The following is a 69,483-nucleotide window of genomic DNA, read 5'->3' as shown; positions in this document are numbered from 1 at the left end:
CTGGGCTTTTTAGGGATACCTTTATATTCAAGTCTTCAGAAAGACTAGTTGTAACTAGCTAGCATGGGGTTACTCCAACAGGCACCCTGTTGCAGGTGCCCCCTGCCCCCAAGGAAGCAGAGTCTGTTGCTGTTCAGTTTATCAGGGACGGCCCTAAGGATCAGCCTCTGTGGACGGGAAGGGCTGGAGCAGACCAGACGGAAGAGCCTTGGTCAGCCTCATGGGGGGCTGCGGGGGTGGCTGCCGTCTCAGGGCACTGCCAGGGGACGGCTGTCTGCTGTCTTGCACCGTCTAGGACAAGTCACGGAAGGGGATCTGGGTGGCACAGCGCCCATCACAGGCACAGGGGGGAACAAGGGGAGGCCAGCAGCATAAGAGTCCTAACAGCAAGCGCCTCCTTAAAGTTGTATTCTGCATGTTTCTCCTTTGTCCCAGGCCTGATTAGTACCTTCCCTTATAGAGGGAGAAAAAAAAAATCTTTGTAGGGAATATCTTACTCACCAGCTTAGGGGGTTGGTGTGATGAGACTCTGTGCGAGTACCTGGTACCTGGTAGAAATAAATGAGAGTCGCTGTCACTATCGTCACCAGGCCAGCTCATCTAAGTGTTCAACAGTCATCTGTTGAATAAATTAAGTGAACTGTCTGATCCTAGTTTTTCCCAGGCAGCTTAGGCGTTCAGCTGATTACAAAATAATCCTCTTGAATTCCTTCATCCCTCCTTGCCCAACTCTTTATGCCGACCTGCTGTTGGCCGTGCCGGGTCACTGAGTCCCAGCTTGTTGTGTGCCTACTGTGTGCAGGCATGATGGGACCTAACAGCACCCAGTAGGTGCTCTTTCTTTTCCAGTCTCTCCTTTAACCGCCACCCAACCCTATAAGTAGCACTCCCATGTACTCTCACCCCCATTTCAGAGGTCAGGGAATTGGGATTCAGGGAGTGAATTGCTCCTCCGGGTCACACCGCAGGAAGTGCTGGGGTGCCTCAGTTTCTGTACCGAGGGGAGAGTAATCCCCTCAGGGTGCGTGCAGGGATTCCAATGGGAGCGGGTATCTGCGAGCACATTGCAAAACAGGGCAGTGCTGCTTGCTTGGGGTGAGCTGGGGGTGTAGAGTCACACATTCCATCCCAGGCAGCTGCTCTGGAGAGAGACCCGCCAGCACACCCTGGGACTTGAGTTGTGGGACAGCCCGGAGGGCACAACGTATGGTCATGTGCCAGGGTTTCTAGGCTGGGGCCGCTAGGCAGCTCAGCACCTGGGAAGTGCTGAGAGAGGGTGCTGATGGAAGGGTAGGGGTGGGTCCACCTGGGGCAGGGTGAGGGGGTGGGGCAGCATCCTGGTAAAAGCCAAGGCCCAGGGTGTGCTGGGGCAGATAGAGGAAATAAAGCTACTGGGAACTCAGTGTTCTCATCAGTCAAATGGAGACACCACAGGCTTCCTTCAAGGATGAATGAAGGTGACGTCCAGTCCCGGCCCCTGGGAGCTGCTCTGACGTCAGGAAGCATGATGACAGGGACAAGGAGAGAGCCTTGACGCAGCCCGCTTCCAGGCACCTTTCCACCCTCCATTCCAGCCACCTATTGAGGCTCCTTAAGTCTCAATACTTCACCTGTGTGCTTTCCTTGACCTGAAAGTCTCCCTCCAGGGCCTTTTCTGCCAGCAAAGGGCCTATTTCAGCACGTGTCAGGGTTAAGGAGGTCTGTTTCTCCCAGACTGTGAGGTTCTGAAGTCAGAACCCGATTCATCACTGGCCATCTCCGCCCCACGTGGGGCTCCGAGCAGGTATTAGGACGCCCTAGAGGGACTGCTTCCTGGCCCCCGGCTTGGGAAAGAGGGCCCAAGCCAGGGACAAGATGAAGTTGGGAGCACTAACGCCGGCTCAACCATGAACTTGTGACCTGAGTCACGATATTTGAGTGCTCTAACTTCAGTAGGTGGAGGACCACATTCCCCACCCCTCCCACCTTGCCGACTTGGGGAGGCAGTGAGGCTGGACTGAGGGAGGAGGGCAGGAAGATGCAATGCGTCCCCAGCACATGGTAGACCAGCACAGTGCGTGTCTTCCTCGGGCCTCACAGCAGCTCCGGAAGGTGCCTGCAGTCACTGGCCTCATTCTAGTCCATTGGCTTCCTTCTCGGCAGCTGAGGCTCCAAGGGATCAAGCCATCTACTCACCAATACACAGGACTCTTGGGAATAGGTTGTTCTCATTTGTAGGTTGAGGGCTGTTGGACCTCAATAAGCATGAAGTCCAGTTATGCCCCACAGAGCTGGACAGGACCCGGAGTCCTATGCAGCTGGTGAGAGGGTGGTATCCAGACGGACTTGCTCCTCTGCCCCTTCCTAGTGAACAACCCCAGGTATGGGCCATGCCATCAGATTGGCACATCCAGGCATCAGAACCCCCTTGGCACCCAGCCTACCCTGGTCTGGCAGAGAATATAAGTCAAGTATTGCTTGTTTTTAAAACAAAAACTCTGTTTTCAGTCAAAAGTAATATGCATGAGAGGCAAAAAATTTCAAACCATTTAGGAGGTATAAAGTGAAAATTCAAAGACCTTCCAGGTTCTTGCACGCGCATACACACAATGTGGACATTTACGTATATTATACACATGTATATTCCTTTTTCACCTAGATAGGATCATACAATTTTATAGAATTGGATTTTTTCAATTAATGTATTTTAGAAATCTTCCCTTGTCAGTAAATGTGGCTCCTACCTTATTCTTTTTAATGACTGCCTTGTTCATAATCTACTTAAACGGGTCTCCTGTCCGTGAAAATTGAGGTCCTTTGCTGAATTTCGCTGTTATTAAATAATGCTATGGAGAGCATCCTTGTGTGTTTACCCTTGAACCCTTGTGGGAATATCTCTGTAGAATGGATTTCTAGAAGGGGTGTTACTGGATCAGAAGATACGAGCAAATAAAACTGTGAGAGCCCTAGAGTTCTCAAAGCGGCTGCTCCCACTCACCTTCCCACCGGCACTGTGACCTAGCTCAGCCCCTTGACCATCACACTGGACATAAGCAATGTCTTTCATTGTTACCTCCCTGAATTAAAAGAAAAAAAATGCTATTTCATTTGTATTTCTTTGATTATCAATAACAATATTGTCTATTTGTATTTCTTCTCCTAAAAATCACTTGTTCATGCTCTCGCCCGTGTTTCTGTTGGGCTGTTTTTCTTTTTCTTACTGAGTTAGAAGAGTTCATGATGTATCATGAATAGCAAACCTTTGTCTTTTGTGAATGCTGCAGTCATTCTCTCCTGATCTGTTGCTGGCCATTTGAGTTTGTTTAAGTTATCTTTTGCCTTTTGGAGTAGTTAATTTTTAGATCATTAAATCTCTCCATTTTTGTTTTATCCCTCAAGAGCTTCTGGATTTTTTTTTTAAGATTTTATTTATTTATTTGACAAGAGAGAGAGATAGCAAGAGAGGGAACACAAGCAAGAAGAGTGGGAGAGGGAGGAGTAGGCTTCCTGTTGAGCAGGGAGCCTGATGTGGAGTTCAATCCCAGGATCCTGGGATCATGACCTGAGCCAAAGGCAGAAGCCTAACTACTGAGCCACCCAGGCACCCGAGTTTCTGGATTTAAATTAAGGGCAGGAGTGCTCTGGTCCTCCTCAGAGATAGTCGGAGAACACAGGCAGAGTTGTGGTTCTGCCGGGGCCCTGCAGGCAGAGAGCAAGGTCAACCATCTGGCCACAGCGGCTGAGGGATGAGCCCAGGTCCCAGGGTCATTCAGACCTGAATTAAAATTCTGGCTTCAGACTACATACATGACATCAGGCAAAGCCAAGCCACTTTACCACTGTGAGTTTCTGTGTTTGTTTTCCTCTCTAATCTAAAACACATATAAATAGACACCCGACCGGTTAGAGTACATGAGCTAGAGGCTGACCTCTGTGTGCTCAGCACAGTGCCTGACCCGAGGCAAGTTCCGTGTATGTGATTGCTGGGGCCAGGGTGAGTACAATGGGTCCTGAGGAAACAAGAGCTGAAAACAGTGTCCAGAACAGAAGGGCAATGTGGGGACAGGGACTTCAAATCATGTCCCATGTAAGCTGGAAGGATGGGGCTCTTCCATGAGCAGAGGGAGACCCAGAGGCAGGAGTGAACATTTGCTGTTTATGCCTTCCAGAATCCTTAGTTTGGGTAAGTTCACCTCTTTCTCTGTAGGTGATTTTACTGTAAAATGGTTGTAGAAATCTCAAAAAGTTCTTCAGTTTTCCTATTTCCAACTATTTTGAAATAGCTATGTTTTATCTCTTCCTTTTCTCCTCCTCCTTGTCTTCACATCAAAGTCTTTCAGATTTTCAGCTAAACACATGCCCTAACCACATGAGCTGTCTGCTTGTGAGGTCACTGAGCTTTGACTCCTAATGTGTCACCTAATTCTCCCAGTGATCTGACTTAGTACATTACTTACTATTCCAGGCTACACAGAGGCAGGGAAACTGAGGCTCATGGAGGTCAAGGGGATTGCCTACTGCCACGCAGCTAGTAATTTATTGAATTTAATGTACTTACGATAGCACATATAATAAGAGCCATGTAAGTGTTAAGCCAGCTGCTGTACGAAGGGAATCAGAACCATTTTTAAGTGGCTTAAAGAGCAGAAAATATTTCTTTCTAGTTTTACTCATTCAGAGCTGGATTGCTTCCTTCTTGATGCTCTGCTGTTCATGACCCCAATCTCATGAGCCAGGATGACTGCTCAAAGTCCAGACTGGCTCTTTTGTTTCTTGGGGTTGGGTTTTGGGGGGTTGGGTAATTTTGTGGATTTTTTTTTTTTTTTTTTTTTGCAGTGGTGGAGGGTTGTCTTTGTGGTGTGGAACCTGAGTCACAGACGTCTCCATGCCCAGCTCTCAGGAAGACTATAGCAAGGAAATAAGTACAGCTGATGTTGCCCAGATGCCCATGTTACTTCTACCCAGAATATCTTGACAGTTTATTCACAGGACCATGTCTAGCTGCAGGGAAGACTGAGGAATATGCTTTTTCTATTGGTATGGAAGACGGGAAGGATGGGTGTGGATGGACAACCAGCAGCAGGTGGTAGGAATGAGTGGCCCAACTGAGATTAGAGCTCGGTTTCCATGCCCCAGGATGCTTGGTGGGGGCGGGAAAGACGTCAGAAGATGAGTATGAAGAGAACTGTTGGGACTGGGAAGAGTTAGTGTTAATCACCACTGTGAATGTACGGCTAATTCACTTCCTTTCCTTGACTCTCAGTTTCCTTATCTGTGAAATGGGGTTGATGACGGTACTTACCATGGGTTGCGGCTGTGAAGACACTTTCTGGAAGTTTATGACACATACTAGGTGCTCACATGGTGGAATGGATGGAGTAGAATTGGACATAAGCACATGAAAGATGAAAATCCCAGAGGAGGTGTCCAATGGCCAGGTGGCATGAACGAATAAGGCTTGATTAGGGAGGGCAGTACACTGGTGTGTTAGTTAGCATGTTGCTGGGTAGTCAGCCAAGCAAGTGACATACTTGAAGGAGGCAAGGCCCAAAGAGGGATGGCCCTTGAATGGCAGGCTGAGGAGCTTGAACTTGATCCTGTGGGTAATGGGGGAGGAGCGTAGAGTCTTTGTGCAGCAAGAAAAAGAGATAGGTTTGTATTTTGGAATGACCCCTCTGCTGTGAGTAGAACAAATGCAGGAGGGGCACCCTGGAGAAATGGAGGCCACTGAGAAAGATGTTACAATGATTCAAGGGGACAAGAGGGCCCCAGGACAAGCAGTGGCAAGGGTGGTGTACCTGGGAGAGATGGTGAAGACAGAAGGAATGAGCCTTAAGAGAGATTTTGTTTGAAAAAGAGTGTCACACAACCCTTAACATTAGCATAAATAGACACTCTTGCTGAATGAATTATAGATTTCGGATTATTTAGAATTAGGTGAGTGGCTTCAAGTGACAAAATAACAACGGCTTGCATAAAATAGCCCAGGTAGGTGGTCCAGGGCTGGTGTGGCTACCACAGGGTCAACATCTAGCCTCCTCTACCTTATTGCTTCATCACTCGCGGCTTAGACTTCCTGGTCCCAAAAGGCCGCTCCGGCCATTATATCAACATTCCAGCCAGAGACAGGGAAAGAAGCAGGAAGGCACTTCCTGGATGTTCCCCGTACCTAACCACAAAAGAGGCTCAGAACTGTTGTCTTTATTGAGTGGCCATGTGTTTAATTAGAATTTGGGGGTTCTACTACTACTACAGAGAAAGTGGGGATGGATATTAGGGGCAAAAGGCAGTCTCAAAAACGGGCTATGAAAGTGGAGGCTACAGAGGAGAGAGGAGCCAGAATGATTTCCAGGAGGGTGACTTCCGGGACAAGGTGACTTCTTCCCGAGATGGGAGCAGGAGGACAAGCAGGTTGGGAGACTAGGATGAGACCAGCATGGGTACATCGGGACATCCGGTGTGGATGGCCAGCTGGAGGCGGGCTGGACAAATGGGCCAAGTGCTCAGCAGTGAGGTCGGTACCAAGAATAATTGTGCTTTGGAGTTGTTAGCATATCAGCAATCCCCATCAGAATGGCCATGCAGAGTAATAAAAGAAAGTGGCCAAAGACAGAAGCTTGGGGAACGTGAGAGAAGGGAGGGACAGACTGAGAAGCCGCCAGGGAGGTAGGAGGAGAACTGGCAGAGAAGGTGTCATGAAAGCCATGGAGGGAGGTGTGGCCCATAGTGTCTGAGGCTGTGGAAAAACCAGACAAAATGAGGGCTGAAAAGAGGCCACTGAATTTGGCAACCAAGAAGAGAAAACTGACTTTATTTACCAAAGCAGTTTCCGGGGAGAAGAGGGGCCTTAGCGGGTCAGTGGGAGGTGAGAAAAGAGGAAGGGCCAGCGAAGGTAGGTGGCTTGGTTAGGTCATCTTTTGGACCTCAGTGTTTTTATGGGTCAAGTGACCCACGCCTGGGGCTTCTAGGCTGGCTTATCCCCAGGTCTTGACCCAGATAGTGCCAACTGGACATGAGCTGCAATACCGCACTTTGCTCGGGAGGTGGCAGCACCACACTGAGTGACAGAGCCAGGACTCAAAGGGCCCAGAAATGTACTTTCAGGGAAATGAAGCTCAGCTCCCGAGAAACAGCAAAGCTTTGGGGGTTTTCACCATCTTGGAGGAGAGCCTTGAGCAGACAAAACTGAATGAAACTTTGGGTTCCAATCCTGAATGTCATGTACTGGCAGTGTGACCTTGAGTAAATCCTGCTTCCTGGTTCACAAACTGGAGAGGATAACAAGTTACACCTGCATCACGGTCACTGGGCATCTCCAGATGAGTGTGGTAGCATCTGGTGGCCTTGCAGACAGATTCGAGGCAGGGGTGGGCCGTGGGCACAGGCTCAGTAGCAGAGGGAGGGGACCCCGACCAGATGTGGCCAGGGGGACGCCTGTGGTCACACAAGGACTGGATGGAGAGTAGTTTGAAAGTCAGGAAAGCCGGGCTCCGACTCTGTGGATGAGGGAACTGAGGCTCGCAGAGAGGAGTAATGACTTTTCCACGCTCACACCCCTCAAACAGGCAAAGGCATCAAAACCAACATTTGGAAAAGAATTTTATTTTTAAAATATTTTCAAGGCATTGAAATTGTATCATGGGAAAACCACAACTCGGTGGGACTTCTTTGCTACTGCAGGGTTTATGTTTTCTACACTTATGACTTCTGAAGGTGTCCCTCTCCTCTGGTCCCTGTTTAACCCGCACATTCTGGGAGAGGCCCTGCGTCTAATCTTTCCTCTCAGGGATGACACAGGGCACGTTCAGGACCTAAGAGGAGGAAGAGGACCCAAGGACAAACCCAGGGGTCAAGAAACTTGGGCTCAGCCCTAGGCTCCACTCTATAGATTATTGGGCCTCAGTTTCCCCAACTGAAAAATACGACTGTTGGACCAGCCAGCCCTGGGATCCTCAGCAGCTCTGACTTTTTATGAAGGCTCTTGCTTCTCCTTGAGCTTCCCTGACCACTCCTCCTAAAATTGCTTCCCCTCAATGCTGCCACTTTCCTATTTCCGTTTTCTTGTCTTCAGAACACTTACCACTCTCTGAAATTATCTTGTTTGGCTTTTGTTTAATTTATTTTCTGTCTAGACAGTAATCTGCTGTCTAGTCCATGTGAGGAGGGACTTGGTGAGTTTGGGAGAGCCACAGTGACCTTGGCACCTAAAAGAGTGCTTGGCCCGTAGCTGAGATGAACAAACAATTGTGGAATAAATGAGTGAAGGGCAGAGAACACAGCCCCTTACTCTCTGAGGCGAGTCCTGAAGTCTCCATTTCACAACCCCATGAACTGCTCAGCCCTGCCACACCTCTCTCTCTTCCGGGCATGCTGGTCCTAACAAATGGGCCTTCATGGTGGGGTGTCCTACCCCCAAAGTCCAGCCTCCTTCCTGACTCCAGGCTGGGGCTACAACACCAAGCCAAGGGCTTTACTGACGCCTTGTGGCCATGGAGACATATAACAGGGACTGAGAGGATTCCTGGCTGGGCGATGGTCAATCCAAGTGGCCCTGCGCCCTCCCTGCCTGCAAACCAGCACTGATCCATCACCTGCGCTCCTAGGCTGGGGCTGGTGGGGTGGTGGATGGTGATGACTGCAGACAAGAAGCAGATGTGCTTCTTGCCCGCCAGGAGCTGAAGGGACAGCTCGGGCAGGGGTGGTAGGAAATGGGTCATAAGGTCCAGGAGAGGAGCTAGGGGAGAGTCTAGAGGGAGGAAGGGCAAGAGGTAAGGGCACAACCCACCTGGGTTCTGAGCAAGCAGGGCAGCCTGGGCTTAGGCCTCAAGATCCTCCTCCCAGGGGGTCTGTTTTGCAGCAATCTTCCTCCTTCCTTCCAGGAAGTCCTCCATGTCTCTCACCCACTGTGTGGGCAAGAGGAGGAGGAGGAAGAGGAGGAGGAGGGAGAAGAGGAGGAGGAGGAGGGGCTGGGGAGGAGGAAGAGGAGAAGGGGGTGAAGAGGAAGAAGAAGGAGGAGGAAGAGGAGGAGGGAGGGGGAGGAGGGAAGAGGAGAAAGACAGGAGGGAGGGGGAGGAGGAGAGGAAGAGGAAGAAGGAGGAGGAGGGGGAGAGAGAAGGGAGAGAAAAAGAAAAAGAGGAAGAGGAGGAGGAAGGCAAAGGGAGGAGGGGGAGGAAGAGAAGGAGAGGAAGAGGAAGACGGAGAAGGGTCTTTCCACAGAAGCCACTGGGGCAAAAATAAAGGTACGTAAGGAGAGTTGAAAGAATGTTCTGCTTTGTGATACGCGTTGTAAACCTTGGGACTCTCTGCTTCCTGTACAATCCACCTTACTAGCTGCTTTAGTCAGGTCTTGCTGTGATAATGCTATGAAACAAGCAAGTCCAAAATCTCAGTGACTTTGATTTTGATACAAAATCAAGTATCATCTCACACTCCTGAGTCTGGAGGTCAATGGCAGTTCAGCTGATATGGGCGGGGTCAAGTTCGACTCCTGACTTTGAGCCTGGTTCAGGTCTGCCCTGCCTGCCTTTATTCTGGACTCCGGTTGAAGGAACAATAGTTATCTGAGTCTTCTCGTGGTAGAGGGAGGAAGCACCCAGAAGAACTTGCCATGCCTCTTCGGGCCTTACCTTGGAACATGCACACTGTCCTTTACCCCTGACATTCCACTGGCCAAAGTCAATCCCATGGCCAAGGGCAAAGTCACTGAGGTGGTACAGTGGATGCCGAGATGCTCAGATCCCTTAAGGACCCGTGTACCATTCTCCAGCTGCTGGAGAATGAGAATGGCCCTTGGCCATAGAGAACCACCTTACTCAAAGTCATGCCCTCCTGGGGCAGCTCATGGCCAGTGATCACCCGAAGCATGGAAACGAAGGCACAACCCTGAAGGGCTACATGAGCTCCAGAGCTCCTGAAGGTCAGCAGATGCCTCCGCTGAAATTGCATCACAGATCAATTTCTCCCTCTGCCCTGTCGTGCCTTCCTGATGTTCCCACAGAGGCATCTCCCCAGAGCACTCCCCAGTGGGCTGCTGTGCACTGCTCTGTCTCAGCATCTGTTTGTAGGAAACCCACTATAAGGCAGGTAGGCAAGTATACTCCACCCAAAGTAGCCATGGCAACGATGAAGGAAGAAGGGCTTTCAGACAAATGATACGGTCTACTATCTACTACGTTGTTAAAGAATGCATCAGGGAGACAGATCTGACTTATTTTGTTTGCAGCCAAATGCTGGTCACATGCTCAGTGTGTATGCACTGATTTTTATCTCTCATGCTGGAGTTCCAAATAGGTTAAGTTGTAGCAAAGCTTCTGGGGCTTTAAAAAAAAAAAGTCACCCAGTCTGTAACATTGGTTACTGCAGCCCCAGAAATCTCATACACCAGGAGAACAGCTTTCGCAATCCTGTTGCACACACAACAGGTGGACGGGGGTTAATGGACCCCTCAACTTCTCAGAGGGAAAGCAAAGTTTCGGTGACTGGAACTGTTCAAAGGACATCATATAAGCTATTCAAATTGGGAAATCTGTAGCATGGGGTCTTTTGATCTGCAAGAGTATAAAAATTGCAACAGATTCAGAGCAGCCCAGGTGAGCTGAGCAGTTCCAGGCTGCTAGGTACAGCTTTTGAACCAGAACCTTTAAGAGGCCCTCTGCTTCTGTTTCTGCTTTCTTGTCCCGTGAAGCCCAGTGGAATCTACTGGAAGCTGATAAGCCACATGGAGCGAATGGAAGCCATCCTATCCATGGACCAACCAGGGCGCTGACAGCCTGAGAGTGAGGTCACCTCAGACCATCCAGTCCCAGTCAAGTTGCGACCACGTTAGTGATCCCAGGTGAGACCAGCAGAACCGCTTGACTGAGTCCAGCTTAAATTGTGGACCCACCGAATCAAGAGCAAATAAAATGGTTTGTTGTTTGAGGCTATTAAGATGTAAGGGGAGTTGTTGCATAGCAGTAGATAAATGACACACCAAGCTAAAATCCTATCTGCTCTCAAGGCCGTATTTGATGACTGTCTGGGGACTCCCAAGGCCACCTGCAAACCCTCCGTGCTGAACCAGGCAAACTAAGAAGATAAAGAGCCGCGTCTGCATTGGATAATCGCGCATCTGTTTCCCCCAGGGGCCGGATGACCTCGGGTCCAGAAGAGGGCCTCCTGCGTCTGTTCGTCCCGTATATTGTGCTGAGCCAGGACCTGACATACAGCAGGTGCTCCACGGACATTTACTCAATTAGTGAAATGCTGTGGGACTTGTCTAGCTTAACAACATCTCCTGCTCAGATTACCGCAGCAGTCTCCAACGGGGAGCACCCAGGCCTGCTCCCTCAAACCCCTCTTCTATCCGAGGAAGAAAACTTTCTAAAATGGAAATCTTTCCTGGTTTAACCCTGGCTCAACATCTTCCGTTGGCTCCCAAATGCCTTCACGGTTAAGTCCTATCTCTTTGGAATGATTTATGGAATCATAAATCTGTAGACCTTGACCTCTGTCTAATTCCAAAGCCCCGCCTTGCATCAGTTTCTCCTTTGCTCTCTGGAACCCCCACAGGGACTTCTGGGGACTGTACCAGCGGTACCTGGTGCCTGTGGACCCTTACCCATGCCATATTCTCTAGCTGGAACATTCACCACCACCCTGTTCCCAAGCCTGGCTTAATCCTACTCACCCTGCAGTACATTTGGTACAGGATCCACACTGCTCTCTTGGCGGTGGCTAATGGTTTGGCTGCATGGTCAGCGACTTAGCGCAGAATTGAAGGATTTAGCTGAACTTCCAGAAATGGCCACAGAGCGTAAAGGTATTTCTGTCCCACTGCAGGGAGGCTCTTGACAACTGGATGGCTAAGATGGCATAGCCCACGGACACCAGCTGGCCTCCTTCTGCAACTCCTCCTGTGTTTGCCCAACCACGTCAGCACAGTGTGGTCATGGTGGCAAGCATGGGGAGCGCTTACAGGTTCAACAGTGTGGACTCGCCCCACCAAAGCTGAGCTGGTTGATGCCACCACCATATGTCCGATCTACCATCCCGGCAGGGACAAATACTGAATACACAATATATGTTTCTTCTGTAGGGATTCTTCTGGCTGCCTGGTGCCAGGTGGTTTCCCTGGGTCCTTTGCATCCTAGAGGGCACAGTGATTTAGCCTCATTAACACAGCCAAAATCTACAGTTCCAGCAATCAATAGCTTCTCTCACTACTACATCAAATAACCCACAGGATTAGTTTCTTGTATTTGCCATGACAAATTACTATAAACCGGGTGACTTAAAGCAACAGAATTTATTGTCTACTAGTCCTGGAGGCCAGATATTCATCATCAGCTTCACGGGGCCTAAGTCAAGGCATCCACAGGGCAGTGTTCCCTCCAGAATGCTAGCAGAGCAGAAAATCATTCCTTGGCTTTTCCAGCATCCGGTGGCTGTGGGCCTCTGCTGGGGCCACGCTCCTCCAGTCTCTGTTTCTGTCTTCATAGGACCTCCTCCTCGTCTGGCGGAGATTTGCCTCTGCCTCTCTCTCTCTCAAAAGGACATTGACAATTGGATTTAGGGGCCGCTGGATAATCCGGGATTATCTCCCTATGTCAAGATTATTAACTTAATCACATCTACAAAGATCCTTTTTCCTTATAAGGGAACGCTTAAAGGTTCCAGAGATTAGGCTCTGATATCCTTGGGTGGACATTTTTCAGCCTCCTGTGCCCACTCACAAACCTTGTGAGTTTGGGCTGGGGTCCTCTAGCTTGGAGGTCTTCCATTTGCAAAAGAAGGGAAAAAACAGTTTTCATTGAATTGGAAGTGGAAACTTCTAACTGGCCATTTTGGACATCTCATGCCACTAAACCAGTAGGCGTAGAAAGAGTTACTCTACCGGCTGTCTGACTGGTCCTCTCCACCAAAGGAGACTTGGGGTGCTGCGGCACAGTAAGGATGGGGAGGACAATGTCTAGAGCCCAGGGATCCTTTGGGTCCCCTCTTAGTACTTCCTAGACAGTAGTAGAAGTTAGCGAAAAGCTTTGGCACCCCAAAGGATCATGAAAGACTCAGACCCTCCAGGATAGATTATTTGGGTCACCTCACCATGTCAAGAACCCTAACTGGCTGATGTACTGGCTAATGGCAGTTATAGATAAGAGAATTACGAAAACACACACACACACACACATTTACCCAATTAGCAAAATATTTATTTTTTGTATATATACACTTACTCGACTAACAAATACCTATCTATCAACGATGGCACTGGGACCAGTTACCAGAAGGAGGAGTCCTCTACTTACACATATTTTCTTCCTTGCTTGGTGTGTGTGTGTGTTGTATATTAAGCAATTTGCTTCCTCCTCACTCCTCCTCCCCTACTATTTTATATAAAGATTGTAAGTGATTGCAAACTTTACAGTTTACTGTTTAGTTGTCGGTGGGCTTGTGACTGAATGAAAGTAATTAACATCATCCACATATGGATTTAGTGGCGAACTTCGGGAGATGGATACATCTGTTAGACGGTGGGACTCTGCTTCTCCTGTTTGGGGGGAGAGGGTTCATGTCTTCATTTGTATGCAGGGTAGGTTCATCTGATTGGGTGGATGCTACTCTTGTCATATGGAGGTTCAACTGTGTGTGGAACGATGTGTATGGATACTGAGGGCCCAGAGGGGTGGACTGCGCCAGTTACGAAGCTACTGTGTTAGTGTTCCAAACACAGCCTCTATACTCTGTGGTCCTGGGGCTGGGACTCTGCAAACCACATTACCTTGGTCAGTTGACCTTGACAATAAGGGGCATTAGGGAAAGGTTGGGAGGCAGGAGGAGTGGAGACTTCCTCCTTCCTTTGCTTGTAAGCTTATCAGTGCAGCCTAATGCCAACGGTTGATGCCAGCCTCCAGATGTTTTCCTGCACTCCCAAACAAGCTTCACTGTATCCCGTAAGAGGTACGAGAACCAGCCAAACAGAATCCCTCTTCAGATTCTCGAGCCCCAGCACTACAGGACTCCTGTGGGGTCTGCTAACCCCAAGTTCTCCCCTTCATTCCTGCAGCCCTAGGGGCAGCTGTTTCCTGCAAGGATCTCCTCTCATTTATCCTAGTGTTCCTTTTGCTTTTTTTTTTTTTTTTTTAATTTATTTATTTGACAGAAAGGGAGTGATCACAAGCAGGCAGAGAATCAGGCAGAGAGAGAGGGGGCAGCAGCCTACCTGCTGAGCAGAGAGCCAGATTCGGGGCTTGCCCCAGGACCCTGAGATCACAACCTAAGCCAAAGGCAGAGGCTTAACCTACTGAGCCACCCAGGCACCCCCTTTTGCTCTTTGAGCACCCCCCTACAGCAGTGCAATCCAGCCCCTTTTGTAAATTCTTTTTGTTGAAAACCTTGCCTAGTTTCTGTTTTCCTAAGTGGACCCTGACTGACACTAACTATTAGCAAACCGGTACTCACTTTTCACTGGGGCCCTAAGCCAAGAGAAAGTAAATGTGTAAGCGCCAGGGGTCACCATGAGAGTTCAGCCTGCGTGAGAGGGAGGCTGAGACAGAAGGCAGATCCCTGACATGTTACGTACCTAGCTCTAGCTGTGCCGGAAACCATTCTACCCTCCCCGACAGTTTAGTTATCTGGGCTAACAAGTTCCATTTTCTTTTCTTTTTTCTCTTCTTCTCTCCTCTTCTCTTCTTTTTTCTTTTCCTTCCTTCCTTGTTTTTCTTTCCTTAAGCTATACTTGGTTAGGTTTTTGTTGTTCAGGACCAAAGAGTGCTGACTAATCCGAATTTCTTCATCCCCACCCCCAGACCACGTACCCCACCCCACCGCCACTGAACAGCCAAAAGCAACCACCTCCTACTGAAAACTTTAATGAAACCAATAAGTTAATAAGTTAACAAAGTGAGGTACTTGCATATCCGAGAACTGGGTTGGTGGGGGGACCTTGATTGTGGAAGGAGGGAGGGCTTCATCCCAAATCTCCTTTGGTCATAGGGTAATCCCATTCTTCTGACCCTCTCCACAGCTCTGTCTCTGAGGGGTTAGAGGGTGGCTCTCTGGGGACAGTACAGTGCAGGTGAGGAGAGCCAGGACAGGCTCCATCCAAGGCATGACAGTCACATGCAGAGGAGACATTGGGGCAGAGGCTGGGCACCATGGGGCTGCACGAGATCCAGCCCCAGCCCTGGCGCTGGTGCATGCGGGTCCCCAGTCATGAGATGCAGGCTGCTGGGTCGGAGCCCCTCCTCGTTCCCTGGTGCCCCACGGAGGGTCACCATCAGTCTGCTACCCATCCCCCTCCTGCTCCCTGCATTGGCTTCGCAATAGAGGGATAGAGGGGCCGGGATACCAAAGAGGTGCTGGGGGCCTGGCATTGGGGGATGTATGCCAGAATGGGGGGCTGCCAACTGAAATGAAGAGTGAGGTGCAGAAGGAGGGGACACAGTGCGTGTGGGTGCCAGGTGCACAGCTGGGGCCCAACAGATTGGAGCAGCTAGATACATTATTATTCTCTCCGGGAGTGAGAGTACTAGGAAAGGGGTAGGTCTAGTGGAAGCAAGCCTGATAACCATCCTGGGGAAGGGCCTGGGGTTTTTCCAGTGCTGTCCAAGCCCCAGGGGCTTAGGCCTGAGTTGTGCTGTAGGGATGCCAGGGAGGGTCCTTGTGGGGCAGCAGAAGCAGCAGTGTAGGCTCCTGGACCAGTGAGAAGTAGAGGTTCTTGGGAAAGGGGAGCAGGTGAAACTCGGAGGTAAGGCCTAGAGAGGCCAGGGGCCACTTCAGAGCTCCCTGTCCTACTCAGATTGAGTGGCAGGCTTCCTCTTAGTGGACGTCACCCTGCAGGGCCAGTCCATCAGCATCAGCTGCAGAACCCTAAGGAAGGCTGACCGGCTGTGTGCACACATCTCCAGGTGTGTGTGAGACTGTGTGTGTCTGTGCGCGTGAGAGGCTTTCTGCATGTTGGGGGAAACTTTGTGTGACCATGGGAGCACTGTCCGTGGGAGATTTGGAGGCAAATATAGAAACTTGTGCTGTAAGGTGTCTGGAGGGCCAAGGAGGGGAGTGGACATCCAGCAGGAAGAAGGAGCCCCTGGGAGGGGATACCTGCCAATGGGTAGGGGAGGCAAGGGAGAAAAGGCCCCATGCTGGGTGAGGTGCGGGTGATAAGCCAAAGAAAGGGATGGGGCGCATGGCCAAGCAGCCTGAGACCAGCTATTGCTGGGGGCCCATCTCCCAATGAGGGAGGGGCAGAAGGACCCCATAGGGGTCCCCCAAATTGCATATTTAACATAGTTTGCATATATGGTGTCCAGCTGCCTTGTGGCAGGGTCCTATGCTTGTGGGTACCTAGGGGCACCTTGGGCCCACCCCAGAGTGGGGCGGGGACTTGGCGGGAGGGTTTCCCTGCTCTGTCCAAAGGGCGGGCCAGAGACCTCACCTTGCATAGCTGGAAGCTGGGTCAGGGCCCAGGACCCCAGCGCCCCACTCCCACTCCCGGGTCAGTGCCCCTGCCAGGCAGGCCATGTCAAGGCTTGATGAAACGGGCAGGGCACTGGGGGGCCCAGAAGCCGCGGGGCAGCCGCTGCTGCTGCCCTCCGTGTGGCCTGGCATCTCACGCTCCTGAGATGGGGCGGGTCGCTGGCACCCCCATGGCGAATATCTCACCCACCCAGGCAGCTCAATACTGCGTGTGGCCTCTCTCCCCGCAAGGGAGCAAGTTCAAGTAAGAGAGGAGTCCGGAGGCCTCAGAGGGCGGGTCCGACCGCCAGGCCCAGGGGCTGGCCGTGTGCTGCCCCGCCCCTGAGAAGCCCCTCAGTCCATGTTGGTGCTGACCGAGCGGGAGATGCTGAGCGTCTGTGCGGAGATGGAGATGTCCTCGTGGTCCACAGGACTATGGTAGTCGGAGGTGATGTCGGGGTCGAAGAGCGGCACTTGCACGGTTCCCAGGCTGGCCGAAGTGCCCGAGCGCAGGCAGCGCGAGTAGAAGCCCAACAGCAGGTCCAGCTTGTGTTCGATGGACTGCACCTGGGGACAAGGTGCGGCTGGGGGCGGGGCTTGGAGCTGGGGCGGAGCTTGGGGAGGGGTGCAGTCAGGAGGCGGGGCTTGGCCGGGGAGGGACGCTTCTGGGAGACGCGGCTCCTCCCATGGGAGGGGCGACGGAAACGGCGGAGTTGGCCGGGGGGCGGGACGAAGGTGGGAAGCTGGGGGTTCATTCCGGGAGGGAAATCTAGTTGTGATTGATTGGAATAGTCCGGGAGCTACAGTCAGACAACTGAGGCGGGGTTACATGGCAGTACAAGAAATTTAGACGGCCTTATCTGAGACCACAGCCACCTGGAGACGGGGCTTGTCAGGAGAGGGTGGGTTTATCGGGGTCGTCTAGCAGAAATGGGCGGGCTTCCTGGGAGGCGGGGCTATCTGTGGGGCGGGGACCCGTGGGGCCGGGGACGCGTGAACCCTGCTCAGGCCTCCCAGGCTGGTGGCCTGGGCTGCGGCTCCGAGAAGTGCACCCTCCCCTTGTGCTGGTCCCCGTGGCCTTTCGGGAGCTTCTTGGTCGACGACCAGCTCCATCATACAAGCGAAACTCCACCCCATACTCACCTGCTTCTCCACCTTGACCACGCGTCCCATCATACTGATCTCATCCACCGCCTCCGTGTCAGAGGGCCCCTTGTCTCCCTTCTCTCGGGCCTTCCGGTCCCCGGGCCCCCGCCCCACAATCTGGTCCACCCTGTGGAAGAAAGTAACCGTCAAAGGGCTCAGACACACGCCAACCGTCCCTCCCTCAAGAACTCTAGGTTGCCTACTAAACGGGGAGATGCAGCCTGCAGGGTAGGAGGACAGATGTGAAACGGTGGACTGGGAAAAAAGAGACCCAAACAGGAATGTAAGTTATAAGGTGGACAAGACTGGAGCTGGTCCAACCTTATCTTTCTGCTCTCCTTTACAGCGTGATTCTTGAAAGCATTATCTCGGCCCGCTGTCCCATTTCTCTCCTCCCTTTCTCTCTTAAACCTACACCAGTCAGGCTTTCATTCCCACCATCTCACCAGAACTACGGTTGTCAAGATCCCAAATGACCTCTGTATTGCTAAATTCCATGGTCAACTCTCAGGCCTCATTATACTTGACCTTTTAGCAGCACTCCAGCCCTCGGCACCAGGGGGACCATCTGGTCACCCTTCTTCCCGCATATCCTTCATGTGGGGTCGCAAACACCACCTTCTCCCAGTTCTCCTCCTACGTCACGGACCTCTCCTTCTCCCTCTACTTTGCTGGTTCTCCTTTATCTCCACGAAACACTGCAGGACCCAAGGCTCACTCCTAGGACCTCGTTTCTCTCTGCACTCTCACAAGGTGATGTCTTCAGTTCCAGATTTGCAATTCCTCTGTGCCCTGTTGACACAAATCTGTATTTCCAGCTGACAGCTCTCCTCTGAAGTCCACACTGCACAGTCTAAATGCCCCAACAACACTCCCGTGGATGTCCGATTGGCTTCATAACCCAACACCTCCCAGCTCACCGGAGCCAAACCTGCTGCCTTTGTTGGCTTCTCTGTGTCAACAAATGGCAACATTTTCCTGTTGTTTCCTGTTGCTCGAGCCATAACCCTTGGCTTCAGCCTTAACTCTCTTTTCTTCTCTTATACCCCATCAGAAAACCCTACCAGCTCTACCTTTAAAATCTATCTGGAGTCTGCATACTTCTCCCACCCCCTCCACTGCTGCCCCGTTGGTCCAAGTCCCCATCATCTCTTGCCTGCACGTCTGATGCAGTCTCCTGTCTGGTTGCCCTGCTTCTACCCTCGCTTCCGTATAGGTCATCCTCACACAACACCTTGGGTGCTCCTTTAAAAATACGCTCAGATCTTGTCCGTCCTTTGCTCCAGCCTCTCCAAGGCTTGCAGCTCCCCCTAGGTGAATGCCAGCGTGTGTCCTGTGGCCCACGGGGCCTTATACAGCCCAAGGGCCATTCATCTTCTGACCTTGCCTACTGCTCTTAGGCCACAACAGACACACTGGGCTCCTTGGTGCTCCTTAAACAACACCCTAGGACACCTGCCTAAGCCTTTGCTCTTGCTGTTGCCTCTGAAAACTCTTTTCTTAAACAGTCACAGAGCTGTTGCCCCACCTTTCATTTTTTTCCCTCAAATGTCACTTTCTTACCTATTTAAAATCACAAACCCCAATACCTTAACCCTTATGTTTCTCCTTAGGCTTGATCACCATCTGACACGGTCTAGTTTCATTTATTTATCATCTGTTCTCTTCCACTAGAATAAAAGCGCCATGAGGGCCAGGACTCTTGCTTTCCACCAGAGCCCCACTGTCTGGCAAGTAACAAAAGCCCCATGATTATTAAGAGATCAAGTGAATGAATGGCAGTGAGAATGCTGGCTACAGGAGAAGGGCAAGGTGTAGGTGATTACGGTCTTGGTGCAAGAATTCTTCTTACATGCTGGGTGGAGAGAAGAGGTACGGGAGGGTTCCACAGGCAAGAGGGGGGCAGCATTGAGGACAATTTGCCTATCCCCTTGGGAGATGGGAGATCTCCCAATAATTTTAATAATCTCCCAATTATTTTACTCCTCCTATTATCCTATTTGGAGATGGGAGACCTCCCAATAATTTTAATAATCTCCCAATTATTTTACTCCTCCTATTATTTCAGGACCAGGAAACAGCCATCTAAAGACATCCCCCCGAGGAGTGCAGGTTGGTAGGGATCGCACAGAGGACGTGAGGCTGGGTCCTTCTCGCTCAATACAGGTGCGGGGTCAGTCCTCAGTGGCTTGCAGCAAGCCAGAAGCCTTGCCCAGGCCAGAAACTCCAGCTCCCGCGGAGGCCTCTAGGGGGCGCCCGCGGCTCTGCTCGGGCGCGGGCGGGAGTGGGGTGGGGGGCCACTCAGCTCGCAGTCCTTGCTTTGCAGCGAGGGCCACGGTCTCACTGCGAGCGCACCCACCGAGCCTGCAGGCTCTTGATCCGGCCCAGCATATCCAGGTGCCCCGCCGAATACTGCTCGATGACGTCCTTCACGTCGTATGGTCGCAGCGTCTCCTTGAATTTCCTTTTGGCCACCAGGAATTTCAGGATCCTGTCGGGAGAGGGGGTCTCAGCGGGAAAGGTTTCTTTTCCAGCGGGCTTCCCATCCCTTTGCTAACCTTTTGCTCAGCATTAGGGCACCTTCTGCTTGGGTCACTGGAAACAGCCTCTGCTGGGTCTCCCAGCCTCCCACCATGTTCCCACCATGTTCCGTTCCCAACCCCTTTGATGTCTCTTTGTTTTTGTTTTGTTGTTGTTGTTGTTTTTAAAATGTGGTTTTATCTGCAGTAGCATTAGCCTGGGAGGCCTGGGGCTGGGCCTGGTTTCTCCCTGCTAGCTGGGACACAGGGCAGGCCTCTGTGAACCCTGGTGATCAAGACGGCTTGATCCTGTCTTTTTTTGCATTTTTGCATTCACTGCATAAATGCTTGTTAGCGCCACTGTGCTAGACCTGGGCACCCAAAGAGGCATGAGACCCAATCCCTGATCTCAGGAGCCCTGTTCTGGCGTGGGAGACAGGACACACAATTATGGGGTGACGAGGGCCATGTCAAGGAATGGAGACAGTGGTCTGGGATGATGAGAAAGGGGCTCTCAGCTGGGGAGGTCAGAGGGCAAGTCTGGAGAGTGGTACATTCCAGTCCCAAAGGCAAGGGGGGCGGGGATGAAAAGAGGCTTTCTGGACACAGACAGACATGGAGGCATGAGAGTGAGATTCCGTTCCAAGTTGCCGGGCCAGAATGTGCAGTCGAGGGATTGAGCCGCCAGGGGAGGTAGGGCGGCATATAAGAAGAGAAAGAGATTGACCTTGGAAAGGCCACTGGTGGGCAGGCGGAGGAGGCACTCGGAAGAGCCCCAAATCTCTGACAGAGATTAGTTAGTGGGCGGCAGGGGTGGTGGGGAAGGGTTTCCTCTGCATTAGCATGATGACTCTCTGCCTGCCTGCATGGGCAATGCTCAGAGGCCAGAGTCTTGGGCAGGAAAACCAGACCCAGGGGCAGGGCCTGATCTGGGAGTGGGCAGCTGGGAGCAATTCAGGACTAAAAGGGACTTCCAGGGTTCTGAGTCTGGGTCCAGAATAATTCCCATGGCTTAGGCAATGGGGTGGGTGGTGGTGCCACAGGCTGAAGTGGGAACAGGGGAGGAAGAGCAGGTCTGGGGCATGCTGGGGGTAAAGGGTCCATGGGGCGGCCAAGGAGACCTGACCTGGGCCATGTGGCGGCTCAGGCGATGTGTTCCAGAAGCTGGTCGCTTGGAGGAGAGAGACAACATGTGTAAAAAGGGGGTGGGGAGAGGCCTCAAACTCTCTGGGGAGCAGAGAGCGGCCCAGCTGACTCTGATCTTACAAGGAACACAAAACAAAGAGGCTTGTGGGTAGATGCATCAGACAGAGAGGAGAGGAGGCGAGCCTGGAAGGCCTCGGGTTACCCCGAAGTTTCTGTAGCTAGAGCTGCAGGCCAGAGACAGAGTCTAGGCCAAGAATCCACGCCAATAAGCTTGGGGGCCAGAGCCATGGCCAAAGGGCTCAGGAGACTCTGGCCCACTCTTGTCAAGGCAGGGAGACAGCCAGTAGAGCCAGCAGGATGGGACTTGCAAACTCATTTGACCAAGACCCACCATAAGAAATACATTTTACGGGGCACCTGGGTGGCTCAGTCCGTTAAACACCCGACTCTTGATTTTGGCTCAGGTCATGATCTCATGGATCGTGGGATCCAGCCCCGCAGTCTTTGGACTCCACATACTCAGTGTTTGCTTGGGATTCTCTCTCTCCCTCTCCCTCAGCCCCTCCCCCTGCTTGTGCTCGCTCTCTTTCTCTCTCTCTCTCTCTCAAATAAACAAATCTTAAAAAAAAAATACATTTCATATCAGAGACCAGTACACACACACACACACACACACAACTGAAATGTAGGTTTCATCAACATTATTTGCCCTTCCTATGAGGGAGTGCGCTCTGCTATTTTCTTTTCTATTCCTTCTTCTTGTTGTTAAATGCTGACCGTGGCCCACTACATTGATTTCACTAAGTTGATTTCAAACTGTTGTGACCTGTGGTTTGAAAAGCACCGCTCTAGAGGAAGTCCTGAGGGAGACAGACAAGCTGAGGTCAAGACACCCAAGGAGAGAGAGAAACTTGGAGACACAGAAGCAAAAGGAGGATGAAACTGAGACACAGAGTTGGAGGGAAAGAGCACACAGGACAGACGCAGGGAGAGGCAGGCGCCCGGCTAGGGGGGAGCTGGGGAGAGATGCAGAGAGGACACTGCGGGTGGAGGAGAGGGACTGTGGTGGGCAGCCCTCCAGACGTGAAGAGGATGAGCAAACCCTGCTGGGAGCCATATGCCACCTCCCACCCCACCCACACTCCAGGGGCCCCGCCAGCCAGCTCAGCCAAGGGTGCCAGGCGGGCAGCAGCTGGCCTGCCTGGGAGCTAGGCCAGGCCTAGCCAGCAGGGCAGCCCCAGATGGGGAGCAGCAATGGGTGGCAGACGAACTGTTGTGGGGGGCACCTCAGGCCTCAGACTCACCTGACGGAGCGGATGACCGTCTTCACAGCGGGCATGACGTCATCCACTGTGAGCTCACACTGGTAGCTTTTCTCTTCTGCCACTTCCTCCGAGGGGCCCTCTAGAAAGTCAGGGGGCCCAGGTAGTGGCAGCAGAATGAGCCACTCCCAACCCCCCCCCCCCACCTGCCGAACCACCCTTAGAGATACCGATCCAGAAACAGATGCTCAGAAAGGGTCCAGAACCTTCCTGGGGGCACAAAGTAGACCAGGCTCCTGCCTCCCTGGCTGCCTTTACCCAGGGTGGAAAATCCTGGTTTCCTGCACACCCATCTGCCCTCTGGCCAGTCAGGCTAAGAATCTGCCTGGTGGCCAGGTAAGTGGGAGTGCATCTTTGGGGCACATCTGATTTGGCCTGCAGCAAATTATACAAAGTACACAGCCCTGGAGGAAGCCCCACAGGTCCCACCAGGACAGTGAGCCTCCAAGAAAAGGGACCTGAGGCCTCTGCACATAATCACACACACAGTCTTATCCTCCAGCTGAGAGGGAAGGAAGATCCAGGGGCTGGCTCCCATGCCCAACTCTGATGCTGGGAAAGGCCCTGGGAGCACATCCTTCTGTCTCCGGGGGAGAGAAATGCTTCTCCCAGGCTGGCGCACTGCACGGAGAGGGGATGCTGTCCTTGAGGAAAGAGAGGGTGGAAGACCAGGCAGCTTCTGGGGTAGGGAAGAGGAGGCCCTGGGCACCAGCCATGCCCAGACTCCCATAGGCCAACATCTCGCAAAGACTGGTCTATGGGATTCTGTAACCTTCCAATAAATGGCAAAGCCAGGATTCAACCCCAGCAACCTGGCTCCAAAGCCTGCACTCTTACCCGCTACCGAGTGCCACACTCTGCATTCTCATTTGATTCTTGAACAGTCTGGAGCCCAGCAAAGCAGGTGTGGTGATGCCCAATTCACAGACCAGGAGATGAGTCCCCAAGGTGGTCCATCAGGTATAGAGCTGGGACTAGACCCGGCTTTCTACCACTAGCCCAGACTCTGTCCCTGCCCTACACCCCCCACTTCACAACAGGTAGGTCCTGGGCCCCAGGCCCCCAGGGGCTCACCCTCAGCAGAGGTGCGGGGTTTGAGTCTCAGGGAGGGCCGGAAGCGGGTGCGATCATTGAAGCTCCAGCTCTTCTGTACCTTGGTGGGGCTGGAGGCCTCGCCCACCTGCTCGCTGCTTGGGGAGGTGGGCATCGGCGGAGGGGCCAGGTGCTGCTTGGAGGGGCCTGTCCGTCGCTGGGAGCTGCCCATGCGGATGCGGTCCTTGATGCCCATCCGGCTGCTGGCAGGGCACGTCGGGTGGGGGAGAGAGCCAAGTCAGCGGGAGCTGGGGACAGGTGTGCGTGGGGACATAGCTGGCTTAGGACTTGGGGTAGCTACTGGGTTTTGATTCTCCACCAAGTGGAGACTTCCTGGAATGGAACAAGGGTGTGGCGAGGGGGACCGTGACCCCTACAGGAAGCTGATGCCAGGTCAGTCTGAGCAGATTCCCTCCCTACCCCCATCTCCCACCCCTCATCGCACAGACAGATAAGGGGTGCACAAGAGACAGATGTCAGAGCAGAAGGAGCGAGAGAGACCCAAGAAGGGAGTCAGAGACAGACAGGAGGATGGGAGAGCTGGGCCTGGCTCAGGTGGGTGGGTGGAAGTGGCCACCCCTTTGGGCACATACAGGCTGCCGAGGGATGGAGAGGCTCACCTGGCCACACACACTGAGAATGGCCTCCAGGTACACAGAGGCAGGCTGTGCGGAGTTGATGGTGTGTGTGTGTGTGTGTGTGTGTGTGTGTGTGTGTGTGTGCCTGCACACATGTGACAGGTACCCAGGTCCCAGTGTGTCTATATGTTTCAGTGTATATTTTCCTCCTTTCCTGCTGGAGCTCTTTGGTCCCACATTGGTCAGTCAGGCCCGGTCTTTAGGACCTGGTCCAGTTTTGCCGCATAAACAGGGCTGCCGGGGGTGCAACATGCTCGCTGCAGAGGGCCTTGCCCTTGTGGGTCTACCTGCTCGGCCCACATATATGCCCCAGACATGTCTGGTGCCCTCCCTCCCAGTGAACGTCTTAACCCGTTCTTCTGCGGTCTCCCCTGCCTGAGTTCAACCTACCTGGACAGATCCTGACCCTCCCAGCTCCTCAAACCCCACTGTCTAACAAACCCCCATTTCGGCATCACCTACACATGTCTGTGTGCGCAGGAACACACATGTGTGTGTCTGTGGGTGTGCTCAGATTTCCTTCCTCACACCCCTTGGGGAGGCCCCAGGTTCCCCAGGACAGGCCCTAGTTAGCCAATACCTGGTAGAGTAACTCTGTGTCCAAGGGTTTCAAGGACCATCTTCTCACTGAGTAGGACCTATGCAAATGTCCCCCATCCCGTGCCCTGGGGTGTCACCACTGCCTCCCTGCTGTGGCTTACAGACAGGCTGGGACCATTCCACCCCAAATGTCCAAGGGTCCTGGCTCAGGAGAGCACCAGCCAGTCTTAGAGGAGGCCTGAGATGAGGCACAGATTGGGGGAGGAGACTGTGTCACCTACTGTCAGGGACTTTCAGGTCAAGAGTTGACCAGAGGACAGATTCTGGTTTCAGGACTGGGTGGGAGCTAGGGTTCCCCATGCCCTGGGCATAGGGTACAGGGTACAGAGCCAAGGTGCTGAGGAAGATCTCGAAACCAGGGGCACCTTCGGGAAGGCAGCCAGGATGTAGGGCCATCCTTAGAAGTAGGGACCTCTGCCCTTCTAGAAGGGAGAGGATATAGGTCATGGATTGGGGCCCTGCGGATATCAGAAGGAAAGGACTAGGCAGCCCCACAATCCAGCATGCTGTTTGCTGGCCCAGGATCCCCTCAACACATCCCAGAGATTCCAACCAAAGTTTGAGGTTGGCTCTCCCAAACTTTCCTCTGCAGAGCCATTCCTTCGGGCTCTACTCATGCTGGCAAGCACCCCCCACCCGCCCGGCCCGTGCAACCCCTCTCTCTGTCCTCCATTCCTCCAAGGGGGAGAGCAAGAGGGGGGTGGAGAAGGCCCTGACACATAGACAAGGGCCTGGCCCTCCGGATCTCTGCGCCCAGCACATCACTCCAAAGACATTCTGGGGGAAGGGGGTGACCTTCTTGTCATGAGAAGTGTGTAAGCAAGACTAAGCTTGCTCTCAGCAGGACTTAGGGAAGAAGGGGTCTGGAGGCTTGCACTAGAGGCCTTGAAAGGTCCCTTTCCAGCTCTGATTCTGTGATGGTTGAAGGAGCTTCCAGCCTGGTTTGTGGGGTTCTGTAACTTTCCAGCCAGCCAGAGGCCCTGGGCTCCTCTTCAATGTGAAAAGGCACTGTTTTCCCAGGAGTGACCCTGGATTCTAGCTCCTTGGGCAAGGCCCAGGAAATGGTTCACGTCAGCCTCTCTGGAGCCTAAAAGCTCAAACAAAATGGAAAGAAACCGGGCACGCAGTGGACGTCGGAAGAGCTCCTTCCCGTCCCGGGCTCTGCAGCGCACGCACGGTCCTATCTGACCAGCCTTGGCCCTTGCAGCTCTCTCTCGGCCGCTTTGTGGGGTGGACTCCACATTTACCGTCCCTAGTTTGCAGCCTGGGAAGGAGGGAAAGTGACCTGCCCAAAGTCCCAGAGCCACTCTAGATCCAGCAAGGATCAGCGCCCAGCTTTTTCTGACTTCAGACACTGTTCTTTCTCCGGAACTAGCGATCAGCGTCTAGGGTAGTGGTTCTCCATGCACGGCAATTTAGCTCATTAGGGAGCTTGTGGCAATGTCTGGAAACATTTTTGGTTGTCACATGGGAGGGTGGGCCAAGGCCAGGGAAGCTGCTAAACGATGCTAAATAATGCATGTGACAGCCCCCCGCCCCCGCATCCCAACCAATGAAGAGTTCTCCAAAACCGGACTTGCTTGGGGCTGAGACTGAGAAATGGGTCTAAGGGATTGTTCGTGCCTGGGACACAGATGGGCTAGGCTTAGCTGAGGCTACTCTGTGACAGAGGGTAAGCTCTGGACACCAGCTGTCCTCTAACTGCCCTACTCGGTCAAGCCCTGTGCTCACATCCACAAGAAATGACTTTAAGGATTCCATCCGCTACCAAAGGCCAAGTGCATGGGGAGACGAGGCAGCCTACCCCTTCCGATGCTGTGTACAGCCCCTCTCTTCAGGACTGTGGATGCAGTCTCATCACTGGCCCTTCTGCCCCTGCCTTGCCCTTCCTGCCCATCAAGCCCACACAGCTCAAATCATCTTGCAAAGGGGCAGGTCTAACCCAGAGACTCTTGGCTTAACCCTTCAGGTGTGTCCTCATTTCCTTCAGCCCAGGTTTCCAAGCTATTTTTAAAAATAAGACCTTGACTGTTCAGCATACCGCACTGAACAAGGCCGACCATTTACACAGCACCCCCTATGAGCCAGGCACCTTTTGAGCTAAGCAGACGCCATTACCATCCATGTGTTACATCTGAGGAAACGGAGGACCCTGGCGCTTAGGGTGGCTAGCAAACAGTGGCCAGGTTGTTTCCAGAACACTAGCTCCTAAGAAGCACTGCCTCTTGGATGAGCCTCTAAGAGCTCTGTCACCCATGTACTTATGGGCCCCTCAACCCACAAGGCTCTAAAAGCATTTTTGGGCAACCCAAGACTCAAGGAGCCCAGACTGCCAGGCAGGGCCTAGAGGCTGGCACTCATATGAGGCTTTGGGGTTCTTCGGGAACCCCAGCTCTGCCCCCAACTTCACTCTTGACCCCACACTCTCTGATCTGCCCATGCTGGGCTGCCTGCTCCTTTCCCGTGGCTGTGCCCTCTCTTGCCTCCTCACCGTGATGCACCGTGATGCATGCTGCTTCCTTGGCCTGGGATGCCCTTCCTCACGTCCACTCCTTTTCGGGCCTCTTCTAGGTGAAGGGCCTGACCCTGGCTCCGTAACCCCTCTGCCTCCCCCCTTAACTGCAGTCATCACACTGAACAGCACTCGCTCTTGGCAAGTCACCAGGCGCCATCTTTTTCATTCATCCCAGTGTCCCTAGCACTGGGCCTGGAACGTGGTGGCGATGCAGCTATCTGAGCTGGGCTCTACAGTTAGCGAAAGAGGGCCAATCCCAGCTCCTTCATGCATCGGCTAGGTCCCTGGTTGGAGGAGGAGGGGGCAGTGGGAAGCCAGGAAGCTAAGCCCAAGGCTGGGCAAAAGTCAGAGTGGGAAGGACCCTCAGAGAGCCTCTAGTTCAATCTGCCCATTCCACAGATGGGAAAATGAGGTCCAGAGAAGGGAAGCATCGTGACCCAGATCACACAGCAGGTCAGCGGCAGAGCCAGAACTCATCCCGAGTCTCCTACAGATGTCCCTCCTGGCAGAGCGGGCACCAGGCCCATGCCTCCCGACCTGGCAGGGGCATCCCCAGGAAGGTATGAGGCTCGTCAGGGCCCCAAGGCAGACGGCAGGCGGCAGGCACATGCACCTTGTCCTTGGCCTATCCTGTCCCCCTCTCCAGCCCCCAAACTGGGTGGGGCAAGGAGGAGTGGGGACAGGAGGAGCAGGCGAGGGGGTACCTCGGTCTCCAGCTGGCGTGGATCCGAAAGAAACTCCGTTTATTACTAAACATCTGGCTGGAAGTTGAGAACAAGACACAAACAGAGGTTAGTGGGAAGGGGGCAGGCGGGCAGAGCGTGGGGAGCTGCCGGGATGGGGCTGGCTTCCTGCGGCTGCTGGGAGAGAAGAACCCCTACCCAAATCACCCTCCAGCCCACATCCCCAGAAGTCAGACCTTCTCAAGATTTGCATTAGGATCTTCAGGGCAGCACGTTAAAGATGCAGAGTTCTGTGCCTCTCCTCCAGAGAGTCTCATTCTGTGGGCTTGGGGAGAGGTCCAGGTATCTGCATTTTGGAACGAACACCCCGCAGATGCTGATGCACGAAGTCAGTGGACCAAGCCTTGAGAAACATCATCTTAGCGCCTCATGGAATAACCCCAAAGAGGGGCAGTGCCGGCCTTGGCAATGCCATCCCCCAGGAAGTCCTGCTGCTCGTAGTCCCGGGAGCGCGCTCAGCCTGGGTCCATCCGCACGCACCACTAAGGGTGTAGCCAACCAGGGGAAGTGTGTATGTGTTCGTGGGTGTGGATTTGCGGGGGGAGTCCTGTTCGGAGCCCCCACCCCATAGGACCCAGAGAGCCGAGAGTAAGGATATGGCCATTTGGCCTGAGCCTGGTAACTAATGTCCTAGAAGTCACAGCTCCAACTCCTGGGGTGCCTGGGAAGAAGGGACACTTCACCACCATCACCATGAGCCCCGGCCACACAGACACTGCAGGGCAGACGGACACAAGGGTGGGGGTTAGTGAATGCCAAGCCCTTGGCAGTCATCTGGTCCTAGGCTTTGGGGACCCACTGCCCCGGAGCAGTTATGGATAGGAAATGGGCTGGGCTCCAGGTTTGTCTCGTTTTTCAGTACCTTCCTATCCAGGCCAGGTGAGACCAGAGCAGACCGGAATCTCCAGAGAGCATGGGCCCAGGCCCTGGGCAAGGTTGCTCAAATAAAAGCTGTGGCTGGGGGTGGGGGAGGACTTTTGAAGGGAGGGGGGTGTAACACTGAAGGGCCTGCAGGCAGGGACAGAGAATCCAACCCCGGGGCCATACCATGGACTCTCTTCCAGGAAGTTCCCAGCCTGGCCTGCCCAATCATGCTTCCCCCCTTCAGCCCCTCACCTGGAGGGACCACCCTGTCTCCCTGCTTCTGTTCAGCTCCTGGCTGGAGATGGCCTCACCAAGCACAGGGAAGAAATGCTGTTCCCAGCATCCTCTGCACCAACCCCTCACCACGGCACCCCCCTCCACTCCATTCCCCAGGCCTTTGCAGCCTGGAGAACCCAGAGCCCCTGATCAGCCTAAATACTGCTGATATTCTGCCTAGGACCCAGAGGCCCAGAGGGACTCCGTAACTTTCTCAAGGACACCCAGCCTCAGGTGTCAGAGGCCAGCTTTCACCACACTGCCTCCTTCCCACTGCAGCGTGGCTGGCCTCTCCTCCCCTCCCCTGTTCTGGGCCCAGGGCTCAGAATTGCACCTGAGGCTTAAGGCCCAGATGTCTACCTGGCTGCTCAGGGATGATGTGTGAAGATGAGAAAAACAAAGAGATGGAGAGGGGGCAAGGGAGGAATGAGGGGAAACTGAGTCCTTGACCTCAAAGCTATACCTTTATAGAAACAGCCCTCTTCCCATACTGTGAGTCAGTGAGCTTCCCTTCTCCAAAAATGCCTGAAATTCCACTACTTTGAACATTTATGTGGGGGGAACCATTGTTCTTTCTTCTTCTTTCAAGATGCAAGAGCTCCAGGAGAGACAGGTCAAGGGGAAAAAGACTGTTAGGAGCAGCAAAATGTCCCTCAGTAAGGAAGAAAGGCATTGTGCGAGAATCCCAAGAGGACCCTCTGGGATTAGCCAAGCTGTGGACAAGGATTACACAAGACAAGAGCATTAGTCATTGGCTGAGTTTATGTAGGTCCTACAGCGGTTCTTAGTCACAGAGCTCTCTCTCCAGCTGGCGTCTCATTCCCAGGAGGCAAGTTCAGTGGCGAGCCCCTTCTAGAGGAACATGCTGGGGGAGGGGGTTCCCGGCCCTCACGCCCCAGAATGGTGCCCACGATTACCTGAGCCGTAAGCACCTGTGGCCAGTGGCCTCCTCCTCTCTCCAGCTGCCCGGGAGGGATGGGGGTGCAGGGTTGGGAGAGTGAGGGGATGTGGAAACAGAGAAAGAAAGAGGACAAATGGAATGAGTGGAGGAGGTGCCGGGAAGGGACGTGCGGATATCTCCCCCGCTCAGACCCTTAGCGCCCCAGGTGGCAAGCGGGTGAGTCCAGCCTGGCCTCTCCAGGAAGGCTTTCAGTCTGTACCTCTCAGGCCATCCAACGACAACTGCCCAGGCCTCATGACAACGCCTGGGAGTCCACAGAACAGGCCCAGACACCCACATGGTGGCGGCACGCAGGTCTGAGAGAGGGTGAGACAACGAATGGAAGAGGAGAAGGAGAAGCAAGAGGAGGTGGTGGCCCCAGGGGGCCCCTACCTTTCCCCAGGGCAGAAGGAGGCGCTGCCCGGCCGGTGGCAGGTGGCAACGGGCGGGTAACGGGAGGGCGCTCCATCAGGTACCGGCGCCCGCCGCACCTCCAGGGGCCGTAGGCCCCCGTTGCGGGCCCGTTGCACGTGCTCAAACAAGAGGGCCAGCTCTCTGCAGGAGAGGGCGCCATCAGCAGCAGGCAGGGCCCTGGCACCGCCTGCTCACCTGGTGGGCATGGAGCTCTGGTGCTCAGATCCTGCCAGGCTCTGCCTCTAGAGGTGCTCAGCAGACACCCGAAGCCAAGAACCAGCAGGGTGGGGGGTGGGGGAGACTAACCTTCCTCCCTCTCTTTCTGCACTCAGTTCCTGGGAAATCCTCAGGACTGCTGAGTACAGTTGTGCAGGTTGGACACAAGTTGAGGGCATCCTCAGAAGGCGGCAAGTGGGAGCTTGAATTTAACCTACTCTCTGCTCATCAAGTGGAGTGCCTAGACATGGAGCTGTCCCTCCCTGGGGGCCAGCAGCCACCCTGAAATCCTCCCCCTCCAGACTTGACTGGATTTTAGGGGGGAAACCAAGGCGCAGGAGAGAGATTTGATAGGGTATCTAGGTCAGCTTCCCACTCTTCTAGCACCCACTCCTGCCACTGGGTTCTTGGGAGACTAGACTTGGGGCTCAGCTTCTTACTCTCCAGGCCACTTCCTGTTTCCGTAACTGAAGGACTCTATCTCCCCTCTGTCTCCCACTATATGCACAAGGAAGCTGAGCTCCAAGGAGCTGAAGGCCCATGGGCCTAGAATCTCTAAACCAAGCTCTGTCCCTCTTACCAGAGGATCCAATATGACCCCCAATCTTCCCTCCCCCTCACATGCACCAGCCCCTGCCCCAGTCCCCAACGCCTGGCCTTGAGTCCTTAGACTACCCCCACGCCACCGGAAAGGGAGGCTCCTTCCAAACCAAACACCACACCTATCTCTGAGGTGGGGGCTTTTGGGAGGGACCCGGGAGGGGGAGCTAGGTGGAAGGGAGAGCAGGATCACACAACTGCTCTTGGAGATCTAACCAGGGAAAAGGCCCCCACGGAAGCTCTGAGCACAGCAGCCCGGCCCAGCCCCGCCTCGGGCTTGGTTCCCTGCCTGCCCGTGGTTCCCAGCCATGCTCTGCGGTCTTCATCCCTGCCCAAGGGCCTGGCCAGGCACCTGACCACATGGACCTTGGAGATGGTTATTAGTTAACTTCCGCATGCAGCCACCCCCAGGAGGACCCTGACCCAGACCTGAGTGAGAGGGATGAACCCGCTTCTGGGCCCTAAGGCCCAGAAAAGTAGGGGCCTATTCACACTCCAGGGTGCTGGGCTGGGCCCCTGCCCCCAACTCTGGCGTGTACATTCTTGCCCGTACCGTGTGTTCTCTCCCGAGCCACAGTTTGCCAGGCCGGCAGGGGCTAATGCGACCCTCGGCTCAGAAAGAGGGGAGACGAGCTGACAGCCACCCTACAGAGTGGCACCGCGGGCTAGCATGCAGACTGCCAGCGCTCCAGAGCCCGGGGTGCAGCTGGTGGGGGGGAAGGCAGGGCTCCACCCCACACCAGCATCCACGACCTTCCTGGGGCAGAGCGGACGTGGGGGAGAAGACGCTCTGGGCTGTGCATTACACGGGATTTGCTGAGATGTGCCCCCTCTCCCACACTCCAGGGCCAAGTCCCAGCCACTTGTCCTCCAGGGGACTGCCCCCCACCCATGTCCCCCCGCAGCAGGGCCTACCTGAAGGATGGGAGGATACTGTCATAGTAGTACCAGGTGGCCGTCAGGTAGGCCCGGCTCGTGTCGGTGGAGTACAAACGCCACGCAGCCTGTCGCATGAGGGAAAGTGGGGACAAGGCATCAGCGAAGGCTCTCTGCCCTCAGAGGAACCAGTCCTTGGGTCAGCAGAAGGAGACCCGGAGCAAGAGGCCAGTTCCAATTCCATCGCCGCAGGCAGGGCCAGACAGAAACAGAGGCCTCGAGAGAAAGGACTTCCTCAAGGTAGCAAGCGGGTCGGCGTCGGAGCCAGGGGTCTAAGGTAAGAGCCGGGCTCTGTCATCAGGCAGGCGTGGCTTCCGGTCCCAGCTTTGTCCTTTATTAGCGGGGGCACATGCAATAAAGCTGCAGAGCCCCTCTGGCCTCATCTGTGAACTGGGTACAGTGCTACTTACCTACCAGCCTGATGTGATGGTGCAAAGGGCAAATGTCTGTTAAGTGCCAAGCACGGTGCCTGGCCCACAGAAAGCGCCATATACTGGGCTCCCCTGTTCAACACTCCTGTCATCTGCAGTGCCACAGCTAGGAAGGAGCTACTCATCGTGTGTCTGAGCAGTGTCCTTCTCTGCCGCTAGACTCTAAGCTGTGTCTTGGTCACCACTGTGCCCTTTGGTGCGTGGTAGGAGCTCTGCAAAGGTATGGGGAATAGATACTTCACTGAGTGCATTCTTTCCACTATGAATAAACCTACCTCATCATTCCCAGCTGCCTGTCACTGCCCACAGGGTTGAAGAGGGCAGGGAAGAGCATCAGCTGCCAACCCCTCAGCATCCGGGGAAATCCGGCATCTTGCAGGATTTCCTCTGCAGCAAGAGAGATGAGGGGTGGACCAGAGGAAGGACTGTCCCTCTCCCTCCAGGTAAGAAGACGAACCAAGGAGGGACTCTGAGTGCAGTGATTAGGGAGGGCAGGGAGGCACGGACAAAGCCTAACTGAACCCTGGAGGCCCCCCTTCTCTGGGTTCCTCTTGTCCTTAAGGATGACCCACTGCTGACCTCACTGGCCAGGCACCCTCCTAGGACAGGAATATTTTTACTTCCTGCTTGCCTAGTCCCCTGGCTTGAGCTGGGGAGCAGCTGCCAGAGCTGTCTCATTAATTATGGGCACCACAATACCAGCTGTCTCATGGCATGGACAGTGCCAGCCGCCTGGCCCTACAATGCCCCCTTGGAAGGCCAGCTCCCAGGGGACGATGGCCATTGTGCCTCAAGGGATGCTGAGAAGGAAAGGCTGGGCTAGTGGCTGGAGATAGCAGGGATGGGGAGGAGATTCCAGCCTGGGGAGGAGAGATAAGGGGAGGGGGGCTGAGTCAGACGTGGATCAGGGTGTGGGGGGGGGGCATGCTGGGAGCAGGCCAAGGTGGGATATGCCAGTGTTCCCTGAACTACTTCCCCTAGGGGCTGCTCTCACACACACTGTGACTAGAGAGAAGCCAGGGCTGAGTCACAGAGGCACCCCAAATTGGAGCCCTGCCTCCCTCTCACCCCATGCCCTATCAAAAGATCTCAGAGCCGTGGGGGAAACTGAGACCACACATGCCTGGTTTTCTGGTTTTCTTCCCACCCTTCTATTCGCTCCTCTGTCTCCTTGACTGGCTCAGCTCAGAGTGCCCCGTCACTGAATGCTTCCTAAAAGCATTCCTAAAAGCAATGAGGTTCCTAAAAGCTCAGTCCTGGACCATCTTCCCTCCTCCGTCTTTGCTCTCCATACTGGGCAAGCTCATCCGTGCCCTGGGCTTCATGGCTGTCCAGGTGCAATGGCTCCCACACAGTCCCCTCCTCTTAGCTGCAGACCCGTATGTGCAGCTGCCTCCTCACCACTGCCGCTCAGAGGCTGAGGCCAAGCACGCTCTCTGTGCTCCCGCTGAACTCACATTCCTCATGCCCCAAATCTGGTCTCCCTCCAGTGGGGAGGGCCATCAATCATGCAGTTGGGCAAGCCAGAGACCTGGGAAGTCACCCGCCATGCACCTCCCTCACCCTCTCCCTCACTCCTGATGCCACGGATTTCTCCTCCTAAAAATACAGAATCTGCCCACTTCTTCCCATCTCAACTGTTGCTGATGCCAGTCCAGCACCCCACCTTGCCCAGCCGGTTTCCAGAGCCTCATAACATCTCCCACACACACTGGGAGCACTCTCCAATCCATTCAGCTCTTTTCAAAACACAAATCTGATCATGTCATCCATTCCACCTACTTCATACCTGTCAGTGGTTCCTCACTGCTCTTGGGAAAAGTGTTAAACTCCTCTGTGTGGCTCTCAGGTCTAGGCCTCACCCACTGACCCAACCCTTTCCACTATATACACTTTGAGCTTTCTGTTCCAGTCTCACTAGCTGCCTTCCAGTTCACCAAACACACCAAGCTCCCTTCTACCACAGGGCCTTTGCACGTACTATTCCCTTACTTTGAATGCTCCCCCACCCACCTTCACCTCTTCACCCAGTTGACTCCTACCAGTCTTCCAGCTCTCAACTGATGTATCAGTTTCTCAGGGTCATCATCCCAGAGTTCCCTCGCAAGGTCAGATCAGACCAGCACCCCATTAAATGTTCTTCAGGGAACTATTCTTTCTTTCAAGGTGTTTGTCTCAGTTTATAGTTACCACCTTGATTTGTGTGAGTGGGGAATGCATTGGTGTTGGGAGCAGTGCAGGCTTACTGATGACTGCACAGCCTTTGGCTGGCAGGACAAGAGGCCCCAGGCCCCACTCCACTGCCGGCCACGTTGAGCTGGGGCTGGAGCAGGACAGTGGGAGCAGTTCTGATGAGGCCTGAACTGGGCATGTGGCACAAGGGAAGCTTCTGACAGTCCCACTTAGCATCTGTAGCCCTGACTTGGCATGTGACCCCAGAGAGGTCACATCTGCTCTCAGAGCTTCAAAGTGGAGTCACAATTGTGAAACTGGGACACCTGGGTCAGCAGAGAGGAGATGACACACCAGTTCATTCCAGGGGCTTCCCAGGCATCTCGTACCTGGATGAGGTTGGCTGCAGGCATCCTCCTCTTCTCAAAGTGCTTCTGACGGTGCTGCTCTTGCACCTTCAGGGCAAAGCCAGAGCCCAGGATGCCCTAGGGGAAGAGGCATGGTTGGGAGGATGGGGCAGAGGGGGACAACCCAAGGAGAAGTTCTCCATCCCAGCCCCTCTGAGCTCTCCCCGCCCCATCCATGCAGCAGGCTCTGCCCCCAGATCCCTCTCCCCCAGGCTGGGAGATCCTAAGTGCAGGGGGACTCACAGCAGGCAAGGCAAAGAAGGAGATGCCTAGTAAGGCGAAGCCGGCAGCCAGGACCCTGCCCAGCCATGTGTGCGGTGTCTTGTCACCATAGCCAATGGTCGTCAGTGTGATCTGGGGACATGAAGAGTTTACAGACTCCTCAGGGCTGGTCTCAGGAGCCACCCACAAGAGCTTGTTGGGGCACGGGAAGGAGGAAGCCTGATCATGAGGAGGTGCCTTACGGTCATCCACAGGGGCTGGTTAGGGGCATAGATGAGCTGTTCCCTTCTCTGCTTGTGGTCCATCTAGTTCCCTTCCCTGCCCTGTGCTGGTCAGGGTGAAGGTTGCAGGGGCTTGGTATAGGGAACTAGATGGACCACAAGCAGATCTCCTGGGGCAGGTTGGAGGCTAACACAGGGGCTGGTCACAGGGGGTCCCGGCCCTAGCTGAGAGGCTCGCTCAACCCTGAGTCAGAGTGACAGTGGTCACACAGGGGAGGGTCTCGGGAAGAAGGGCAGCCCTTGTACAGACCCACACGCACCGTCCCCCACCAGAGCGAGTCGGCGTAGGAGGAGAAGTCGGAGTTGGCGTCCTTCTCGGCCAGATAGACCAGGAAGGAGGCGAAGATGAGCACCAGGAACCCGATGTACCAGGCGGTGATCAGCTCCTGCGAGGGCAGCAAAGGTGGCAACGTTAGGAGGGCTGAGGGGGAGGGGCCTGGGAAAGTGAGTCACCCTGTGGCCACCTGGCAGAGGTGGGCAGGTGGGAGGGTCCCACAATGACCTGAGAGGGGTGTTCTGGAATGGGGGACAAAGGTTCCCCACCTCTCGGAGTGTGGCTCTGCCCGCTTTCCTTTCCCAGCTCCTCCCTTCTAGGAGACCATCCTCAGCCTTCCCGGCTTCCCGAAGGGGGCGAAGCCCTCCCCAAAACTCAGGGTACACCCCCTTGACCTTCCAGATTCCACATTCAGACCTCAGTCCCCAGACCCACCGCACCCCCAGTGCTCCAACCCCCCACACACCCCGCCCTAGCTCCCCACTCTGTTGTGTGCCCTGACCCCCAAACCCAGAAGCTTCCAAGTGGGTCCCTTAAGCCCTGACCCCGGACCCAGCCCAGGAGTGGCCTCAGAGATGCGTCCTGTGAAAGAGGGCCCCTACCAGGTCCCCAGCCTCCCCTGCCTTGCCCCTCCCCCGCTGCACACCTTGCTGTGCGCGTAGACTACGGAGCCCAGCAGCTTCCAGGTGCCACCTCGGCGGTCCATGCGGACCATGCGCAGGATCTGCAGGAAGCGCATGCTCCGCAGAGCGGACGTGGCGAAGATGTTGCCCTGCGTGCCCGCAGCGATGACAGCCACCGAGGCCACAAACACGATGAAGTCTGCAGGGGCGGGAGAGGGGGAGGTCACAGCCCTGCCGGGGAGCCAAGCTACCCCGGGGTCAGGCTCCCAAGTGGGGGTGGGGGACTCTGGGGCCGGGGTGGGGGTGTTGGCGGTGATCAGGAGGGTCCGTGGAATCTGCCAGCAGCCAGGGTCTGGGTCAGGTTGTCAACCCTAGGGTTTGGGGTCAGAGGTCAAGCACGTGGGGGTGGGGGAGCAGGTCTTGTCACCGATGACACAGAAGGGTTTTCTGGCAAAGCGGAAGCGGCCCTGCCATCCTCGGTAGCGGCAGCAGCATCCCGCGGACCAGACGCGGATGATGTACTCCAGGCCAAACACCACGATCATCACGAATTCCTGTGGGACCAGGGACCTGAGTTCTGGTCCCCTCTCCCTAGGAGCAAGGGCCCAGGTCCCACAGTACTGGCCCAGCCCAGAGCCCTTGGGTGAGGGGGGCCAGGATATCCTCAGACCACCCCTCCTGGACGTTCCTACACCTGGCTGGACCTGAGGAGAATTCCAGAAAGCACATGGCCCCTTCCTCAGGCTTTCAGCCCAAGCCTGTCTTGCACTTCCTGTGCACCAGCTGTGTGGGATTTTCTTCTCTTCGCCCTGCCCTCCTCCTCCCAGCTATCCCAGACTCTGTAACTCAGTAACCCTGACTGGGTGACCTAAGGGGTGACTCTGTGTCAGCTGTCCACTTCCAAGGTGCTTCTGTTTAGGGTTAGGAGAGGGGGAAATCACACCAAGAGTTGAGTTAGCAGTTTGGGTCCTGAGAAGGAGTGGGACTTACTCACCTCTGCTCAGGGCCCAACAGCAGCCCTGGCCTAGTGGCAGTAGGTCCCTCAACATTGGCTGGAAAGCAGGACATGAAGTCCAGAAAGGGGCAGCCACCAGCTCAGGGAAGACAGCACAGCGCCACAGGCAAGCCACTCTGTGAGCCACAGTATGAGAAGCCTCTCTCTCCCCCCACCCTGAGCCCCAAGGGGCTGCCTTACACAGCCTCGCTCTAACCTGGCCTCTGGCACTCACCAAGATGAGGAGACATTCGTTGGCAAGTTCCTGGTGCTCCTGAATAGTGGACAGCACGGACAGCACCAGGCAGCTGAAGACCAGCAAAAATCTGCAACAGCAGCAGGGAGAGGGTTAGACTGCTGCACGGACAGGACAGTCAAGGGTGGGGGAAGGGGCTGTGGAGTCGCGGGAGGCGAAATGTATGATTTGGGAAGAATTAGCTGGAAAGCAGAATCAGAGTCAGAGCTCCCTGGAGTTGTGGTTCTGTGCCAGATGCCAGCGGGAGAAGTTCCTAGGCTCTGGGCTATGGAGCTCACAGACACCGACCACCCTCTCAGTTGCCCTCGCTGCTGGCTGCCGCTCAGAGAAGTGGGTGACCCATCTGTCCGGGCTGGTGGTGGAAAGAGACTGGCTCAGGGTCCCATGGTCAGGAGGCGCCCGTGGGCTCTGCCACTCACAAGGGGTGGCCCCAGGCTCTGGCTCAGTTTGAAGACTGCCTGAAGAAAAGTAGCCCAGAGGTCAGCTGAGGGGCCAGGGAAGGTCAGTGGGCGAGGGAGGGGTCCCTGCTTCCCATGAACGCCAAGGTGGCTGGAACATCGCTTCATTTGCAGAAAGGGGACAACTGCTTCTGCCTTCGTGGGCTCTTAAGGAATTAAAGAAGGAGACAACTCTGAAAGGAAAGGGGACTCGGGAGGACAGGGAAGAGGGGAAGGATGCAGAGGGGAATGGGGTATGATGAGAGGAATCAGGCCTCAGGGCCTGCGGCTCCCCTGAGGGCAGAGGGAAGTCCAGAAGGAGATGTTTAGAAATGGGGAGAACTTCATAACCCAGCTCATCCAACACTTCCTTCAAGCCTAGCTGCACACATAAGGAAACTGAGGCCCAGAGAGGGTAAGGGACTCACCCAAGGTCTCTCAGTATGTCCAGGACAGAGATGAGGTTACAGCCCCCGGGGGGCTGGGAAGAGGGGGAAAGGGCATGAGGAGAGAGGCTGGCAGCCTTGGACAGAGTATGAATGCGCAAGGCAGGCCAAGCTGAGGGGCACCGGCTGCAGATGCAGAGAAAGAAACCGAGTCGTACTTGCGGAAGCGCTCCTCTGTGAGAGACGGAAGTGCCCGACCGCACGTGCCCTTTGGAAGACACTCCGGAGGGAATGAGTTGCTCTGGAAACACATCCCTTGTGAGCTGACCCACAGCCTTCCCCAGATGTTCCCAGAGTCGCCCCACCTGGGACTGCTGACACGGCATTCTGCCCCAAACACCGGCTTTGGGGCCTGCGGAGACTGTGCTCACCCTCTGCCTGTGGGCAGGACCCCCGCACCCCTGTTCCCTCTGCAGAACGCCCCTTCCCAGGGCTTGCCTGCATGTATGTGGCCCAAGTCCCTGTCCACGTGGCTTTCTTGGTTCTCCCATTTCACGGCGGCAGGGGCACAGGCTCAGGGTCAGAGAGGCTTGGGTTCCAATCCTGGCCCAGCCTGTACAGTCACTTACCTCCTCTGAGCCCGCCTGCACATCTGTCCAGTGGGAGCCAATGGGAGGACAGACATGGGAAGGACTTCCACCCCTCCTTGCACAGCGGCTCCCAGGCTGCTCGGAGGGCAGGCTTAGTGCTGCAAGCCAGCACATGCCCCTGGGAAGAGGAGGTAGGTAGCCGATGCTGATGCCGGTAAAGGGTTTTGAATGAATGAGCGAGGAGGAGGCCTCCTTGGCCAGTTCCAGGCAAGAGCTGAGTCAGCAAAGACAGAAGGCACAGGGAGAGCAGGGGGAGAGCTCCAGCTCCTCACGTTCAATAATTAACCACAAAAATGCAGCAGCCACATCCGCCAGGGAGGGGGACTGCCCCTGACCCCAAGGCTCAGGAACTGAGGCCTCCCCGCTGAGGTCGTCTTCATCCAGCCCCCTCCCCTGGGAAGAGCTGTCGCCAAATCTTGATGGACCCTCACCCCAGCCCAGATGGAAGGAAATCCTTCCATCCCACTGCTCAGCTGACCTCACGTCCTCAGGTTAGTGGGCCACACTAAGGGCTTCCTGCTGGGGCTTCCAGAAATTTATTTTTCTCAACACTGTTCTTTCCATGTCAATAGTTAGTTACACATCTATAAAATGGACACATCACAATGGGTTAAATGAAAAAAGCAGATTTTCAAATCTGAAGGACAATGGGATCCTTATTTTTAAAATACAGATTTTTTTTTTTAGATCTTATTTATTTATTTGAGAGAGAGCACAGAGGCAGAGAGAAGCACACTCAGACTCCCTGCTGAGCAGTGAGCCCAATGTGGGACTTGATCCCAGGACCCCGGGATCATGATTTCAACTAAAGGCAGACACTTAACTGAGCCACCCAGGCACCCCTTAAATATAGACATTTTTTAATATTCATACCAAGGTCAGCAGGACTTGTCTCTGGTGGCAAAATTAAGAGTGATTTGGTTTTGGTTTTGGTTTTTTTGTTTTTTTTCCTTATCTGTACTTCCTCATATTTTTTTAAGGATAAACTGGGGTAGGGGCGCCTGAGTGGTTCAGTGGGTTAAGTTCCTAACTCTTGGGGCGCCTGGGTGGCTCAGTGGGTTAAAGCCTCTGCCTTCGGCTCAGGTCATGATCCCAGGGTCCTGGGATCGAGCCCCACATCGGGCTCTCTGCTCAGCGGGGAGCCTGCTTCCTCCTCTCTCTCTCTCTGCCTACTTGTGATCTCTGTCTGTCAAATAAATAAATAAAATCTTTAAAAAAAAAAAAAAAGTTCCTAACTCTTGGTTCCAGCTCAGGTCATACCCTCAGGGTCCAGGGATGGAGCTGGGCGTGGAGCCCGCTTGAGATTCTCTCCTTCTCCCTCTCCCTCTGCCCCTCTCCTCCCCCACGCACTCTTTTCTCAAATACAGAAATAAAGTCTTTAAAAGTAAATAAACAGGGGTGATAACAAACTAACAGGAATTTTAGAATGCATTTCCTTAAACATACAGAGACAGAGCCACCTTTAATCCTGTCCCCGCCTCTTTACCACAATAGCCTTTGCCATTTCGCAGGTGTCCGAGTATGGCAGCCTCTCCCCCGGGAGTCCAGCTCACACGTCCAACTGTCCACTCAGCATCTCTTTCTCAGCTGTCTGGTGGCCTCTCAAACCGAACATGTTCAAAACCAAACTCGACCTGCCCTCGGATCTCGTTCCCCTCCCATCTCCCCACCTCCACGAATGACACCGCCTGCCAGCCAGGGGCTCAAGCCGACTATCTAAGAGTGCCTTGGGTTCTTCCTTTTGCTCACTCACTGCTCTGGTCCTTTAGCAATTCCTGTTGGCTCTACCTTCGGGATAAATCCCTGGACACTCCACAGCTCACCACCCTGACTAAGCCGCCACCATCTCGCCTCCGCCTGGCCTCCCACCTCTGCTGTGGCCCAACCGCGACCCACTCTCTTCATAGCAGCCGGGGTGATCTTCCTACAATGCAAAGCTGGAAATCCTCACTCTCCTCAAAACTCTCCCCTGACTTCCCCTCCTATTTGGAGCGCAAAACTTACACTCCGCGTGTGCAAGAAGGCCCTGTAAGCTCTGGTCCCCACGTCCCCTCGCAGGCCTGCGACCCTCCTCTCCATTACTGTGCTCCAACCATCCTGAGCTCCATGGCCTTCCTGGGACACCAAACTCATGTCCACCTCCAGGCTTTGCACTGGCTTTGCTGCTTCCTCTACCCGTTTACTGCTCTCTTACGCAACTAGGTCTCTCTTCAAACATCACTTCCTTGGAGAGGCTTTCCCCAACCACCCCCTCTCCAAAACAGCGGCCCCATCCCCACTCTCTTTCCTTGCTCTGCTTTACTTTTTTTTTTTAATAGACTATATAAACGAAGAGCAGAAATTTCACATGAAACAAACATTAAAACACCATGTCAGCAAAGCCCCCAGTTTGTGTCCACTGAGAAGGCTCCCAAAGCTCTGAGCTCATCCCTTCCTGATCTATTGGACCCCCCTGGCATCCCTCTGAGAAGGGAAGAGAAGGCAGGTCTCTGACCTTGACCAGCTCCATGTGATAGACACTGTTTCAAAATTCCCTGAGCTTCACGTTCCCTGCGCTCCTATACGGGATGAGAGTTTCTCCACCCCAGAGGCTCACTCAATGCAGTGGAACAGATACACTGAATGTGATAGAGAACGTCTCGTGTCCCAGGCACCTGAATCATTATCCCCATCTTCCAGATGAAGAAAGGGGGCCCAGCGAGAGACAGACTTGCTCCAAGTCACACAGTGAATCTGTGTGATCTCTCTGTCAGAATCAGCATATGGTGTTATTCATGCAACAAACAAGGATGAAGGATTGTCTCCAGCCTCCTCTGGGGACCCAATGTCTCTGTCTCTGCCAGTACAGATAGGACACAGTTGCTGGCTGGCCTGAGCTCTCTGTCATTGCCCCAACAGAGAGGTCAGACTGACGTGCACTTTCTGGAGCATCTCTGCCCATCACATCTGGCTGCAGTTCGGGGCCCGGGCTGTCCCTTGCCCGACCCAGGAGGCAGAGCTGGGATACACCGGTGCTGCCTGCCTGACTCTCCGCGGCTGGGCTTAGCTCGAGACTCCTTACGACCCCTTTGCACCTCCACCCCCACGCCATGACCACCCCCAGGAAGGCCACAAGAGGTTGAAGGACTGAACAGGTAGACAATTTGCTTAGATCCGTGGTTCTCAAACTACAGCTGGTGTGAGAATCCCCCAGAGCACTTATCAAGATACTGACTTCTGGGCCTCGTTCGTAGAATGTAAGTATGAGGAGGGACCTGAGAATCCGATGTCTACAGAGTTCCCTGGTGATACTGACACTGCTCTTCCGGGAACCACACTTTGAGAATCACTGGCTCAGCTGGCTGAGCTTGGGGCTGATTCAGGGATTAGCCAGCTCCTCGCTTTTTAAACAACAGCCATCATTGTCTTCCAGGCCTCACCCCACCCCCATACCTTCCTGAAATCACTCCAGGGACAGCCCCAGCACAGGGGGAGCGAGAATGGCGAGAATGGCGCTGCTGGGGACTGTGGGTCTCACGCCAACATCAGCTTCCCCCCCAATTCACCGTGTGACCCCCAAACTGCTCCTGCTGGCTGAAGGCTTCCTATTGGTGTCAGACACTGTGCCTGAGCCCTCTCCATGCTTTTTTTAAAATTACTTCTCACAACCACCCTGTGGGAGCAGTACCATAATCACCCAAGGGCTTATCATTGAGAAAACACAGGCTCAGAAAGGCAGCCTGTGATGACCGCACCACTCTGGGAATATACTAAAAAACACTGAGTGGTATGGGGGTACTTTATGGTATGTGGATTAGAGCTCAATAAAACTGTTATTTAAAAGGAAAACAAAAGAAAAACAACAAAAAAGAAGAGTATACTAGATTGTCCAAAGTCATAAGGCAGGGATCTAAACCCAAGTCCACCTGGACCCCAGAAGCCATACTAATCTCTGGGCCTGAGTTTGCAACAGGAGGTGGGGGACATTAGCACACAAGGTGAGGGACCTCAGACTATGGCCACAGCAAAGGGGTGGAAGGGAGAGGGTCTGCCAGGAGCTCAGTTCCAGATTCTCTGGGGATGACCCCAAAGAGAGAGAGAGATGCTTGGAGGCTGAAGAGGTGAGGCTGTGAGTCAGAGGTCGCCCAGCAGAAAAGGGTTTACCTCCCGACCTCTCAGCTACGTTCCCTTAAGAAACGCTATTTGCCATCTACACTCCGCCGTTGAAGAGTGTCACGAAAGGAAAGTCATGGTGTGATAAGTGTTTCAGAATTATCACTTGGGTAGTGTGGAGCAGGGATTGGAGGGGGTGAGACTGATCAGGGGGAAGCAGATAGAAAGTTCCACAGTAACTCAGATGAGAGACGAGGGTGACAGCACCAAAGAGAAGTGGACGGATGGAGGTTTCAGGAAGTAGGCTTTGGTAATGATCTGGAAATGGGGACAAGGAAGGAGAATGACCCTCCTAGTTCTGCTGTGGGCACCAGGCGGATGAAGGTGCGGTGCCTGAGCAGAGAGGAGACCCTGCTGGGGGGACAAGTGGGGCGAGGAGCTCCATTTGGGTCTCGGGCCTCAGCACACACACTCAAGGGCGTGACGAGAGAGACCAGAGCCGGAAATGCGGACTTGGGGCACATGGGTTGTAGAGACCTCGGTAGTGGCTGAGACGGTTCAGAGACCACGAGGCCCATTTCAAGGAAGACCCAGTGGGACCCCAGAGGTGCGGAGGGAGGAAACATGCTCCACCTAGATGAGAAAGGAGCTGCCAGCAAGGCGGGAGGGAAACCAGGACAAAGAGGTGGCAGAGATGCCAAGCAAGAGGGTTTCAAGGAGGGAGAGGAGGACAGTGTCAAGTGCTGCCAAGTGGTCAAACAAGATAAGGCCTGAAAAATGTCCACTGGATTTGGTGACAAATTGGTCACTGGGCACCTTGGCAAGGGCAGGGGAGGCGGGGAGCAAGAGGGGTGCGACACAGGCCCGTGGGTGTTGGAGAGGAGGAGGGGCATGAGAAAGAGGGAACAGCGGGCATGCAGAGAGCTAAAGTCTGCGGGAGGAGAGGCAGACAGTGGCTGGAGAAGGATGCGGAGCACAGGGACTGGGCTTTGGTTTTTTTATTTTAAGAGGCGAGAACCAGAGTGGAAGAAGCCAGGAGAGAGGGAGCAGTGGAAGATGGGGGAGAGAGAGGGAGCGAGTGAGCAATGCAATGAAGTCCCCAGGGCAGCGGGGAGGCGGGGATCCAGAGCGGGGCGGGGCCAGTGCTGAGCAGAAAGGACCCTGCCAGCCTGGGACAGGTGGCCAGGAGGAGGGGCCAGGTGGGGCAGGAGGTTGGGGGACTGGAAGCCAGAGCACTTCCTGGGGGCTGCGACATCCTCTGTAGCTGAAGTCAGGCAGAAGAAGTCAGGCCTCCTTCTCAGAGGAGGAGGCAGGGAGCAGAGGTGGCGGAGGTTTGAACAACCAGTGTAAAGGGAATGGACCAGGCCCTGGGGAGGGGTCCTTGGGGGGAACAGAGGACCTTTATTCCCTACCATAAGGATGGGAGGAAAGATCCAGAACCTCACAGGTGCTCTGCCCATGCATTTTTTATTTGGTTTGGATTGGGACATTTTTGGTTTTGCTTTTATTTTTTTATTTTTATTTTATTAAGATTATACTCATTTATTTGACAGAGAGAGACAGCAGAGGGGGAACACAAGCAGGGGGAGTGGGAGAGGGAGAAGCAGGCTTCCTGCTGAGCAAGGGAGCCCCACGATGGCGGGCCTTGAGCCCAGGACGCTGGCATCATGACCAGAGCTGAACGCAGACACTTAAGTACTGAGCCACCCAGGTGCCCCCCCTCCTTTTTTTTTTTTGTTTTTTTTTTGTTTTTGTTTTTAAGGCTTGATGGTCCTGAGGGAGGAAAGCAGCCATGTAAGATGAGGGGCTAATTCCGCCCCCAACCAGGCCAAAGTAAATGCAGAACCAGGCCATGCCTCTGACTTGCTGGTGGGGGTGGGGGGGCCTCCTTCTTTCTCACCAGTGTCCCTCCTTCCAGACAGCCCTGCCAATGTCTGTCACCTGCTTGGTCACCAGCTGGCTCCCTCATTTCTACAACTGGCCCTGGGAGTAGGTGACCCCACCCAGACCAGGATCCCAAAGGCAAGTTTCTCTCTCACCCCCTGGGGACAGCAAGGGCCAGTCTGTCCCCCATTCAGCCAAGGTTCCTGCAGGACAGAGCCCATACCCCCACCACCTTCCAGCAGAAAAGGCGTTTCTTAAGCCCCAAACCAGAACTGATACTGAAAAAGAGATCTAGCTAGACCTGAGGGGCTCCCCCAACTGGGGGCTGCCGTGTGGCCTGGAGGGGCCCACGCTGCTCTGGGGAGAGCAGGCTCTTACTTTCTCTTGCAGGGGGATAGAGGAGAGGGGCAGTCGGCCAGGCCTCAGAGTGAGGCTCTTTCCAAGAATCCTCAGGGGCTGGGACAAGAAGTTTCCCCTGATCCAGCGATTCTAAATATGGCAAAGGGAGCAAAAGCACGTGACCCAGGGCCCCACACCAGGGCTGCTGCTGCGGCTGCTGCTCCTCTGGGCCAGAGGCCTGTGCTGGGGGCTCAGGGTGAGGGATGAGGTCTCAGTGGAGCCTCAGTTTCCCCGTCCACAACATGAAGGTGGGGCACACTCAGGGAAGGCTAAAGTCCCTCCAGTCTTACTGCTCCCCAGAGTAGGGTGGGAGGGGAGAGGTCTGAGACCTCAGCTCAGTTCCAGATTCTTTGAGGATGTCCCTGGAGGGACAGCAGTGGCCAGCACACAGTAGAAAATATGAAAAAAATGCCCCCGCTTGGAGAACCAATTAGAAAAAGGCATTCCCTTTAGCCTGAAAAATTATAAGTTGACCCCTGTGGACAGACCCACCAGAAGCAGGCATCCCTTGTTCTGGGCTGACTGAGGCCTAAGCACGGGCTGGATTTCAGTGCCACGGGTGTCTCCTTGTCCAGGCCTCTTGGCAGCGCACAGGGTGTGCAAGGGCGTGGGCAGCCCCGGGGACAGCTCTGACAGCCACCGCAGCCCGGAAGAGCCAGCTCTACATGGTACGGCATGGCTCTGTGCCGCTCTCCTGGCCACCACTGACACATCGGGAGCTGGACACTGACCCAAGAAAGGTTTCCCTTTAGGTCGGGCCCAACCAGTCAGGTTGTCTTTCTCAAGCACGGAACAAAGGACCACAGAGGAAAGTTGGCAAGGGTGCAAAGAGAAATAGACATGAGGCCGCTGTCCCAGGATCTCATCTCCCCCTCCTCTGTTCTGTGAAGCCCAGACGTGCCTCCCGCCGTGAGGCCATGAAACTCTTCTCTCTCCTGGCAGGAGGAGGTCCTATGCCTCCGCAGGCCCGTTGGTCTTGAGCTAGTGTGAATGATCTCGGTCTCGCTAGGACGTGGAAGGCAGTGTCTTCTGGACCAGGTGTTTCATGAGTCATAGGCTGGTCCTCTCCTACCTGGACCAGCTCCAGATCCTCCTACTCCTTCTCGCTGCTTCCCCCTCCCACAGCAGCCAGACTACCTGTGCACCAGGGAGGTGGGCTGAGCAACATGTCAAGGGTGGGAACCAGGAGGGAGCAGGGGCCATCGGTCTGTGTGCGGTTGGCCAGGCAGCGCTGACTCCTCAAATAAACAGGGAGCGTGGGCTCCCTAAGCAGGAGGCCGGCGCAATGAAAGCGAAGTAAGGAGTAGAACACGGGCAGCCTGGATTCTGAACACTTAACCAAGAGAGCCAATGGGAACCTTCCCCCGGTTCCACCTGAGCCGCTCCATGTGGATTCGGGTGACTCAGTTCTACATTCTGGGCTTGGCATAAGATTCCATTTGAACGAAGAGCCTTGCTGCTTTTTTAAAAAGTGTGAAATCCACCGACTTGCAGGCTCAGGCCCAAGCGCCTAAGCGCGGTTGCAAGGAAGGCCCTTTCCGCACCAACACCTCACTCCCCACCGCGCAGAGCCCAACCCGGTGCTGGATACTCCGTTGTCACAGCTCTATTTCCCCACAAAGTCAACCGCTTTTCCCCATCTTTGCCCATGTCGTGTCTGCCCCTCCTCCAGCCTGGCTGGGTCAGGGGGCGAGCCCACCCCTGGCTCCCTTCATTCCCCATCCTCCTCTCCAGGCCCCCCCTCCATCATCATGGCATTTCCTTCAACTGGGGAAAAGCTGCTGGAGGGAAGGTCTCCTCCCACAGACCAAGAGCGGGGTGAGGTCTTGTCCTTTTCACCTTGAATGCCCTGTGCCCAGCTGAGAATGGGTGTTGGGCTAAAGCTCCCTGAGAAGGACCACAGGCTTCCCCGCCCCCACCCCAACCCTCCCTATCCCACCACCCGATCCCCACTGCAGCTGCCCACGGCTTGGGCTGGGCCTCTCCACCCACCCTGCAGCAGGTGGGGTGTGAGTGAATCAGGACAAGCCCCAGGCCAGTGCCACAACATTCACTCACCCACTAGCTGATTCGTGGGGTAGGCACCCTCACGGGGGAGATGGGGAATCCACAAGGAGAGGTTCAAAATGTGAATTTGTGCCCCACATTGGGCACAGAGTTTACTTGGGGCGTCTGGCTGGCTCAGTCGGTGGAGGGTATGACTCTTGACCTTGGGGTCGTGAGTCTGAGCCCCATGTTGGGTGCAGAACTTACTTAAGTTTAAAAAAAAAAAGTGTGAGATGATGATGGAAAAAAATTAAGCGAGGGAAAGGAGAGAAAGAACATGGGTACGGGAGTTCAGGACTATTTTATAGAGGGGGGCTGGGGAGAGCAGCATTGAGAAGGTGACTTTTCCGCAGAGATCTCAAGGAAATGAGCGAGGGAGCCGTGTGGGTATCTGAGAAAATAGGGTTCTGAGCAGAGAGCAAAACAAGGGCAAAAACCTGAGCCAGAGGGTGCCTGGTACATTCCAGAGGATCACAAAAGGAGTGTCCCCAGGAAGGGGGAGAGTGGTGGGCCGCAAGGGCAGAGAGGTAGCTGAGGTGGGAAGCAGATCGTCTCCTGGCTCCTCTGAGGATTTTGGCTTTTGCTCCAAGTGAGATGGGGAGTTCTGAGCAGGGAGTATTGCGATCTGACTTGCGTTTGCAACAGCAAGGACCGTTGAGTAGAGAGTGGTGCGGAGCGGGGATGGGGAGGGGGCCAATGGCATTTGCCATCATACGTGGCTGTATGATCCAAGAAAAAGATGCTGGTGACTTGTGCTAGGGGGACGGACGTGGCAGGTGAGCAGAAACTAACTCTACTTTCACCTAGAAAGATCCGAAAGAGTGAATCAATCCTCTCATTTTTACAGGGGAAACTGAGTCCCAGAGCGGGGCATGAACCACCTGTGATCATACCCTAGGTCAGAGGTGGAGCTGGGTCTAGCACTGAGATTTCCTGATTCCTAAAATAATATTCTTTTGATGTCTCCTCTTCCTATGGGAGGACTCAGGCACCTGCCCCTCACCCCCTCCTCAGAAACTCCCTCCTCTACGTACTGGGCTGGGGCCTTGTCCCTGTCCATCCTGCTGTGTGTGACAGGGTGGCACTGGATTCAAGGATTTCCCAGGCCTCCAGCTACTTGAGCCTGGCAGGGGTCAGGGTCACCCCTAAGGAGCCTTCTGTCCTCTGAATCAGCAGAACCGTCCCAAAGGGGGGAGGGGAGGGAGGGAGGGAAGAATCCAAACCAGAGGAAAGAGCTTAGTCCCCAAGACTTGCTTGGTTGTCAGCACTCCGGGAGCAGAGAGGGCATCAAGAGCTGACAAGGTGGAACAGGAGATTCAAGGAAGGCCGGGCCCCCTGGGGAGCACAGGCCCCAAGGTTGAGCCCTGCCTAGGAGTGCTGCAGACTCAGCTATTGAGAATCCCACCCAGTGGGAGCTTTAGGGGGCATAGTGGGGCGAGGCGTTTCAATGCCTTTGCTACCAGTAAGCAAAGCAGTATGCAAATTCATGGGCCACACCTGGGGCAGTTGGTCACAGCTGCCTGAAAGCCTTGCTCCCCATGGGAACCCCAAATCCAGGTTCAGCCAGACTGAATCCTGCAAGACTGACTCCAGTGGGCCCTGACAGTTGAAAAAGGTTTGCTGGGTGACCTTGGGCCAGGAGCACAACTTCTCTGAGCCTATTCCATAGCCTATGTGAGAGGGTGGCTAGGAGGGTCTTACTTAGGCTGGAAGCCAGTGATAGAATGCAGACATTTTTTCTGTTCTGCCTGTAATGGGACAGGCTGCCCAGCCCCTAGTTCCCGCTGATTTAGAGTGCTCTAAGAGCCAGGAGCCTGCTTGGGGGCTCTTCACCCTTTGTCAGGGTTGGAGGCTGCAGAAGGCGAGGCACAGGGGCCTGGGTAGAGCTAGGAACCGAGGTCAATGGGCTCTGCCACCTCTCAGCTGTGGAGATGGGAAGCTGTCGCTGAATCCCGCTTTACTCCTGAGTGAGGGAGGGTCTCTGAGGACACTATTTTTCTCTCATCCACCTAGGACTGGTGATTTCACCTTCCCCAGTGGGAAGTGAGGTCCTAGTCTCCTGAAACTGTCAGTCCTGAGGAGCTTCTGGAGTCTGAGGAGAGGCTCTTTTACATTTCATTTGCATGGTGCTCATTTGCATGGAAAGTCAATCTCCGAAACTCCACTATAATTGAATAATAATAGCAAGGAGGGACGGGGTAGACCAAAGCAAAACTTCCAATAGCTCATTAACCACAGAAAGGGCGCTGGAGGTGACGGAAGGGGACATATTGCACTCCTGACGCCCCCTCCTCGTCTAGCGGAGGAAGACGGAACCCTGCAAGTATCAGAGCCAAAGGAATAGACCATGAATTCAGCTCTGACCCTTATCTCTGCCAGACTCAAGAATTCGGCCTTGTCTTAGGGGATTTTGAGCAAGTGAGCTGTCCCACTCCAGAACTCAGTTTCTTCGTCTGTCTAATGGGGCCAGGGATCCCTGCTGCAGCAATCTGGAGGCAGGGGTCTGGCCCAGATGAACCGCTGAGGGGTTGCAGAAAGCCTTGGGTTCACTTAGGGACACAGAGGAGGTTGCCTCCAGGCGGGACTCCTCGGGAAAGGGAGGGGCTTCTGGGAGGAGGGCTCTTGGGAGGAGGGCTCCAGGGGGGACTCCTCCCTCCGTACGGCCCTCTACCCGCTTCCCCTACAGGGGCCCCTTCCTCTGCTGCCGACGCACAGCCTTTCGGCGTTCCAGGGTCCGCAGGGCGGGCCCCGCCCCCTGGGCGCGGGGTGGGGCTTACTGGAAGGGGCGGAGCAGGCTGGGGGCGGACCCCGAGGTGGTCGGAGCTCTTGGTTGTCCCCGGGAGGGGCGGAGCTTCGCCGACACCCGGCACCCGGCGCAGTAGGGGCGGGGGCGGCGCCGCGGCTCGGATTACCTCCCTGCGGCCTCCCCCGCCCCGCCGGCTTCTTTTTCCGTTTCCAAATTAACAATTGAAAACGCGGCGGCCTGAAAGGCGAGCAGCGGGCCAAGCGGAAAGTGTGAAGGTGCCGCCGCGTCCCCGAGGACGGGGGGCGGAGAGGGGGGCGAAACACCACGACTGCCCGGGGCTCGCCCACCCATCGAAGCGGGGTGTGGGCACTGAGCGCCCCGGGACACAGAGGTGCCAAGGCCCCTAAGTCGGGTCTTGGCCCGATCCAGCCCCTCCTACTGTTCTGGTCCAGTGTCTCAGGACCCAGTGCCCAGGCTCCGGGTGGTGCTAGCCCCCGAGGGCGCTGGTGGAGCGGGGGGTGGGGGGGGGGTGGCACCAGGGCTGGGTTACTGCTCTTGAGGCTGAGTGCCCAGGAGGGCAGGTGCCAGGCAGCACAGCGCCGTCCTTAAGGGCTCCCAGAGTCAGCTAGGTCTGACTTGGCCTCAAGTAAGTCATTTCACCTTACAGAGACTCAGTTTCCTCATCTAGAAAATGGGGAGGGACGATGCAGAGCTGAAATGAAATGAAATGAGAAGATGCCTGCGGTTGGCCCACAGCGAACACAGTAGATAATGATGATGATACTGAGTCCTTGGCATCCTTTAACCTCCCTGTGCACCAGTGGGGAATACTGGAATTGACTCATCTCTTCCTCCCCTCATCTCCTCAGGGCCTCCCTCAAAGACCCCCTTAACAGATAAAGAAATTGAGGCCAGAAAGGTCCTCATAAGGGGCTTCAAGTCATTTGTGAGTGAAAAGAACCAGGACTTGAGCTCAAACCTGACCCTCAGGCCTGGATTGGTCTTACAGAGATGAATGTTCCTTGGGGTCAGGGCCCTGGGCATTGAACACCCCCTCATCAGTGTGCAAAGACCCGGGTGCTGATCCTAAGGCAGCTGGAACAAATGAGTGGGTAATAGAGAAAATCCCCTCTCCCAGGCATGCAGGAGCATGGACCAGTGGGCCAGAGGGTGGACACCGGGGAAAACTACAGTTTCTGGTCCCCCTGGGCCCCGGGTAATGTCAGGGCCATGAATGCTGAGACTTTATCTATCCTGTTCAACACTATCTCTCCCACGCCTAGAACGGGGCTTGGTGCCTTGTAGGTCATCAATAAATATTTGTTGAGGGGCGCCTGGGTAGCTCAGGTCATGGTCCCAGGGTCCTGGTCTGCCTTCGGCTCGAGTCATGGTCCCAGGGTCCTGGGATCGAGCCCCGCATGGTGCTCTCTGCTCAGCAGGGAGCCTGCTTCCTCCTCTCTCTCTGCCTGTCTCTCTGCCTCCTTGTGATCTCTGTCTGTCAAATAAATAAATAAAATCTTTAAATAAATAAATAAATAAATATTTGTTGAGTGAATAAGTGAATGAATGAAGGAGCAGGTCCCCTCTTACACAGCTGTGGCCTCCCACTTGCCACCAGTGTGAGGTGGTCTTCCTTAGGGAGGTGCGTTTGGGGTAAGGTGCCCTTCTCCCCAATGTGGAGACACAGGGCCATAGCATGGGGAGAGGAGACAGAAAGCAGGAGGAGAAGAGAGAAGAAGAGTTTTCCAGAAAGCAGAGTGGAGATCAGCTGTGTCTTCCTAACCTCCCCCTTCCCACTCCTGTCTGCCCAGGGACTAACCCCTTCCCCCCTCCCTCCAGCCACTTCTTCACTGACTGCCATGATTCAAGCTCCATCCCCACCCCAACCCTAGTCCACTTACCTCTGGCTGTCCAAGAGTTCCCTCCCCATTTACAATCCTACAATGGCTCCTTACTGTGTGCCATCTAAAATCCAAGCTCTTCATGAGGTCATAAACACACAAGCATCAGCCACTCTCTACCCCTCCATACCCTGTACATTTCTACCCTGGTGATTTCTGTCTCTCTCCCCTCCTCAGGATGGACACCCTCCCTCCCCCCAAATCCCTGCTTTGCTTTGGAAAGCCATGCTCCCCCAGCCCCTTGGGATTCCTGGACCTTCTGGGTACCCCTGGACTCTGTTGCGCTGAGGCTCTTCCTACCTCTGTCCCTGTCCGCCCCTCCCACCTCATTTGGATCCATGTACCAAGGGCAAGGCCAGCTGTGACTCCCCCACATCCCCCAGGATGGCCAATTAAAGGCTCAGACAGGATCTGGGAGGGAGCAAGAAGACCCAGATCACTGGGGCCTTGAGCATCATCGAGTCAGGACTTTCCCACTGTCCTGTGAAGCCGAGGGCTCTGGGTAAGGTCATCTTGGGGTGGCTGCAAAGGTGAGTAGGTACAGTAGGACCAATGCAAGCCAACCCCAAACACTAGCAGGGCTGGGGAAAGGGTCCAAATGGGGACCCACAAACTGTTAGTCTAAATATTGAAAAGCGTAACTCAAGCTAAAAATCTGTTGGATAAAATACGTTCCACCCTTCCTGACACATGCACCTTCATAACCATCTGGAAGGCCAGGTTTGGATTTAAGATCTTGGACTCTTTGGAGTTCCATGCAGGAATCTTGCAGGGAGGGGTTCAAGCCTCCGGTCCCCAGCGCACCGTGTGCCCTCTTCTCTTCCCGTACTGGGCTCATCTCGCACCAGGAGGGGTGTGGGGTACACGCCTGTGGCTGCCATCACCTGCACTTTCAGGCTCCATCTCCATTGGCTGCAAACAGCTGTCCTTGGCTCTAGAAGAGCTCATATACCTTGGCCTTTGGAGTGATGAGCCAGGAAAGAGGCCTATACACACCCTGGAGGCAGGCACAGGGGTGTGGGAGCCGGGAACTGCAGGGTTACCTGGAATGTGTTCTAGAATGAGCAGGGCTGTGTAAGGTTCTGAGCTGGTAGTATGCAGAGCCATAGAGGCTGAGCGGGCAGAGTTCTGGGCCCCTCCTCTTCCCTTGAATCTACCCAGAGCGACGTCACTTTAATGTTTTCTAAATCATGCTCCTGCGTCACATTTCATCTAAGGAACAAGACCTACTGTATCAAATAGTTTGCAAAACACTAATCCAGCCCCTTGCCTCCTACTGAACACAGAGGTAGCTAAGGCTATGGGGAACCAGTGACCACAGTCATGTAGCAGGTTAGAGCAAACCCAAGGCCCCTGCCTCCTGCCCAGGCCTTGGCCTCCATGAACGCTTTTCCGATCTGCCAGACCCAGTGCCTGCAAAGGACAGGCTGTTGCAAGGTGAAGAGTACCCAGTCCCCAGTGGGGCTGGAGTGGGCCGGCTGCTGAAGCCCTCTGCTGGGACCACAGTCTGGACCCTCTGCTCAGGCTGCCCAGCTCAGACATGGACTGAGAGGCCGGACCAGGCCTGAGAAGGAGAGGGAGTCCTGGTATAAATAACTGTGGGGGGCCGGGATGTTTGGGCCCGTCTCCTGGGCTACGACTGTGTTTACTGCCCAGCAAGGGGGGGCAGAGCCCACACATTTGCCTCCCTGACTTGTAGCCAAATTTCTCCAGGAAGGGGTGGCCCAGGATTAGCCCCAAACACTCCAGCTCTGCACCTACTTGAGGTCCTCCCCCTAACTTTGCCAACATGGGCCCTAACGCCCCGGACATTGTCCCCACCCTTCAGCCCCAAATGCTACACAACACGGTGACTCCATCAGCCCCAAAGTTCCCAATAATTGCCCCCATAAATCTCAACTCTGCTCAGATTGTGGGAGGGGGAGGAGCTTGAGTATGGCAGAGGAAGGCCCCAAGCAGAAGAGCTGGGTATGTGCCAGGGATCTGAGCTAGGGCTGCTGGGCAGGGGTGTGCAGAGACAAACCTCTCCCACGGCCCTGGCCAAGACAGAGGGGGGGGGGCTGCAGCCCCCGGATTAGGAGAGTGCAAATGCCTCTTCCCAGCCCAGAGCCCATCCCATGCCTGTCATGTGCAGGGTGTTAGATGGCCAGACCCCAGCGTGGGCGGGGTGGGCAGGTGCCCTGTTGGTCATGCCCCAGCCAGCTCCCTTCCCCAGGAAAAACCCCTCAGTGCAGGAGGGCAAGGGGGTCCCCTTCTCCGTGGGGGGCAGCAGTCGCAATCTGCTCAAGTATGGGGGCAAAAGGGTTGATATGAGCTGAGTTCCCCCTGTGGGCCAGCCCAGCCTACCTCCCCCTCCACACACACACACTTTCTGCCCAACTGACTCATGGGTCTTGCTTGAGACACTAAGCTGATGTTCATTGAGAGCAGAGGCTCCAAATCAGGGCTCTATCAAGCGGTCTTAGACAGGTACCTGGACACCTGAGCTCTAGGCCCATGTCAGCCACTTCCCAGCTGAATGACCTTGGGCAAGTTACTTCTCCCTTCCGAGCCTCAGTGTAAAATAGCATAACGATATCTTCCTCCAGGGTTGTTGAGAACTCAGTGGGACACAGTGAGCAAACATTAATTAAGCCCCACAGTGGGCCAGCACGGCTCTAAGGGCTTTGTGGGACCATCCAGTGGGAGAGCCGGCATCTTCCCCAGGACAAGGTAGCATTTTGGATCCAGAGGCTCAGACTCAGGGATATGATGGGACCTGCCCAAGACCACCCAGAGGGGACGTGAGCCCAGGTCAGCTCTGAGGAAAGGTTTTCAGTGATTTATTGGTCTTAAGGACAACTGAAACTCTTGAGCTAAGCTGGGCTCCAATCTGGGCTCTGCCACTGACCTAAGTTTAGTCCATGCCCTGTTCTGGGCCTCAGTTTCCCCATCAGTAGCATGAGGGGAGAGGGTGAGCCCAGTGATTTCCAGTCTATTGAGTTGAGGGAGCAGGCAAGGAGGTAGGTCAGGCCCAGCCCCACATGGGCTCAGCCCCTTTCTCCAAGGCACTGCACCACTAGCTGGGCCAACCGCCGGTGCTCTCACGAGCCTATTCCAAGGCCACTGTTCTGGGGACCCCCACAGAACCTAAGCCCACATCCCCAGACCTCCTTACCCACAGCCTCGGGGACTGCACCCATCCCCTCCGCTTCCAAGGGCCCCCTCAGTGCAGCCACACACACCTTCCTCCAGGCCAGGCTTTGCATAAGCAGCTCAACTTTCCCTACAGGCAAAGTCCTAGGGCTTCAGGCCAGGTCCAGCCAGGCCTGGGCAGGGTTAGTGGGCCGCTCCAAAGGAGCCGCTCCGGCGACTGCACTACAAGGGGGAAGGCAGGGGGGAAAGAAAGCCAAGCCAATGGCATTCTCGTGGCTCCCTGCCAGTTTCCCCCTTACCAACCTCCTTGTAAGATCCAGAAAGGTGTCTCTAAAATGCCAGTCTGTCCAGGGCATTCCTGTCTTTAGTTCCTTCCTGAACTTAGTCTCCTCCAAGAAGTCACACTGCTCCTCAGCCTGGCATCCCCGGCTCACATCCCAGCCTCTTCTCTGCACCCCTCCTGCCCCTTCCAGGCTCCCATGCTCCTGACTTCTTGGAGGCCTTTGCAACATGCTATGTTCAGCCTCACCTCTGGACTCTGCCCATGCTAGTCCCTCTGTCTTGAATGCTGTTCCTTGCTCCTTCCTGCCTGGTTGACTCCTCCTCCTACTCTTGTTGCAGGTCTCAACTTAAACCTCTTCCTCTGGGAAGACTTCCTCATGATGCCCAGTTTGGGGCTGGGTTTAGCCCCTCTGTGCTGGGCTCCTACAAGACTCTGCACCTGTCCAGACAGCAGCCAGCCCCTGGCCCATCTCCCTAGTGCCCGAGGGAAGGTGTGATTCACTGCTCTGTCCCCAACATCTGGGATAGTGGCTAGCCTCAAGGGACTGCCAGTGAGGGCTTCCCAAATGAGAGAGCGAGTTCCCAGTGCTAAACTGGGGTGGAGGACAGAACCATGAATCTTAAGGCCCAACTGGTCCTCATAACGGCCACAGGCCCATGAGGGCCAGTTAGGCATAATATGGTAGGCAAGGACATAGCCCCCAGAACTGGACATCAGGGCTTTGAGTCCTGACCCTTCTACCTACACCCAGGCAAGTTTCTCAACCTCTCTGTGCCTCAGCATCCTTAGCGGGGAAATGGGCATAACTGTAGTCCCCAGCTCAGGAAGGTGTTGAGAGGAAAAAGTGTAAGGAGCCACGGTGAGTTCTCAGAGCAGCAGCTGGCCCCAGGTCTACGCTCATTAGACACTTGCCATTAGCATCCCTCTTACTATTGAGAGCTCCAGCAGGAGAAGGAGACTTAGGCACAGTGGGGGGTGAGGCAGGGACCGCTGGAGGCCACACAGCAGGAAGATGGCCTTCCCAGCCCAACCCACATCCCCACATAAAAAGTGTCCCCAGCCCCCCCCACATGAATGTTCCCTTTCAGCACGCCCCACACTGACTACAGCCCTGAAGACCTGCTCACACCAGAGTCCTTGCACACTCAGCCTTACACGCCGCCCTCCTTGGCACTCAGCACCTACTGGCTGTGCGACAAAGGCACACGCTTAACCTTCCCACGTCAGCATCCTCTTCTGGGCAGCAGGGTAATAACAGTACTCCCTCCCGGGGCTCTCGGGAGGATTAAATGAAGTAATATATGGAAAACATCTGGCACAATCCCAGACAGAGATCACGCTATGGATGTTACTAGTGTATGACAAACTTGGTTAGCACTCGGCCCCGGGCTCCTGGGGAACCACCCTCTGGTCCAAGTGCTCTTCCGCGACGTGGACACCAACCCCTTGCTCTGCAGGGTACCTCCTCAGGGTGCAAACCAGTATAGACGGGAGTGCACTGAGGGGCCCAGAACCCCAGAAGAGAGGGAAAGAAGACCCTGGAAAGCACAAAAAGCCCTCCGTTCCTCATGGTGATTGTGGTTTTTGAAGCCCTTGGGCAGGAAGTGTTGTTCTGTGGGGAAGGAAGCTGGTGCCTCAGAGACCCTGAGCCCACTGGCTGGGGTCATCCAGCCTTTAGGAAGCAGAGGGGGGAGCTGACTCCTGCTCTTGTGCTCCTTTAACTGATGTTTGAGCCCCGATTCCGGCTGACCCTGTCACCACCGACCGCCGGGGGCCATTCTGGGCTAGTCCTCAGCTGAGGGTGGGGGGTGTAGATAATGAGACTGAGCGCTCCTCCATTCCGCGCCCCCCCCAATCCTTCCATCCCCACCCAGGCCCTCCAGCTCAGGAGGGAGGAGGCAGGAAGGCGCCCAGACTCAGGAATTTCACACACCGGTAAAATTTCCAAAAAACACTCGGGGACTGGTTGGCAACTTTTTATTTTGCCAAGTAAGGACATTTGAAAAAAAAAAAAAAAAAAATTCCCAGCCCCATCATTTCATAAAAGAAAGGACATAATCTCAGACTAAAAGTCCTTTAAATGGAATAAATTTAGCTTTATGAAAAAGTCACCACGTTGTCCTTATTTCCCTCGATTTTGCCTTAGGCCACTGAGAACCGCATGCGTCTGCTGACATATCTGAGAGCCACTTGGAACTTGGGCCTGGGAGTCACGCAGACATGGGTTTGAATGCTGCCTCCACCATGGACAAGCGGTGTAATCAGGTGCACGTCATTTCCTCCCTGAGCCTCACTTTCCTATCTGCAAAATGGGAACATAATAGTGTTTGCAAAATGCTAGCTCCTGGGAAGAAATCAGGCAAGCCATGGCTCCCAGGCAGGGGTGCCTCCCTCTCCCGTCAGCCCTTCTCCATAGCTTGATGATCCAGAACAGGGGAGATAGAGGAAGAGAGTTCCACCTCAAGGCCTTTGCTCTTTCTCTTGCCTCCAAGTGGAGGACACTCAGGATAAAAATCACAAGCGCTCCCGGCTCAGCGCCTGCACAACCGAGAACCTGGGGTCCTTTCTCCAGTTTCCCTCTAGTTGGCAAAGCTGTGCTCTTCCTTAAAACCGGCCTCAATGCCACCTTCATTCCCTGGCTCAGAAAACATTTACAAGTTACCAGCCACATGCCAAGCACTGTGCTCAACCCCCACCTCCCAGACCTCACCACCCGGTGCAGAAGAACGCATAGGGCTGGGTGAGCCAGGCTCTGGGGACGGCCCCCCACCCCCGCTGCCCCCCGTTGAGCCTGGGGTGGAGGTGGGTGGGGAGTGATTCCAAGAAGACGGGGTGCTCCAGCTGAGAAGTGAAAGATGGATAGGTGTTCACTAGCTGATGGATGGGCAGGGGAGGGAGTTTCGGGCCAAAGGAAAAGCACAGAGACTGTTAAACAGCACACTTTAGGGACACTATAAGTCCCTTCTTAGGTGAATAAAGAATGCTTGAAGGGTGCCTGGGTGGGCTCAGTCGGTTAAGCGTCTGCCTTTGGTTCAGGTCATGATCCCAGGGTCCTGGGATCGAGTCCAGAATGCGGGGGGCTGCTCAGCAGGGGGCCTACTTCTCTCCTCCTTGCTTGTGCTCGCTACCTCTCTGTCTCTCCCTCTCTCTCTAATAAATAAATAAAATCTTAAAAAAAAAAAAAAAGATGCCTGAGGGAGGGAGCTCCTGACTCCGGTAGTGAGTGGTAGGAGAGTCACTGTAGGGGGCACTGGGGAAGCGAGAGGCTGAGTTTGAGGTGCCCACGGGATAAGGGGGCAAGGTGTTCCCAGGAAGCTCAGGGATGAAACTGCAAGGGGCAGGCTGTCATCCCAGAGGGGACCCCCAGTGTCACAGGAGTGTTTGAGGCCACGCACACACACACTAGAACTCTGTATAATGAGGAGGACACACAACAGAGCCACAGGAACTCCAACATTCATTGGGCAGAAAGAGAGAGAAGAGCCAGACAGGCCAACTGAGGGGAGTCAAGTGAGGACCCAACGGGCTTAGACCTTCAGGGGCAGCATCCCGGGGACCCTGTCCCGGGTTTGAATCCCACCTCTACAGCTTGCTGATTATGCGGACTTGGGGCCTTCATTCCCCTCTGTAAAACAGGGCTGGCGTATTTTTCACAGCAAGGACAATAAAGGGCAGCAGGGAGAGGTCCTGGGGCGGCCTTCAGCGCACCCCCAGGCTGCATCTCCCTCCCCCTGCTGGGCCCTGGGTCATACTTTCCCCCTTTTCTGTCTCCCCCACCAGACTGCCTGCAATCCCCAGAAGCTGGAAAATCAGACGAGTGAGTGAACCCAGGGATGCAATGCTGAGGGAAGCATTGCTCAGTCCTGGGCAACTCCAGCACAACCCCCATCTCCTGAGGGGACCTGTGGGTACTGTGTCCTTGGGCCACCTGGTCCTTTCTCCTGGCCTCAGTTTCCCCATGTGTGCAAAGAAGCCACAACTCTGCTTGAGCTCTGAGGTCTCTTTCTGGCTCTGATGTTTGGCAGCAGGATGAAATGAGAAAAGGTGAGGGCAGAAAGGCCTATTTCTACCCCAGCAGAGGAAGCCCCACAGCGGTCTGGGTCCCCATTATGCCCAGGGACTGGTCCCTCTGGAAGAGGGTGGCAGCCGGGCCAAGGAGAGCAGGAGCAGAGACGCCCGAGATTGTGCTGACAAAGCTGTTCCTTCTCCCCTCCTCTGCTCCCTGCCCCCTCCCCTCCCAGGGGACAGCCAAGCCCAGCAAAAAATAAACCCAAAGCCGGTGACCTGGGGAGGCCTGAGGCTCCCGGGGAGGAGTGGCAGGGAAAGAGCGGCATAGAGGCAGCCTGTGACCACCCCCCAAAGCCAAAGGGTACCTGACCCCTCTCCCTCCCTCCCCCACCCACCAGAGCTCGGCTCCCAGGGAGCAGCTTCTGTCTCCTCACCCAGTGAAGGAGGGGTGCCCCTTGCTTGGCAGGATAATGAGCAGAGTTAATCTTGTCCTGCACAGCTAGACATGGGTCCGCAAGTTTGGGGAAGGGTACCACAGGGAATTTCACTCTACCTCCTGGTTAGTGGGCAGTCCTTCCTGCTGTCTGACCTCCATCCTTCATGCTTCAGTGGGAATCACACTCCATTTATCTCCAGCAAGCTTTCCCCCTTTCCCACCAGTCTGGCCTACATGTCCAAGGAGTCTCAGGAGAAAGTGCCGCCCCCCCTCAAGAGATTGAGGAGGGCCGTCAGGCCAGAGACCCCACTCCACTCACTGTTCCCCCGTCTCCAAGAAGGAAGGAAGAGGGAGGGAATTGCTGAGCTCCCTGCTCCCTGCCTCCCTCCCTCAGGCGCTGCCCACGGATTCCCAGCCCAATTAGTCTGCTGCCTGGGGCTGCCCCTACTATTCCTTCCTCACCTCCCCCACCCCCAGGTGCCAAGCCCCCAGGGCACACAGATCCTGCCCTAGGGACAGAGTTGCCCAGAAAGCCTGGAGTCCTAGGGGCACATTATGGGGGCCCCCCATGTCTGACTAGCACCCTCTCCCTAGCCCATCAGAGCCCCCTCTGGGGGCAGGCAGCCTCCCAAGTGCCCTTCTAAGTGCTCCCAGTCCTTGGAAGGGCCCAGGAAAAAGGTGCTAGAGACCCTTGAGGCCCCCCATTCCTGCAAAACTTAAGGTCTGTACAGCAGCTCCTCCTGGTTCCCCTGAGTCGCTCTGGCGCAGCAGCTGTGAACGGTCCACGGTCCTGTTTAGCCCCATCTTATGGCGGTGGGGGAGGCGGGGTGCTGGGCTCGTGGACTGGGGTGGACGCAGGGTGCGTACTTTCCCAGCAAGTATTAAGATCTCTAATTCTCCTTCGGGATTCCCTGTCCGCATTCCCCAGGATGATACGTTCAGGAGAGAGGGGGGTATTGCTCCCCTCTCCCAGGGGTCCTCTGCTGTCCCCCTGAGCACCATGGCTCTACTTCCATCTCCCTGGGGTCAGGCTGGCTGCAGGTGTGACCATGAGGCCTACACAGTGGAGTCCCAGGCAGGGCACAGGCCTGGTCTGTCGCCCTGAGCCCCCTAGGCCTGGTACAGAGCTATCTAGGGACCCAGGTCGGAGTCCTGGTGCCACCACTCACTAGCTGCGCCGCCTCGCACAAGTGGGTGGCGTCCCCTCTCCAGCCCCATCTCCCCCACCCCATGTGAACCGAGGATCACAATCAGGATCACGAAGGGCCTGCCTTCCCTCATGCCTGTGGGGGTTAGAGGCGGGACTGCAAGGCCCGAGCCCACAGAGAGCACCCCCACCCCCCAGCCCACAGAACAACTGGGTGTCCGGCCCGTACCTGCCACCGCCTGCGCCCAGCATGATGCCCACACTTTAACCCACTCGGCCCCGACTCTCCTGGCTTTTAGATGACAAAATCGAAGCTCAGAGAGGTCAGGTAACTTGCCCAAGGACACATAACTGCTTTGGGTGGAACAAGAAGTGAACCCAAATCTGTCGGACTCAGAGCTCATGCTCTTGACCCACTCAGGGGGCAGCCTCTGGAGAGAGGCCAGGGCCCCGCTCTTTCCCCGCCCCAGCCCCACAACTCCCACACTTGGGGTACTAGAGAGGGGCCCCCTGAATTCCCTGCTGGGGGTCAGCCTTGCACAATAACCCCCATGGGTGCAGTGCTGGGGAGGAAGGGCGATGAGCTGCTCCGAGTCCGGGGAAGCTCCCTGCGTGGCCCCCTTGGGGGACGGGGCTGGCGGGGGCAGGGCCTTGGCCGCTCTGCAGAGCTTTCCTTTCTCCTGCTCCCCGGGAGATTTCAGCTCCCTTGACTGGCTCAGAGAACCTTAAATTAATCACCCACTCAAAGTGCTGCCATCAGCCCAAGAATAATCACCTCTCGGAGCACTCCTGGCTCCAACACTGGGAGAACAGAGGTTTCTGCAGCAGTAGGGACTAAAGTCAGACTATCAGCAGGGCTTCCTCAATGGAAGGAATGAACATACTATGGAGTCGGGGTGGGGTAGCAATGAGAAGTCTAACTTGGGCAGGAGGGCATCAAGGGGCCTAAGGAGCAGGGAGAGGAACAGAAGAAGGGATAGAAAGCTGCCAGGATGGTCTCTCCATTCGCCCCCTCCTCATAAGGACCAAACAAAAGAATGAGAACTGAAAAACAGCAGCACCAAAAATCTGGGTCACACTCCAAGACTTTCCCCATCATAAGGCCAAGTTCTTGGGGGCGTTAGCCTTCACCATCAGCTGGGGCGAGGAACAGATCTAAAGTCCTGCTCTGGGAGGCAGAGGCCTGGGTTCCTGGCACAGCTGTACTACGGATCTGCCGGATGTGACACTCCTTTCCGTGCCTCAGTGGACTCAGCAGCACGCTGCGGGCCTGGGCATAACGGTTCCAGGGGCGGCCTTCAGGGAAAGTAAAGGCCAGCCGAACTCTAGGAGGCCAGCTAACCTGCTCCCACGTGGCCTGGGGCTGCCCTCCCAGGTGGACGCACAGGTAAACCGAGGCCTGTAAGGGCAGGTGGAGGCAAGAAACTCAGGGAAGGGGGTCGGCTGTCTTCTGTGCTAGGGGTCTGGGCTGGGGCAGCAGGCTCGGGAGCGTCTCTGTGAAGTCAGTGAAGAGGTAGGGACAGCTCTGTGTTAGATTTCAAAGCCGTAGTGAGTGTGTGCACGAGACAGACAGTCGAGTGTGCAGCGGGTGTGTGTGTGCGCGCGCAAAGCCAAGTATAGCACGAGTATGAAGCCTTGGCACGAGGCTGGGCAATTGCTGTCCAATCTCACAAACTTTTCTCCCTGCTCACCCCCTGCTGTCTGGGAGCTGGGTGCTGGGTGCTGTGTGCTGAGGGCTGGGTGCTACGTGCTGGGGCAGAGAAACAAATGGCACAGGAGCGGCCCTCCTGCGGGGCCTGGGGCCGGGGCCCTGGCTGAAGCCAAGATGCGGGAGAAGGAGGTCTGAGTCAGCCGTCCCTCTCAGGAGGCTCCGCAGAGACCTCTCCTGAGCCTCATCTCCCCACCTGTCAAATGCGGAGGATAGCAGCACCTGCCTGGTGGGGGTGGTTTACGGACGGCCCGGTGATCACTGCAGCTCAACGAGTGATGAGAAATTTCCGTTCCAACTGCTGGAGCCACCGCCGCCCCCCCCCCCCCACAAACCCCACCAGGCAACTGCAGGGAGCAAGGGGCACGGCCTGGATAGGGAGTCAGGAGTCTTGGGGTCTGGTTCCGCATCTGCTTCTGATTCACTGTGTGACGTGGGTCCTCAGAGCCTTAGTTTTCTTATAAGAAAAATGGGCTATCAAAATGTGGACCCACTCCTTGGGGGCGCCCAAGGGCTCTAGGCCCCCTTTGCTGGGCTCATTACCAACCCAGGCAGTGATCGTTCTCAGATGGACAGGGTGGGAGCTTGGAAGACTCCGGGGTTAGGAGTCTGAGGGCCCCAGGAGCTGCCGCCACCTCCTCCCCTCCCCATTCCCACAGCTTCTGACCCCAGGGACAAGGCTGAGGAGGATGTTTACAGAGTGTAAACCTTCACATAGAGAAAGCACTGGGCAGCTGGGGGCTGGGAGCAGCCAGAGTCTCACAGTGGTGTGGGGAAAGTGGGGGGTAATGACCGTGCCCTGTATCAGCCCCCTCCAACCCTCTAATTTCAAGAGTGAGGCTGGGGGGCGGGGCGGGGGGTAGCTCTGAAAGGGTGCAGAGAGGAGGTGCCCCCCCCACCCCCGCCGCCAACCGCCCACCAAAGGCTCAAAAAGCAGGACGGGTAGCGATTGTGGTGTTTCTCCAAATCCAGAGCGCAGAGCCTGTGAAGGGTTGAGGCCTTAATCAAAGACTGGGACACTGAGGAGGGGCTGGGGTTTAGGGACAGGACCAGGGGCCTACAGAGAGGTGAGAGAGATGGGAGAGGGAGCCCGCAACCCCTCATCCTGGACCTCAATAAGGAGAAGACAGGAGTCCGCGGTTCCCACATCCCAGAGACCACAGCTGCACGGGCAGAAGGGCCGGAATCCGAGCTCGTCCTGGGAACAGTCTTCAGTGCCAAAAAATATGCGGGCTGCGTGGGGTCCTCCCTGGCAGGTGTGAGGCTGGCGTCCCCCTGGGGTGAACGGACCCAGCTCACCCCAGCGCCCTCCTCCCTGAGCCCTTCTTTTCCAGGCTTTTCTGCCAGGCCCCTCCTGCTAGGGCCTGAGTCTCCAGGAAGGGGGGGCTAGCTAACTGGGCACACTGAGACCCCTGCACTTGAGCCGCCTCTGGGCGCCCGTTGTGGAGGTGGGAAAGGATCTGGCCAAGAGTGCAGCGGGAGGGCTAGGAGTCCAATAGCAGGAAGCACTTCCTGGCAAGAACAGCCAAGATCCCAGAGTGAGTGACTGAGAAACCCCACATCTGGAGCACCTCAGGAGCAACAGAAGCCTCCGGTCTGGCCCCCTCCGCCAGCCCCAGGAATAACCCCCATCTTTCACACTCAGGCTCTTGCTGCACACCAGGCTCTTTCCCACCTATTACCTCATCTGAGAGCGAGGCCCACAAGGTTGGGGTTTCTACCCACTCTGACGGCCGAGACATCTAAAAGCTCAGAGAGGCCCAGTGATCCATCCAAGATCACACAGCCTCCAAGAGGTGGGGCTCCCAACCCCTCGCTCCATTTGATCTCTAAGACAGAAGACTAGTTCCCTGAGATTCCCTAGTCCTGTGGACCTTCTCACACCGCGTTTCCTCCCCTAGAGCTCCTGAGATGCCTCGTCCCTGGGCTCCCGGGCACAAGTGGTCAGAACAAGCATGCCCCTGGCCAGGGCATTCCTGGCATCCGGAAAGGGCAGGATGTGGGGCAAAGGTACCAGCAGATTTAGCTCCTGGAGAGGAAGGAGAGGCCCTTCCAGAAGAGGCGAAGACAGCGGCTGGCCGGAGGTCATGAGGCAGGTCCTTCACCTCTGGTGACCCCTGGGGGGCTGAGAGACCAGGCCTCAGGACGAAAGACCCCCGCCTCAGAGGCCTACTGGTTTCCCCGGGCCCAGCCTTGCCTTGGAAGGGTCATCTCCCAAGAGGAGCCCACGAAGGCACAGCCCCTCTCCGTGGAGTGTCTCAGCCTCCTTGGGAGCCCCAGGCCGATGTGGGCAACTCGACCCCCTTTCCTTAGCAGTCCTCTGCTGCTCCCACCTGACTCTGTACAACTCCTTTGTACTGTCATCACTCCCACAATCCTCTCTGCAGCGAAAGACATTCATCCCAGATGCTCCCAATGGGCACTGGGGGTTGGGCTACCCTTAACAGTTGACTCTGACCCTAAGTCTGACCTCGTGTCCTGACAAACCTCTGCCCCTGGCCTAGCCCAGCTGGAGTCTGCCTGAGTCAAGGCTGCCACCCCCAGGAGCACACTGGCTGAGAGAGTCCTCCTCTGCCCTCCCTACGGCCTGGGGGCTCCCCTTCACCTCTGAAATCCTGCGTACCCAGTTAGGATGGGGCAGACGCAAGCAGGAAGACAGACCAACAGACAGGTAGAAAACCGAGACAGATGGACAGGCACATGGACAACTGGACAGACGGGCATACAGAGGGATGCCTGTCCCACAGAGGGATGGAAACAGACAGGCAGAAGGACCGCTGGACAGTGAGGTGGGGGGGGGATGAACAGACAGGCTAACTTGCACACAGGTGGAAATTCCAGCAGAAAGACAGCCAGACAAGGCAGAAAAACTGCCTGACAGTCAGGTGGACAGGCAAGGGGGCCACCGAGGAGACCCCATAGACTAAAGGGCCTGCTCTGAAGGCAGCAAGAAGGGATTAATATCCGTACATTTTCCAGGGACCGGAGGTCTTTCTCGGGCACCTCCAGGCGTCCCAGCGCCAGGCCCAGCCCTTCAACTGATATCCGCGGGGCCTCTCATGTTCCCGGCTGGGCCAGGCCGTCCCCCAAGACTGAGCTCTAGGCTGCCAAAATTCACTCTTTACATCCAAGAGGGGTCAGTGTTTTTGAAAGTTGTAGGAGCCTGGCAAGGGGGAGGAGGGGGCCCGCAGCGTCAGTGTTTCCAAACCTACTGCTCTCCTCTTTCTTTTTCCCCAGGGTGCCCAGAGCCAGGCCTGGTGCAGCAGCCAGTCAGTGGGGCGGGCTAGCGGGCCCAGGCACCGGGGTAGCCAGGGCAGCCCGGGTGCTGCTGCTGCTGCCACCGGCGGGTGCAAGGTGGAGGAGAGGCTGGGTGAAGACCGTCACACAGAACACACGAGTGTCAGGGCTCAAGTGGCTCACAGGGACCCCCAAACCCCTACAGTGGGGGGCCAACCGGGACTGGGGTGGAGGCCATCCATCCCTGTACAGGGCCATCTCCAAGGGGAGCCCAGGTGGGAGCCCACTGTGGCAACAAAGTTGGGGAGATAGTAACAGAAATTGTGCGGGGGGCCACTGGGTCCCCTTTGTGTCTGGGCACAAGGAGGCAGAGGCAGGGAAGAGGAAAGAGGACCCCACCGTAGTGGCTCCGGAATGCAGAGAGGATGGGGGACAAGACACTGGATGTGGGGAGAACCTGGGATTGGGACGGAGGAGCAGGGCTTGGAGATCAGAATGAAAATAGCTGAGGTAGGGAGGTCAGAAGCGAGGTCAAGCAGGGGTCAGGACCTGGGGATTAGGGTTAAGGTCAGGCTGGGGGAGGATCAGAAATCGGGCTCAGGCCTGGGGGTGAGCGAGAGGAGGGTCGGCCGTGGGAATGGGGGGCAGGGGGCGGAGCCAGGGCGGCTCGCGCCGGCCCCGGGGAGCCCAGGCTCCGGCAGGGGCTGGGCCAGGCGGGAGCGCGGGGGCGCGGCAAGGGGCGCGGGGTCGCAAACTCACATGAATACGTGGTAGACGAAGGCCCAGCCTCGGGGTCGCTCCAACACGTTGTAGACCCAGTTCTGCAGGCGGCGGTAGCGCTTGTGCGCGGCCGAGGAGCGCTGGCCGCAGGCGGAGCCCGAGCCCGAGCCCGGCCCAGGGAGGGGCGCGCCCGGCGGTAGGGGGCTGCCCAGGAGGCCGAGGCGGCGCGGGGAGCCGCCCCCGCCCGCCTCGCCCCGCTCGCTCTGCACCGCCGTGAGCGCCACCAGCTCGGCACGGGGGGCGTCCCCGGGCGGGGGGGCCAGGCCGAGGCGGCGCGGGGGGGCCTCGGCCATGGGCGGCGCCGGGCGTGGGGTTGGGGGTGCGCCGGGGCCCGGCTGCGGTCCGGGGCGGGCGGGCGCGCGCGGGGTGCTCAGCGGCGCATGGCTCGGACCCGGGCCCGGCGGAGGCGGCCCGGGGCGGGCGCGGGCGGCGGGGGGCTAGGGGCCGGGCCGGGGCGGCGCGGGGGCCGGGGGCGGGCGCGCGGAGCCTGGGGGCCGCCGGAGCCCGCACTGACCGCCCGCTTCCCCGGCGACTGGGGCGGCTCTTTCCGACTCCAACTCTCTTATTACGCGCTCCATGCCGCTCGCCTTTCCACCTGCCTCAGGCGCGCCGCTCACATGTCATCCTCCCCCGCCCCGCCCCTCCCCCGCCGCCCCCGCCCGCCCCGCGGCCGCCTTCCCAAATCGGGAGGGAGCTAGCGGGCGGGCGCGGCGAGGCGGAGGGGGGCGCGCGGAGCAGCCGGCGGGGCTAGGCGCACCGGCCAGGCGGGCCGACGAGTCGGTGCCGGGACCTGACCGCGTGGCGGCGGCCCCCGGGGGCTGGCCGCGTGCTAGTGGCGTGCACTGCTGCGAGGGGCTGCCGGGACCCGGAGGCCCGGCTGGGCTGGGACGCCTCGCCGGGGTGTGTGTGTGGGGGGGTGCCCCGGAAAGTGGGGGCATGGGGTGGGCAGCTGTGGCCGCGACCGTGTATGGGACTCGGCGTTCCGTGGAGTTCAGGTGTGAGTGGCTCCAGAAGTGCGTGCTCCGTGTGTGCCGCGCGGGTGGCTGTGGGTGCGCGCGGTGACGGGGTAGAGTCCATGCAGGTGCGTGGCGTGGGCATTGTGTGTATAGGTGTGAAGATGAGTGTACGCGGTGCAGGTCCCGCTAGGTGGTGGAGGTGGAAGTGAGGAGGTGTGCCCCTCGCCATCGGGGCGGGCCCTTACTGCGCCGGGAGGCGTGTGTAAAGTGTGCCGGGGCCGCGTGTGGCTTGGTGAGCAGCGCCCACGGGAAAGGCCTGTTGTCCAGGCACTGCCGAGCTGTGTCACAGCGTGTTGCACAGCGGACCCCGGATGTGTCCGCTCTTCCTCCCACCCACCCCCACGTCTGAGCTTGCTTTCTTCGGGTTGGGGGACGAGCCCCCAGCCCCCGCCCCGCCCCAAAGAAGAGTCTCCTCCGAATGAGGGCCTGCGCCCCGCCAAGCCAGTCTGAACCGCTCCCTTGCCTCCAGGGTCAGGGTCAGGGCACGTGGGTGTTGGGAGGTGAGCTCCGAACCAGCGCCGCGGGCTGGACGACTTCGTCCCTAGAGGCCTGCAGAATCCCACCCCCAAACGGGAGACTCTTTCCCACGCACTGCCTCTCCAGCTGGAAAGTTCTTGGTGCCTGACCTCCTCTCTCTAGCGGTAGGGGGCAGCCCTTTCGTTCCCTTTAAGCCCTCTCGGCCCTGCGAGGAGTGGTCATTTGGGTTTCCCGATCCTCCTTCCCTCTTCCCCTGACGGCTGCTTCGGCCACAACAGCCGCTCCCTCCGCAGGCCCTGCCCCAGGGCGAAGGCTTCCGCAGCAAACTCTTCTCTGTTCCTCCGGGAGTCTCTCGGGGGACAGAGCCGAGCGGGAGGGGCGGGGCAGGGGGCGGGAAGGCGAGCTCGATTCTCAGCTGTCAGCAAAGGCAGCATTGATCTGCTGAGCGCCTCTGGGGGAGGGAGGGAGGAAGATCTTCAGGCGTCCGGGAGGGTGTTGCAGGGACCTGGGGGGTCCCCAAGCTGAGCTTGGCAGCCTGCACACATCCCGACCCGGACAGTGACCTTTTTCCCTCTGCATAACATGGGGCGCCTTCTGGGGTTTGACCTGAATCTTTCCAGCTGCTCTTTGGCTCCAGGTGTGCCCAGGGCCAGAGCCTGGTGCCTCTGGGCAGGT

The 69,483-nt window shown here is 55.9% G+C and overlaps 1 protein-coding gene across 5 annotated transcripts; it reads right to left on the bottom strand.

Annotated features, from left to right (window-relative positions):
• Positions 1–14,812: 14,812 nt before the first annotated feature.
• KCNQ4 (potassium voltage-gated channel subfamily Q member 4) lies at positions 14,813–67,608 on the bottom strand. Of its 5 annotated transcripts, XM_059374314.1 has the most exons (14): positions 67,295–67,608; positions 38,020–38,110; positions 37,218–37,344; positions 36,814–36,989; positions 36,154–36,279; positions 35,634–35,744; positions 35,373–35,468; positions 32,360–32,448; positions 30,608–30,769; positions 23,621–23,841; positions 22,529–22,628; positions 19,919–20,050; positions 17,557–17,686; positions 14,813–16,980 (listed from the first exon to the last, which is right to left on the bottom strand). In XM_059374314.1, exons 1-14 carry the CDS (start codon positions 67,606–67,608, stop codon positions 16,768–16,770), a joined length of 2,088 nt encoding a protein of 695 aa, XP_059230297.1. In that variant the 3' UTR covers positions 14,813–16,767. The 5 variants fall into 5 exon arrangements, with proteins under 5 accessions (XP_059230297.1, XP_059230298.1, XP_059230301.1 ...); XM_059374315.1 differs by lacking the exon at positions 30,608–30,769; XM_059374318.1 differs by lacking the exon at positions 37,218–37,344 and having other exon boundaries at positions 67,295–67,378.
• Positions 67,609–69,483: the final 1,875 nt, after the last annotated feature.

The sequence above is a fragment of the Mustela nigripes genome, chromosome 14 (assembly GCF_022355385.1).
Source record: "Mustela nigripes isolate SB6536 chromosome 14, MUSNIG.SB6536, whole genome shotgun sequence".
NCBI classification, from domain to species: domain Eukaryota; kingdom Metazoa; phylum Chordata; class Mammalia; order Carnivora; family Mustelidae; genus Mustela; species Mustela nigripes.
Note: the sequence above shows the minus strand (reverse complement) of the source record. Positions and strands in the feature narration are given on the sequence as shown.

Coding starts and splice junctions, on each gene's coding strand:
- KCNQ4 (XM_059374314.1), bottom strand. CDS start 67,608: ATGGCCGAGGCCCCCCCGCGCCGCCTCGGCCTGGCCCCCCCGCCCGGG. Junction 35,745..36,153: donor ACTCGCTCTGGTGGGGGACG/GTGCGTGTGGGT, acceptor TCATGTCCCCAG/ATCACACTGACGACCATTGG. Junction 16,981..17,556: donor TGGTCAAGGTGGAGAAGCAG/GTGAGTATGGGG, acceptor CCTTGTCCCCAG/GTGCAGTCCATCGAACACAA.